General features: G+C 45.2%; 6 protein-coding genes across 11 annotated transcripts; 5 read left to right on the top strand and 1 right to left on the bottom strand.

Annotated features, from left to right (window-relative positions):
- Positions 1-19,003: 19,003 nt before the first annotated feature.
- LOC133892610 (uncharacterized protein At5g39570-like) lies at positions 19,004-29,225 on the bottom strand. Of its 3 annotated transcripts, none has more exons than XM_062333489.1 (6): positions 28,347-29,222; positions 28,068-28,196; positions 27,455-27,595; positions 27,093-27,275; positions 26,626-26,792; positions 19,004-19,281 (listed from the first exon to the last, which is right to left on the bottom strand). In XM_062333489.1, exons 1-5 carry the CDS (start codon positions 28,962-28,964, stop codon positions 26,682-26,684), a joined length of 1,182 nt encoding a protein of 393 aa, XP_062189473.1. In that variant the 5' UTR covers positions 28,965-29,222; the 3' UTR covers positions 19,004-19,281; positions 26,626-26,681. The 3 variants fall into 3 exon arrangements, with proteins under 3 accessions (XP_062189473.1, XP_062189472.1, XP_062189474.1); XM_062333488.1 differs by having other exon boundaries at positions 28,068-28,247; positions 28,347-29,220; XM_062333490.1 differs by lacking the exon at positions 19,004-19,281 and having other exon boundaries at positions 26,648-26,792; positions 28,300-29,225.
- A 6,542-nt stretch (positions 29,226-35,767) lies between these two features.
- On the top strand, positions 35,768-39,865 carry LOC133893185 (probable apyrase 2). Its single transcript, XM_062334157.1, has 9 exons — positions 35,768-36,574; positions 36,661-36,789; positions 36,866-36,922; positions 37,057-37,149; positions 37,591-37,796; positions 38,307-38,401; positions 38,822-39,036; positions 39,160-39,349; positions 39,435-39,865. The coding sequence occupies exons 1-9, from the start codon at positions 36,260-36,262 to the stop codon at positions 39,545-39,547; spliced, it is 1,413 nt and encodes a 470-aa protein (XP_062190141.1). The 5' UTR covers positions 35,768-36,259; the 3' UTR covers positions 39,548-39,865.
- Positions 39,866-47,937: 8,072 nt separating this feature from the next.
- Positions 47,938-50,398, top strand: LOC133893090 (NAC domain-containing protein 58-like). Its single transcript, XM_062334054.1, has 3 exons — positions 47,938-48,300; positions 48,388-48,698; positions 49,500-50,398. Exons 1-3 carry the CDS (start codon positions 48,117-48,119, stop codon positions 50,061-50,063), a joined length of 1,059 nt encoding a protein of 352 aa, XP_062190038.1. The 5' UTR covers positions 47,938-48,116; the 3' UTR covers positions 50,064-50,398.
- Positions 50,399-51,541: 1,143 nt separating this feature from the next.
- Positions 51,542-53,895, top strand: LOC133892087 (uncharacterized). Of its 4 annotated transcripts, none has more exons than XR_009904359.1 (3): positions 51,542-51,850; positions 52,704-52,816; positions 53,489-53,895. XR_009904359.1 is itself a non-coding variant. In XM_062332832.1 (3 exons), exons 1-3 carry the CDS (start codon positions 51,606-51,608, stop codon positions 52,141-52,143), a joined length of 372 nt encoding a protein of 123 aa, XP_062188816.1. In that variant the 5' UTR covers positions 51,542-51,605; the 3' UTR covers positions 52,144-52,659. The 4 variants fall into 4 exon arrangements, 1 of the variants encoding a protein (XP_062188816.1); XR_009904357.1 differs by having other exon boundaries at positions 53,007-53,895; XR_009904358.1 differs by having other exon boundaries at positions 51,542-52,618.
- Positions 53,896-55,336: 1,441 nt separating this feature from the next.
- Positions 55,337-57,963, top strand: LOC133893463 (ricin B-like lectin R40C1). The gene is made up of 6 exons (XM_062334487.1): positions 55,337-55,666; positions 55,784-55,906; positions 56,007-56,723; positions 56,859-56,981; positions 57,203-57,431; positions 57,618-57,963. Coding segments are annotated over exons 1-6 (1,509 nt in total). The 5' UTR covers positions 55,337-55,351; the 3' UTR covers positions 57,620-57,963.
- A 9,544-nt stretch (positions 57,964-67,507) lies between these two features.
- LOC133893621 (ricin B-like lectin R40G2) lies at positions 67,508-69,388 on the top strand. Its single transcript, XM_062334695.1, has 6 exons — positions 67,508-67,732; positions 67,847-67,969; positions 68,078-68,470; positions 68,580-68,702; positions 68,785-69,013; positions 69,110-69,388. Coding segments are annotated over exons 1-6 (1,032 nt in total). The 5' UTR covers positions 67,508-67,570; the 3' UTR covers positions 69,112-69,388.
- The last annotated feature ends 476 nt before the right edge of the window (positions 69,389-69,864 follow it).

The raw sequence follows: 69,864 nt of genomic DNA, 5'->3' as shown, positions 1-69,864 counted from the left end.
CTTATCGTCGTGTCTCTCCCACACAAACTTCCTCCTCTGGAAGACTCAAGCTGTGTCGGTGTTGTCAGGTCAAGACATGTTCGGTTACCTTGATGGTTCCATCCCTGCGTCGTCTCCATTTATCACCGATGGCAACGTCGAGCAGGACTCGGCTCCTAAGCAAGTCTCCAATCCGAAGTATGTTCGATGGAAGCAACAAGACCACATCGTCCTCTATGCCTTGCTTTCGTCCACGACGGAAGAAATACTTGGTCAGATGATCAGCTTGACCACATCCGCCGAAGTATGGCGCACCCTCCATGATGCGTTCTCGACACAGAATAGGGCGAGCATCATCAACATTCAATGCTAGTTGTCCACATTGAAGAAGAAGGACATGTTCGCTGTTGAATACTACCAAAAGATGAAGGACTACGTCGACACCATGACCTCCATGGGCCGTCCCTTGTCGAACGATGAGATCATTGACTACATCATGGCCAATCTCAGACCAGAGTACGATGCGCTCATGGTCTTTGGCATGTCCCAAATTCATAATCGCATGATTAAGTCTAATTATGTGTCATAATTAGTTTTGATGTAATTTATTTTAGGAATACTAGTGCAATTCGTTTAAAATCAATCGAACAAGAGTAAAAATTTCGGAAGAGAAAAGAATGAAATTCGCAGTTAAAATGTACTATTTTTCTCTAACACGTGGGTCCCACATGTGACCCTACCACCCATCTCTCATTCTCTATGGGCAGCATCCCAACCACTCCCTCAGCTCCCTCACTCTCCCTGTGCTCTCTCCTCTCTCTCCCACTCCAGTGCTCCCTCTCTCCCTCAACCGGCCAAGATAAGGAGAAGAGCTCCCCCTCCCACTCCCCTCTCAAGCTCTCTTCTTCTCCTCAAAATCCCACCTCAAGAGAAGGAATCGAGGTGTCATGTGGTACTCACGCGATCACAAGCCCATGAGCTATGCATCCATCCAATTCATTTTAGTTTTCCTGAAGGATTCGAACCGGTTTTGATGTATTTTTGTGTTCTTAGTTGAAGCACAAGGAACACCGGCATCCTTTCTGTTTTCGAGCTTTTCCTCCTTCAACTGATGGTCTCTAAGCTCGACAAAGCATCTTGGGTGAGTTTTCTAGGCTCCTATAGCATAGATGCACGTTTTGGTTGGATGAATCCTGGGTTTGAAGCTTACGTTGCAAAGTTCTTGAGTTCATGAGCTTTGAAGCTAAAATGAGGATTTGGACGAGTTTTGAGTTAAGAATCGTGTTGCTAGGTTGGATAGGTATGGGTCTTCTAGTTGGGCCCACTTGTAAGACTTATCCCCTGAAATATAAAGAGGGAATATCTTCTATAAAGAAGGGAGGAGGAAGAAGAATACATATGATGTAGGACTATTACCTCATGAGGGGTCTGAACCTGGATAACTTTGTTGTTACTGAGCAACGAACACACACATATTCCATAGGCACACCTGGAACGCCGATCACGTACCCACTGTCTAGCATACCCCAGAATCATTGCCATAAATTTACCCTCAACAAGGGCCAATTTCGCTACAACAATGCATTAGACTCTACGGTGAGAGGCGAAAAACGAAAAGAGGCGCACAGGGATCTCACCGATAGCTTCGCACTCGTCGAGGAGGGCTCAGGGGCGACTGGCGATAGCGAGAACATGACAGCGGGGTTAGAGTTTGATGGGGGCTCGATCGCGGTGATGAAGAAGCGAAACCAGGATCAAGAAAGCTTTCTCACGCTTATGCGAAGCGAGGGAAAAAGGTCAATGGGCCTCGGGACGCAACAGGGAAGGTTGGTGGCAGTGCTCACTGGAGCTCGGTGAAGGATGGCTTGCAGCGACAGAATGACGTCGAGGTGCGACGGAGAAGGTTCCTCGTGCACCCGCGAAGCCGATGATGTCCTTAGAAGCGTCGGGGAGGGCTCGGACGCGGCAAACGACGCGCTGTGGAGCTCCTCGCAGGCAATGGTGGGGGAAGAAGTCTGGCTTGTAGTTTCTCGGGTGAGAGTGTGCGGGAGGGGGCGGGGGCATGCAACAGGGACCACTTTATAGCGCGGAGAGGGACCAGAGCTGTTGCGGAGTCGTGGGGCGTGGGGTGGAGATGTGCGCCAGCGGTTTCGAGTGACGGTTGTGAGCGGTGCGGCAGGAGGAGGGGATGACATGCAGATCCAGGCTGTCAGCGAGATGAAGAGAGGAAGGGAGTAACGGGTTGGGCTGACCATGCGTGCGGGGAAATGAGCCGGCCTGGTGGGAAGAAGGAATGGGTGTCACAAGTGTATACCCGCGCGGCTGACATGGCACGTGTGAGTGAGCTGGTTGGGCGATTTATGTGCTGCTGGTTAAAGGTACAGAGCTCGGAAGGACCGGTGGATCGTACGTGCAATGGATCCATGCCCATGCATGTTTAGGAGAGGGGAGCAACCCCTGTTCCTTCCCGGATCGATTCAAACCCCAACCAAAGCAAAGCAAAGGGTGCAATCAGCTCGCTCCGATCCGATGGATCCACTAAAAACAACAGCACGAATTTATCAGCAGAGCACATGCTTGCAGGCGTGGACGCACGTACGCTTGCGGCCACGAGAGCAACATTGCCCTGGTCGGCAGCAATAGCCTGCCAGGCCAGCCAGGGGGACCATGTCGCATTACTGTTCCGACATCGGCACTTCAATTTGCTCTTGTTTTTGCGGTTACTTAACTTTCTTTTCACCAGATCTGGGCTAGTTGTTTGAAGCTCTTGCAGCCTCGGTGCAAAGTTTGTGGATTCTTTAGCTCAAATAAGTTTGTGGATTCGGCAGCTGCTAGGTTCACACCATTTGCCACCGTATAGTGCCTTCAACATAAACCAAACTTTGCGAGCACCTAGTTGTGGCAAAGTGCAACCAGCTGTGCAGGCAAAACCCGAGCCGGATTCCTAAGGAAACGATTCTGGTGAAATTCCTACAACATGCCTATGAACTTTCTGCATTCCAAACGGGGCCTACAATTAGGCACCAACCACTTCAAACTTGCTTGATCACTGGATTTAACGAATTTGACGGGGCCTATGATTGTTCAACCGAGAACTGTGCTGGACTGCCAAGTGGCAATGCAGGGACGCCGAGGACAAAATAATCAAACGAATCCAGTACATGCTTCATCACTAAATTTGAGAAACTAAGTTAAAATAAATCTTAATTTACATGTGATAAGTGATTGATAAAGTGTTGCTTTGGTTGATGATTTTTTATTGCGTAAGTATGTATATGTGTCACAATTATAATTATAACTAACCAAAATTGATGAAAATAGAGTTGGCATAGTTCTATCAAAGTCTAGTGAAAATTGCACTCACTGAATAGTCTGATATGTGATAATTTATACACATCGGATGATCTAGTGAGCACTTGAAGACACCACCAGAGTATTTAACAGAGGTGCTAAAAATGAGCGTCCAGAGCGGTCAACTCACTGGAAGGTCCGGTGTTGAGAGGCTTTCAATACAGGAGCATTTAATAGAGATGTATGTTTTCGGTGCCAAAGCTGACATGCGCACCGGATGATCCAGTGTGAACACTGGAGGAACACCGGACTGTTTAACAGAGAAGTACAAAATCATGGTCTGGTGATGGTCTACTGACCGGATGGTCTGGTATTAGGCCCAATGAACACCGGAGCTTTTTCCAGAGGGAATCCAGAGTTCGGATGAGTTGTACATACCAAATGGTCCGATGCTTGTACTGGTGTGAGTGCCAGGTTATCCGGTGTTCACGTTTTATGAGATGTGCTATCTTTTGCAGGATTTCAATTTGAACTAATTTGTCATAAGTTTACATGGTGTTTGGAGATACATGTCTGCTCGTCTCATGATCTATAGATGATGGATACATATTGGCGGCCGACAGCAGGATGATTGAGACCAAGCGGGGTGCTTAGTGCCAGACGATTGAGGAGACCTAGGAGAGTCAATGATGATCCTAGCTGTGCACATGGAGATAGCTTGGAAGGAATGATGAAGATGATATATTGACAAAGTCAAGCGAAAGGGATGCTGTTGCAAGTGACAAGATGACTCGAGGAATCAAGAACGGGAGAGACTTGACAAGCGGTCAAGATTGCAATACGGAGTACATGCGTCGATATCGAGATGCTTACTTAAGGCCAAAGCAAGCAGCTGTGAGTCACGCTTTGAGAAGCATGCAAGGCGGTTTTGTGGTTTAGCCCCAAAACAATGGAAGTATGAAGTGCATGTAGCATTATCGCGAAGCTAAGTTGTGAAGGTGTCATAGCTGTTCGATGAACGGAGCAAAATATGGACTAAAATGACTCTGTGGTAGGTAAAAGTTCATCGTAAGTGAGAGATATTTTGGAAACAAGAAAATTTGGCATCTAATGAAGCTCATAAGTGCTACAAATAGAGGGATATAGTTTTAGAGAGAGGGGGAGACAGCTATTTGAGAGCCTTTTGATAGGTTTTGGAGGAGATGAGAAGATAGATTTAGCCTTTTTAATAGGTTAGAGTTTTTATAAGAGAAAATTATTCTATAATCTGTCTAAAAGAGGACTGACCTCTGGGCTTTATAAAATTTATTTTCTCGTATTTGCTCATGTTCATCTCCTTCTAGTTTCCGTCTTTTGATTTTCTTGCCTTGGGTGCAAATATTTTCGGCTTTTGAGTTATTTTTGTTTTTCTATTTGAGCAAAATATTTTCACCTTGTTGGTAGATGCATAAAATTTATACACATATATGTATAAGTAGGTATTAAATTATCTTGCCTCTATTTTTTCAATTTAGAGGTTTTTATCTAGGTAGCTCGTGTTAGTTTAAAGTTGCAAGTTTTATACATAAAGACGTATGAAATGATATTGATTGGAACATATAAGTTATATATTATCTATGGAGTCATCTTGCCTTAGAACTTCTATTTTTAAACAATTTTTCTGGTATATTTGATTCCGCTGAGATTTTAAAATGTGTTAGGTGATTAAATAAAAGAAAATCATCAATTCTTAAAAAATTATTAGAATATTTATTCACCTTCCCTAATTATCGATCTCTATCATACAGAATCATTGCTCGGGTCACCAAAACGTACCTGGGTTCAGAAGAAGCTAGCTGAATTAGAATTACTGAGCCCGTCGTACCACCAGTAATACACAATCAACACGTACTACATGCAAGTCTATATATGTTGATTGTATAGAAGATACTCTACAGGAGCATGATAGGTGTGAAACAATTTTATTCTGGGAACCTTCATGTTATCTCCACAAGAGGGACGATCGATCGATGCATGCAGGCATTCACACAAAAGACTTGTTTTTTTTTTTTGCCGGAATCAAAAGAGTTGTTCAAACAAACCTTTCGGCATCTGCAGATACTCCCCGACCGAAGGATAAACTATAAGTCCACCGATTGCTTATTCATTATTTTAGCAAGGTTTTGTGGAACGAAGTAGAAGTATGCATGGTCGATTGGTCGGGGCGGAGAATCCGCTGAAACCTGTCGCTTTTTTTCAGTTGAGCTCGATCGATCGATCAACAGAGACAACGTACTCTCCCCGTACGTTTGGGCCTGGCGTTGATCGATGATTAAATCTAAACACCAATCAATCATGCGTATTATATTTATATGTGACTCCTTGTCTGCGAACTCCTAATTGTGTTGTTAATGGCTTCGTTAGGTCACTGCAAACAACTGAAACCCAGATTCGGTATACACAGTGGTGTGGAGCTAGGACTTTTACGTCGAGTATCCACTCCAACTTTTCATGATATATAAGTAAAAAAATTAAAGGTGCCAAAAAATATATTAAAAAATGTCTCATAATATCGTAAATTCAACAAATAAATTTATTTTTTGCAAAAAGTACAGTATAAATTATTTAAATATGAAATAAAGTCTTATATAAATTGGAGATTATAATACTACTCAAAACTCTTCATTTTACGTTTTCTCATGATCATAAAAGTCTCGATTATATCTTCATCATTTACTTTGGAAAAAATGTACCACTCAATAAATATAATTAAACTAAATAACAGTTCAAAATTCTGATTTGCGGCCTCCGTGGCGGCGGCGTACCGCGGCACTTCCCGGAGCCCCCTGCATGCGCTCTGCATTCCACATCATTCTTTGGTGTTTATGATGGCCATGGAGGAGCTGAAGTAGCACTGTATTGTGCAAGACAATTTCATTCTGAGCTTCGCAAGGATCCAGACTATCAAAACGATCCTGCTAGTGCAATAAGCTGTGTGTTTTTCAGAATGGATGGCTTGATACTACAATCAGATGAATGGAGGGAATTGGTTAATCCTCGTGGTAATGGTGGTTGTAAACTGCTCGGTTCTTTCTCGTCGCCGGCTCATCCAATCGCCGCTGGTTCGTTTTCTTGCGTCGGGGGACCTCAATCTGCATAAGATGTGGTGGATTGTTCCCCGCTACTGCCCTGCTCTGTGTTGTGCATTACTTAAGAAATCAGTAAAGCAGATATCACATTAAAATTAGTTGTCCAACAAGTGTCACTAATATTCTATTAGTGATGAGTACAATAAAAAATGTGTCACTAATATTCCTTCTGATCAGGACCAGATATAGACTCGTCACTGATGAGTGATCATTAGTAACTGACTGTAACATGACCCATCACTGATAATAATAATAATGGGTCGTCTCAGAACAGTTATTAGTGACGGGTCACAATTTGATCTGTTACTGATCATCCACTTATCAGTGATGGATCATCTTATACCAGTCATTAGTAACAGGTCAATGTGTAATCCATCACTAATGACGATATTCACAAATATATTTTATTTTTATTATATATTTTTTTATTTTTCTCATCTCAGTAGCACTAGAATAGTAACCATAGTACATTTCTGATCAAGTTTGATGTAAGATGTGGCAACTATGGATACAAACACGTATTTCAAAAATGGTGCAGAAACTTTCAAGACAAGAACTCAATCTTTCAAGCTATTTTGGTCTCAGAAAATTCTCTAAACTCGACAAAGTGGGGGGTAACGGATGTAACTTTTTCTATAGATATCCGTAGAATAAAAAATATCAAAATCAGATTATGTATGTAAAATTTATACCCATTTTACCGAATGTATTTCGGGTCACCTATCAAATTATAACCCTCGACTAAATTTGGCAAAATTACTTATTAGTAATGGATCGTAGTTATGATGCGACCTGTGGCAAAGAAGTTTAAAAAGATAAAATATCCGGTTTCTATCACAACTACGTGTTAGCAAAGGTGGTAAGATGGCTACACGCGCGAAGAGGATGTCGTGTGTTCGACTCCTATGGAACGTAAACTTAAAAATAATATGAAAAAAATATGGCTTGTGAGACACATAGGATTTGCTTGCGTTGGGATAGTTCGGATTAAAAAATATATCTTTTTGATTTTTTTGTCAAAAAATAAAAAAAATATTTATCGGTCATTAGTGATGGGTCAAGATTAGGATCCGTCACTAATATTCAGTCAATAGTGACAAATCACAGTTAGAACCCATCACTAATGACTGAAAATTAATCGTATATCACAGTTATAACCTGTCACTAATGATCTTATTAGTGACAAGTCATCACATATCTATCACTAATAATCTATTATTAATGACGTGACGAAAATAACAGATATAAGACCCATGACTAATATCTATTATCATCTATCCTAATAACTTTTTTTTTTACTAGTGATCTTCAGTTCGGCGTCACTAGCAGCTATCGCCGCTGCTCTCTGCAGTACAACAGCTATGGACTGCCTTTGGCGATGGTCCATGGACTTCTGGTGCTTAGTCTTAGTCTTGCTGGTGTGTTGCATGTTGATGCTTGCTAGTTTTCTTTTGCTGCCGCTGCTGTTGTGCTAATCACTAGGTGGTACGGTTGCTATGTAGGCAGTCCTTTGATTTGTGTATAGCTTTAGTTTTAGTTTTCTGCTGTCTATCTAAGTTTCAATCTTTTTAGTTCGTCTTATATCATATGAATCAACATATTTTTTTCGTCATTTAGTTGATTTCTTTCCCTTCATTATTAATGTAGCTTAGCCATCTAGATCTTTCTGTAGCTTTGATGATAATTTTATTTATTATCTTGCTACTTGTTATTGCTTTATTTACCATTCTGGATCTAAGGTATTTTTTTATCATCTTGATCTTTCTGTAATTTTAGTAACAACTTCCTTCATTGTTTTGCTACTCGTCATCGTTTTGTGCACTTACTTGCTACTTATCGTAGTTTTATCATATTGTGATTTTTGACAAAGGGTATTCACTTGTTATTATCATTATGACTATATCCCTATGCTTCACTGTACACTTCTTCAATTTGACTGGACAAGATTATGAGACTCCACTTTAAGATGGCTGTGAAGAGATATATTTTAGATGTATTAGTTGTATTAGTCTAATGAGTAATCTAAATAATAAAGAAATGCAATAACATCAATATTTGTCAGCAAATATTAAAACAACTAACAAGATCGATCAATTCCAACAAAAATAGTTTGTAAAATGGATCTGCTTCGGCTGCTAGCTAATGCCACATCCACTAATCTTCATCCCTTTTTTACTTTTTCTAGAGAAGGATAACGCTAAACAGGATCAAATACACACATGTTTGTTTACAACAACAGTACACTATATCGTTTTAGGCTTTCGTGACAATATTTTGCACCAAATATGACAGAGATGCATGGCACATTGACACACAACTTACACACTGTGGCAAATACAATGCATGCGCTCGCATTGCGAGTACCCGAACAGAAGTAGCTAGGATAGGCTACGAGTGACTCCGCGCGAGTACCGGCTGTTCACCGGAGCAGATGCATGCACGCATGGCGCCGTGTCCGTGTGGACTACCACCACTGGTCCACCGTCCGTGTGTTCCTACGTGCGATCGTCCCAGGGTTGGTTCTTGGTTGGGGGTGGATTTTCATTTTCTTGCCAAGAGCAGGCATGCATGGACAATACATCCCTTCAGATGTAGGCTTTGAAACTTGCGACTTTGCAAGTGATCCGTTGGCCACACGGATATGATATTATGATCGGCATGCAGCTTGGATGTATATGTACCAATTTTTTTCTTGTCATTTAGGACGTCGAGACTTCTTAGTGAAAATTTTAAGCTTATAATTATATGAAAATATTTTTCATGATAAATCCACTTATATCATTTACATATGTTGAATCCTATCAATTTTATGTATATTAATAATCAAAGTTTTTAAAATTTAACTATATATATTATAAAATAATATCTATTTAAAAACGAAAGTAGAATATATGCATATCAACCATGTATCGATATAAAAGTAATCACCTTTCATTGGGTCCCGTTTGCAGGACGTGAGTTTTTTTTCCTGCAAACTTGCCGAAAGTATATGAAATTCCTACATTCCAAGAAGCGTTTAAAGTAGGATATAAGACATTGTTCGCTAGAGCTATAACTTTTAAAATATATATAGAATTTAAAGTTTATAGAATAAAATAAAGTGATTTAAATATATATATATATTTATTTATTTATTTAATTTAAAAAAAATAAGAACATAATATTAAAAAAATCTTAATCTATTTACAGCTCTAGCTTAAAAAATTCTTAAAACTAAAAATCTAATAAACATGCCCTAACAATACCAAGTGAAGTAATACTTCGGTACTCTACTGTCTTTCCGAGCACATATATGACAATGCACGGCTGTGGCATTAATTCGCTGAACCAAATAAGAACTTGTTTGGTTGGCTAAGGTTTTTGATTTTCCTGCTTTCTAGTTGTTGGTTTTTTAATATTAATTTTTACAATAAGTTTTTAGTTTTTTAGCATATAAAAAAATCAGAAAAAATTCTCTCAACCGGCTTCTCAGCTATTAGTTCATCCCTCAAAACACAGTTTTTTAGTTTTTCAAAAACTAACTTATAATAGCCTATTTAATTCAACTTGCGGAAAAGCGAAACCAAATATGTCCTAAGCGGACGGCCGGTCTGCTCGAGACATCATTAACTAGCCATTAACGACCACATGCAATCAATTAGCCAGGTTCGTACATACAAAGTGTGTTGTTGCACGTATGCACCTCACTCTATAAGGATTAAGGAGTAGATGGATCTGTGGCTGGGAACGAATTAAGCAAAGCTAATACGGAGCTTAACGGATGGCCACCGTACCGTAGCTTGTCGGCTAGTTCTTCTTGCTTCCATTGACAAAACTGAAACATTCTGTGGACGCATGCATTAGAGAGCGATCAGTACGCTTGCTAGTGTTGGTGTTGCTGTCCAACCAAATCATCACAGCAATTAAGAAACCTCAGTTTAATAGTAGTACTTGCTCCTTTTCTTTTTAGCGGTACTACTTCAGTTCTATTTTAGACGCAGTTTTAGTCTTCAGCGTGTAGAATAAATTATAATAATTTTTTTTCATATATGGTATATTTATTCTTCTCAATTTTTTAATATTTAGTCAATAACATATAAGCTATCAATCTCACCACACTCATTAAATTAAAACTTCACTTTTCAATAGCTTTTAATATAGACATTCCAGTAAAATATTACCTTGAAAACCTAAAACAACATCTATTTGAGAACGGATGTAGTATTAAAATTAAAAAAAAATCTTAAAAGTATACTTTGATCATTAATATCTCTTACAATATACTTCCTCCAATTCAAAATAAGTATCGCTTTGGGTTATATATAGTCAATTATTTCAAATATTAACTATAAATTATTTTTTATGTATTGACTTTAGATACTTGAAAATGATATTGATAGATTTGTCTCGAAAAATACTTTTACAATAATGTACTTTTATTATGTTTTACCAATATATTACAACAAAAAGTAATAGTCAAAGTTGTATTTTGAAGACCATGTCGATGTCTAAAATGACATTTATTTCGAACTGGAGGAGGTATTATCAATTGCTATAAAATTAATATTGTATTAAAAGACTATTGATATTGCTTTATACACTAAACATGTACTTATATAATTTGATTAATTATTGATTAAAACTTATAAAATTTGATTTTTTTTAACCCTAATATGCTTAAAAAAGAAAAGGGGACTATACTATAATCAGCTCTTATAGTCGATCATCTCTCAAAACCTTATCAAGCCTCAACATATAGTGAGACCTACTACTACTAGCCTTACTATGCCTTGATTGCCTAACAAACAGAAATGTTGATTTATTCTGTCCACAACAAATCTTTGCCCCCAACAAACAGCTAGTCAGGTTTTGTCAGTATTTGAGGGACTGCCTCATGAGATCAAGCTTTAGTGTTACACTGTTTCGGCCGTGAAATGCGGCATCCTCCTCAGTACATACATAAATACATACCACCACCCATTAATTTCTGAAATTCCCATTAGACCATATCCAACTATATTCTCTTCATTTCGTTTTCTTCTCGATTCATTTTTCCGTTTCTATTTCTTTATTTTCTCTTATCTCTAATAGTTTCCCTTCGAGCGGAATCGCGAAGTGAAAGAATAGAGAATCTCGTCCTGAAGTGAATGACCTTGTGAATTCTTTTATGACGAAAATCGTAAAGAAAAATCGTTAGAGCGCTGAAGAAAACAAAAATCTATTTGTGACGTGATTTTCGCTAAAAAAAAACCTTGGCCATAATCTTAGATAACAAAATCAGCTTTCAAAGAAAAAGGTGTTCAACATAACCATACCTAGAAACTAAACGCAGACTCCAGAACTCTTTATGGATACAGTGTAGCATCTAGCATGTACCTTCACATACACGTTCATGGTAGTAGATCAGAACTAGGAGCGGATTGATAGATTATCGCACCCCTACCGATTGATAGATTATCGCAATCAGACCATTTGTAGTTTGTCTGAGCTCTGTACTATCTATCAAGTGACACGACAGATTTGTCACTTACGGGGACAATGTCACGGTCAGGACTGCTGCGCTGGAACCGGGATGGGAACTCTTATGCCCACCCGGCAGAGGTACACCGGAAAATTGCCTAGATGCTAGGACTAAATCGGCCTGCTACTCATTTAGGAGTACGTACGATGATAGTAATATAGAGTTGGATGTGCTCCATCTTTTTTTTAAAAAAAGGAGGCACCGAGCAGCTCAAAATCCTGAGAGAGAGAGAGAGAGATTGGCAGTTCAATTTCAAAATCCAAGAGGAGAGTGGAGCAGCGATTCACGAACCCTCATGAATCAGACAGTCAGGGCGCTGCCTGCGTGCCGTGCATGCTGCTGCTGCCGCTCCTTCCTGCTCGGTCGTCCCAGCTCCAGCTTTGCCTTGATGCGTATCCCTCCATGGCTCCATCCAAGTGGGCAGCTGCAACATGGCTGCCGCGCACCGGATCATCACCGATGGAGCGGCATGTGCCTTGTGTCGGGGCCTGCCCTTGCACAGTCAGATGCCAATCATCTCATCAAAGTTCATGCCAGTACTACTACTAGTAGTACTGCTAGCTGGTGGGCACTGCAGGATGCTGGCAACAACCCAGAGGACAATTTACGGCGCATTCTTCGTCGCCATCCACCCCTATCTGTTACTTCCTCTGTATTCATTTACTTATTTTTATTTGATAATACTTAGCACTAAACGGTTAGCAGTGTGACATTTTTAATTTTGCCTTGTGTGATCAACATGTCCGATATGTGTATATAAACTTAATAAAAACATAGTTATCTAGGTTCAGATCTACAAACTATATTTTTTTAATGTATAGTATGAAATTGTTTTAGAGATTGTTCACTCCTTATAAATCTAATCCTCCACTATTTATATAGTAAGAATGGTATATATATAAATAGGTTGTGTCAACAGCGTGACTAATCTAACCTTGATAAAACTAACTACCTATAGCTAGCTAGGTATGAAGACCCTATACTGATCGACCGACCTGTCATGTTTCGTTGCTTCACACCGCATTTCTGCCTGCGATGCTGTCCTATCGGTCGTACGACATCGTACATGTTTGTAACACCATCTCGTGACATTTAAGGCTACAGGACGAAACACTGCTCATCTGTGTCGATCAAGACTTTCTTCGCTGAAGGAGGTACCTGAGGAAAGAAAATACTTAAGTAGATAGCATTTGATACGACTTGATAGGTTAAGATGAAATATATACTTTACAAACAGTGGAGCTAGTCGCAGAACTTATCTCCACGATCAGTGGTCGCGAGAGTATTACCTAGGGCATGTTTGGTAGAGCTCTCCTGATCTAAATTTTTGGTGAGAAGTGATTTTCTGGAGAAATTAATTTTGTTGCTGAAAATAATTCTCTATAATAAAATATATAGAGAAAGTGATTTTGTGTGGAAAATGAATCAAAAGAAACCATTTTTTAAGCTCCCTAGTTTCTAGTTTATTTTAGAGAATCATTTCTATGGATTCCACACAAGGAGCTAAAAGCTAATATTTGTTAGATTTATCCTGATTACAACCAGAAAGCTGCTTTAAAAACTCTGACAAATAAACCCTAATCATATGATAGAACCAAAATCTAAAAAAATATCAGTCACCAACTGATACTCTCTTATACAGACTCTCCTGAGAGAAGACCCTTATTCAATACACCGTACCACATCTCTCACGATCTTTCTTCTTGGCTTGCTGTGCTTCCCATCGCAAGCCCGCAATGCCGCAGATGGAGGCGGAGGCCCGCAACGAGGAGGCGTTGTGGCACAGGGTGGAGGCTAAACTCCCGCTCTGCATGCTTGCCGTGGCGACGATGATGATGAAAAGCGCAACTGCCAGTCCGCAAAAACTTTTCGAATTTGAACCAGAGGCATCACATCTTTTTTTGTGCCTGCTGAAATTGTTTAGAAATCCAGAACCTGCTTACGTGTACAAAGATGACGAGGGGCATTTGTTCAGTTTAGATGTAAAAAAAAAATGATTGCCTTAGGATGCGTACCCTAATCAGGATGACAAGTAAATGAAAACTGAGTAAATAACATTCAGTTCAGCCGGTAGATTTATTTATTTTTGCTGTAGTAAAGCTTTGTAACGTACAAAAATTACTAGAGTTGTATAGAAAATTCTGATTTCCATGGTAAAGGAATTTCTACTAAGTGAGTGAGGGAATGTTTGTCCGAGCCTAATATTATCACACCTAAATTTAGTCATGCTATAAATTTATATAAATTTGTTTGGTTTATTGCCCCATACAAAATTCACTAGAGTTGTACAGAAATTTATGATTTCCGTGGTAAAGGAATTTCTACTCAAGTGAGTGAGAGAATGTTTAGTTTAGGCCTAACATTGTCACGTCTAAATTTGATCAAGCTATAGATTTTTAGAAAATTATTTGACTTATTGCCAGTACAAAATTCACTAGAGTTGTACAGAAAATTTTGATTTTCATGGTGAAGGAATTTCTACTAGTGAGTGAGGGAATGTTTAGTTTGAGTCTAATTTTGTCACGTCTAAATTTAGCCACGCTATAGATTTTTTAAAAATTGTTTGGTTGTTATAATTGTGGCTAGCCACACTTTGTTAATCCACTGATCCACGTGTCATGCACTCAGTTTTTTAACCGATTTTATTATTCTGTAGCTAAGAATTTATTAGCTTCATTTCTTATAGCAAGTTACCATCGACTGAGCTTAGATGTGTCGAATATAGTTGTGATCCTAATAGACTTTGAATTATGGCCATTGAGTACACTAGCATTTTGCTGTGTTGAACATATTAACTATAGTGCTCAGCCCAAGCCTGACAAGCCATTGTCTGCAAATATCAGACATTAAAATGTACCCGTAGGGCCTATCAATGCGGTGGGGGCGCATGCTTTTACGTGAGCGACCGTGATTGCGATGGGTAACATGGTGATCCATCCGATAAGGTCGAGAGCACTCATGACGAAATGGAATCTGACGAGAGGTAAGGAATATCGATCGGTTCACTCAACTCAAGCTACTTTGTTTTCAGCTTTGCTTAATCATGACTAGTACATAGGTAACCGTGTCCCTAATCTGCCATCAAGACGCTAATGCCATGTTGTACTATCTGTACTTGCTCTTGATGCCGCGACGTGTTCACGAATCAGGGTCTTGTTTTCAGTTCTTTCGCTGCTCATGCCCATCAGCAGTTGTTCCCCTGTAATTTGCCCCCACAAGTCACGACCAGTCCGTCTCCTGTTCACTCACCGCAAATAAAGCAAACTAACCATGCAGACACATTATGAGTTTATTCCGTTTGATATATCTAAACTCACATCAACTTATGTATTTTCATACAAAAGTTACTTTAATTGCCTATATGACGGATACAGCTTGTATAAATTATCCTAACTATATGATACATTCAAATCGAGTTTCATTTGATACGTTCAAATCGAGATTCATTTGTATCCAAGCTACGCGAATGCAACCTACATAAGCTATAATGTCAATATAACTCACTCGTTAGTCTTAGATTACAATTATTATATCCACTCATACAGTCAATCAAACACATTCACGAAGCTATAATGACAATATAACTCACTCGTCAGTTTTAAATTACAATCATTATATTTACTTATACAGTCAATCAAACACATTCACTTATTCACTCCATCTATTATTACATCTATTCATTCACCCAACTAAACACTTTTTTAAAAAACTATATAGCTCTCCTAGCTTGCTTCCACTCAACTCCACTATTACAACCAAACACACCTAGGTTAATCTCGACACTGTGCCGGGTACTGTCCAACCTTGGGTTCTGGGCATGGCAATGGGCGATGTGGCGGGCGTAGGAACATCAGCATAATCTATTGGGAACGGACGATGCCCATGCAGCAGCGGCACATGGCATGGCCGAACATATTAGAATTGACAACGTCCGGTGTGCCTACGCGCGCAGCCAGCGACAGACAACTTGCGTGAGCCCGTGAAGGGGAACAGTATGGTGGCTGACATGCATCTGGAGGGAACATCACCACCCACACTACATGCACGGTGATTAACTGTCACTGATACGTAAACTCAATTCTATATGTCAATGACTGTTAATATATCTGCAGTAACTATAGAGGATCTGTGTCCCACCCACACTACATGCACGGTGATCGATCGATCGATCGAGATTCCGAGTCACTCAGTCTTGTGCTAGTCAAAGTTGCATCCCGAAGCAGCACCAAACACGGTCTCGGCCCAAGTGAGTCCAACAGCAGATGGAGCGAATAGTAGCCAGACCCCCACCTCATGTGGGTAGCACTTGGATTCTTGCCGGACACAGCCGAAATTTTCGGGAAGACACCACCTCCGCACTGGAGTGTGGAGATCTCCCAGCTGGAGTACATAGTAGTGGTACTGCATACAGGTCTTCTGCACCAATCACACTATATCAAGAAAGCTAACCTAGGAGCAGGGAATATGCACAGCTAATCTGTCTCAGCTCACCTATTTTCTCCTGATGAATTTCTAAAGGCAAACAGGTCAAGTAGGCAACTAGAGAAAGCGGAAGCAGGAAATATTGATTCTAGATGACATGTTCTTGTGCATAAGAAAACGCTGATAAACTTGGCAGGTATGTAAACAGCAAGTAAACACAGTTAGAACAAAGGAAAGCTACATGTCATAATGAAGGGTGAGAAATACTACCCAGGAGCTGTGGAGGATTCAGGTAGAGGTGACGCTGCCTCCTTGTATCTGTAGTTCTGTACCCCATTAAAGATTAGATATTAGAGATGATTAATTTTATCCTCCTCCACGCTCAAATGGCAGCTTTAGTCCATCTGCAAGTATAAACTATTATCTGACCCTTCCCTTTTGAATAATACACTAACTAATTAATTACTGGGATCTGCTCAGAATCATCAGATCATATCGGCCTACGCGTTCACAATAATATTGCCACTTGTCACTGTCTTCACGCAGCAGCATAAAAAAACCAGAAACTGGAAAAGATGCAAAGCTTAGATGACATACACACCACTAGCAGTACTAAAAAGCGGCTAATCATACTAGAAAATAAGTGTTGTCTTATATATGATATTCACTTGCTTTTGCCACAGTACTATAGGTTCCATGCTGGCATGCATTTTAGGTCTGGTAAGACGTTTTCTCAGCTTAACTGGCTAAACTTGCTGCAAGTTGAGGTACCCCATGGACAAAGAAATTTACCCATAGTGAGAGTCGCAATTTCAACGACTATCAGTATGCTGCTGGCTTACAATGTCAAATGGTTTCAGGTCTGTCAGAATCTCTCTGTGTATCAGTACCTAAATTGAGTAGTTAATACTTACTTAATACAGTAGAAATAACAGCTCTAAAGATTGAAGAATCATGATAACAGCTCGTTTCTGTTTCAGCCAACTTTTTTGTCACTCTTTTTACGGGTAGCTGTGAGAAAAGTTCAGTAATAGGGAGTGATTCTAGAGTCATTCATTTTCAACTCCTCAAGCTTACTGACTACAGATCTACAGCAGCTCAACTAGGCCCTCAGGAGAGTAAAGGAGTGATGCTATGATGGCCATAGTATCAATGGGCATCTTTCTATTTCCTTTGGCCTGTCTTTGTTTTTTTATCTTAAATTTATTTAAACGATCATGATTCAAGAAATGAAAGAGGTGTAAAAAATATATCTATCCAAGTGAGTGGGTCTGCCATTTGTCAATCCTATTGCAGGAGCAAGAGTGTCTGTTGATATCCCCTTTACTCGAGCTGGGAACAAGTAGAAACAATGAAGATATATGTGAAAGAGAATCTTGTGGCTAAAAAATTATGCAAGGCAGAAAGACCTGTATGTTTGATCACCATCCATTGGGCAAGCCAAAAGATAGATACTACACACAACAAAAGTGGATTAGTGTTTATCAGTACCAGGAAGCAAATAGCGTATTGGTGTTCTAATATTTCACTCCTTGTTTAGTTAGTTCAGTTCACTACAGCGCTCAGTTTTTTTTAGCGGAAGAAATTTATTAACTCACCATCATATGTCGCTTTAGAACTCCTGTTCCATTTCTTGGATCATATGTCTCCAGCAGCATGCAGTCGACGAAAGGACCAATTGGGCCAGATCACGGAGGCCCAGGAGGGTTGCAGAGATTTGACCTGAAAATAGCCAGCAATAAACTCTAGTGTTAACTACCAAGATTTCCTGTTGGACACCAGCAGACTATGGGCCTAGGAGATACCCAAAAGTGACAGCTTACCTATCATTAGATCGTGTTTACAACGGGGAGGCCATCTTTAAGTTGTAGGTTGTAACAGGATGCAGTTGCCAACTTCCCAAGTCCCCTTTTTAGTTGCTTCGTGATCAAGTTTTCAGGGAAGTTAGAGGTCCTGAAAACAGTGCAGCTCTTGGGCTTTTCTTTGTCACTGCATAGGAATGATCATAGAATGAGTTAAAAACAAACAGTTTCTTGATAGAAACACTGTCCTAGATATCATACTGTGAATGTGCTGTCTATAAATTTGAGGAGTATTGAAGTGATATAGCTTGAAAGAAAGAGAGCCGCCAAACAGTTCTGCCGACAAAATTCTACAAGTAGTGAGTTCCATGAAGACATGTTTTGCAGACCATCTTGGTAATAATGTACCCAGAGACCAAAATAATATAACAGAAAGCAACTCCCGGCAGGAGGGCCTATGGTAGCAAATGATATGTAGAGCAACTAGAGCGCCGTGAAGATCCTGAAGAGATGGTTTGGTTTTCCAGTAACCTAATCACTTTGGGACAGGACATGGTGAAAAAGAATACAGTGTAGCAAAATAACTAGCTTATGTCAGATTGAATCAAACATGTAAATCGAGACTGTGAGGTATGAATCCAAGCTATCTTGTAACCTGTAAGTTAACCTTTGAAGAACGTACAGCAGGCTAAAAAGAACTCAGGGGTATATGTGATGCTATTCACGAGCATGCATAATATTCTGGTACAAATTGAAGAACGTACAGCAGGCTAAAAAGAACTCAGGGGTATATGTGATGCTATTCACGAGCATGTATATAGAATATTCTGGTACAAAAGCATGTCTCTGATAAGGAAGAATGTACAAAAATTAGCTTCAGCTTTAGACAAATTGAAAATCAGTATAAGAATATGGATATCTGGTCAGCAATGCAGTAATTGATCTTGCATTTATACATAACCTATATATACTTGGAACATAATACATTACAAATAAAGATTTTATTAATTTACACTTGGCCAAGTAAATTTAAATCAAATGTGAATACAACTGAACCTGAAGTGACATTACAACAATATCGACAATACAGTATAGGACTATAGGTTTAGTACTCTCCAAAGGGCCAGAAGAAGCCATTCGTATGGTTTGAATCATCACCCTGCATGTTACACATGGTAATTAATTTGTTACACAAAGATAAAGATGGATAACTGATTATTGTACATGTAAAAGCCAACCATAAAATATGATCCACATATCTATATGCTACACCACATTGCGTAGGTTGAAAAATCTAGCCAAGCCTTGAACAAAGCATATTAATCAACGACAGTAACACTCAGCAAGGGTCCTCAACCAGTAAGCTCTCCGTCCATGTTCATGCCAACTATTTCCGGTCCCAGAATTTGCAGATCATCCACCCTGAAGTGCCGGAGGTTCAGCTCGACTGGATTCAACCATTCCTTTCGGAGGCTTTGATGGACCTCAATTTCACATTTCCGGCAGCACCTTAATCCGCGTGGTGGAGGCATGGAGTGCCAGCCACCTCGAGCACCCTCATGACAGGTGGTCAGTGGCTACCTCCTCGGTTTGCTGACCACTTCGAATGGCATACCAACCTGGCTTGTAATCCTAGTACTCCTCAAGCCTCAACGGTGGAATTGAAGGAAATTGTTGAGCCTGCAGAGGACAAGGGTAGCAGGTGGTCGAAGAACCTGCTGACAAGTGGTATGCTCTCAGAGCCAATCTGGTGTTCAAAAACAACTACTAGAGGAGGAAGACAGCCCACACTCTCAAAGTCAACCCTGCGATTGGAAAGACAAAGAATGATGGAGAGAACCAGCTCAAGATCTTATTGGTCGGAAGTTAGATGGAAGGCAGCCTGAGGAGAAGTTTAAGGCTGGAAAACAAGCACAAAGGTTGCCGACCAGTGCTCGCTACATCTACTTCCTCCAGAGGAAAAGGAAAAGCTAAGGCTCTCACAGCCCCAATCGCTACTCCACCTTACAGTGATGGTATTGCAGCCATCCTCTCTCCTTTCCCTGGTCCGGTTAAACTTCCTTCGCCTGCTGACCTTGATCACTATCCCAGAGTTTTCCCAGAAATTGCCTCGGAGACGATCAGGTAAGTAGCGTTGGAGAGTTGCAGCATACCTTTTGAGGAGGTGTCTCAAGGAAGGCTGTTGGAGCCTAGGGCATCGGAGGAGCCAGTGCAGGATCAAGACCAATAGTTATTGATAGTCAAACTTGTAGATACATTTTGGAGGGGAGGGCTCTTGCCTTTCTTCATGCTACTGTTATGATTTCTGATTGTATTGGGGTGCTCTTTCCCTCGGTAAACTTGTTGGTCTGGTCTCTCAGCGAGAAGACATTGTTGTGCCTTTTGGTTGTGATGCTAGTGCAGCCGGATCGGTGCTTTAACATGTTGGTTCTACTTTGCTATCCTGGTGGTCCTCAATGCTTGCTTAAGTATTTTGATATGGGCTATCACTTCAGCTTTCATTTTCGTTGCTCTCAACCTCTTTCCACGGGGTCTATGCTGCTTAAGCTTCAGACGCCGTGGGTTCGACCTAGCTTTGCCCTTTTCTGAGTACCTAATGTTCAGTTGGTGTTAGTCTTGTTGGCTCTCCCAGTCTCCTGAGACCTATAGCTAGCACGTCCGTTCTGGAGCCAAATTCCCCTTGCTCTTGGTCCGACAACAGAGGGTTTTGGACTGACAATAGCCAAAACACCCAGGAGACTTTCCTTCCCTCGATAGTCTGAGACTACTGAGTCGGTGTTACTCTTTACAGATCTCCTCCCCATGAATCTGAATTTCCAAAGATGGAACATTCTTAATTGGAACATTCGTGGTCTTTGTATGACGGTATTTTGTCGCATAGATTTGCTAACCCCGTATTCATTCACATATACAAAAGAAAGAAAGAAAAAAAGAAAAAGAGAGAGAGAGAGAGAGGAAGAGAGTGGCCCGGCCGGCCCCTCTCCTTTTGGGCCGGCCCGGCTCTCTTCTTTTCTCCGGGACCGAGCCGGCCCGGCCCACTCCGGGCCACCTTATCCCCTTGCCTCGGCCGAGAGCCCTAGGGCCGGACGCTGTTCCTCTTCTCCCTTGCCTCTCTCCCTCGCACGCGCCGCCGCACTCGCGCCACATCTCGCCGGCCGGCTCGGCCACCTGAGCCGCGCCCGCTCCTTCCCCCCCCCCCTCTCTCTGCTGCTTGGGCCGGAGCGCTCGAGCCGCGCCACCTCTCCCCCGGCCCGCTCCCCCTCTCCTGCTCTCCCTTCTCCCCTCCCCCTCTCTGTTTCCCAGGCCCGAATCAAGCATTGCGCCCCGGCTGCGCTCGGGCCATACCGAGTTGCGCCGTGCCGCCAGTTCGTGCTTATCTGCTCCCCGTGCTTATCCCTTTCCAAAACCGATTTGATCCGATTTCCCCGCGGTGGGAGCCCTCCGCCGCCACTATATAGTCGGGAAGAGGGTGCCCCGTGAGGAAAAAAGGGGAGGGGGGCGGATCTGCGAGAGAGAAGGGAGATAGAGAGAAGAGAGAAAGAGAGAGATAGAGAAGAGAGAAAGAAATTGCCGCTTCTAGCCACCGCTTTGCCATCGCCGTCCTGTTCGCCGGAGCGCCATGGCTCTCATCGCCTGTGCTGGTGGGTCTTGGCAGTGATCTCTTCTCCCCCTCCCCTCCATGGGTGCTACAGGTGTTAGCCGGCCATGCCCTTGGGCTATGCCGTGCATACAGGTGGTCGCCAGTGTGCCCTCGGGCCATGCCGTGCGCATACAGGTTGGCCGGCCGGGCTTCGTGCTTGTATCTGTGCCGAGCAGGTGATCGCCGGCCGTGCCCTCGGGCCGTGGTGTGCGCATACATGTGCTGTGTCTGTGTACAGGTTGCCGGTCGGCGCTCACGCCATGGCCGTGCAATGGGCAGGTTCTTTGGCTGACTTCATGCCGTGCCGCCGTTGTGTTTTAGTTGTTCGTATGTGTATGTGTGAAATAAATTGTGAAACTGTACTTTATGATTTCGGCAATGAATGAATAAGGTCACGTGTTTCAGTTACATTTATCTCATGTTTTCTTTTGTATACGCTTGTATACTGGCACGTCCGCGATATATATACGATACAGCAATTCGGAATACGTTAAAGTGCAAGACGTTTCGAATCTGCGAAACAGTCTTAACAGTGATGTGAAACGGAGGGCTTTGTGTAACAAGATTGAGGAAAGTGGTTATGCTATCTTTTGTATTCAAGAAACAAATAAGGAGGTTATTGATCACTCCTTTATCAAAAAGTTTGCCCTGAAACGCTTCAATAAATATGCTTTTGCCCCTCCGGAGGGTGCCTCGGGCGAGATTCTCTTGGGTTGGAATGGTGCCTTGTTTAGGGGCGCGATATTCTATACATTTCTAACTTCGCCATTATTGTCTGCTTTCAGTCCACTCTTCATGGGGCTAAGTGGACTTTTTCCACTGATTATGGTCCATGTCATGGGGAACAAAGGACTAATTTTATAAATTGGATCAGCTCAATTAACTTCTAGGATGGGAAAGATTGGATGTTTATTGGTGATTTTAACTTCTACAGATTAACTAGCGATAAAAACATGCCTGGTGAAAATTTGAATGATAATGGCCTTCGATGATGTCATCAGTGATCTTGGATTGTTGGAAATCCCTCTCAAGGGTCGTCAATTCACTTGGAGCAACATGCAAGATGACCCTCTTCTTATTCGGCTTGATTAGTGTTTTACTACAGTCAATTGGAGTCTCAGCTACCCAAATGCTCTCCCCATACGAATGGCCAAACCCACTTCAGACCACACCCCATGTACAATCCAAATTGGTACTTCCATTCCAAAAGCCAAAATCTTCAGATTTGAAAACTTTTGGGTGGAGCAGCCAGGCTTCCTCAACCTGGTGCATTCCACTTTGAACATGGAGGTTAAGGTAGCTTCCAATGCACTTAAGACTACAACAAAGTTCAAGAATACGAGAAGGGTCCTGAAAAGGTGGAGTAAGAATTTATTCCAACTGAATAAGATCATCCAAAATTGCAATGATATTATTGATGTTCTGGATGCTTTCGAAGAGCAGAGACCCCTTTATATTCAGGAATGGAATTTCAGGAACATTCCTAAAAAGCACACTCTGCGGATGTTGAAGCATAAGAATGATTATTGGTGGAAACGGTACACTGTCAAACGGGTTCGTTTGGGAGATGAAAACACCAAATTTTCAAGCAACTGTAACGGAAAGGTTCAAGTTCAACACTATCACAAGTCTGGTGATAGAAGATGGCAGAGAAGTGACTAGCCACATTGAAAAAGCCGCAGTTGTATGGGACACATTCAGGTCTAGAATGGGACACTCAGATAATCCGGTTATGAGCTTTGACTTGGAAGGGCTTATTCCCTCAAGTAACGATCTAGATTCGATCTCGACTCCCTTTACCACTGAGGAAATTGACTGCATAATCAAGGAGATGCCACCAGATAAGGCACTAGACCCTGACGGGTTCAACGGCCTCTTTCTCAAAAAATGTTGGGACTTCATCAAAGGAGATTTCTATTCGCTATTTGCTTATTTCTATGCAAGCAGTTTGGATATGAGGTCAATCAACAGCTCCTTCATCACCTTGGTGCCGAAGATCAATACTCCTAAGACCCTAAGTGACTACAAACCAATCTCTCTGCTTAACACCTCACTAAAGTTGCTAACCAAGTTCCTGGCCAAAAGGCTTCAATCGGTAATTCTAAACCTCGTTCACAAGAAGCAGTATGGTTTTATAAGGGCTTTTGAGTATCTTCACCAATGTCATCATTCAAAGCAAGAGCTTGACATCCTTAAGCTGGATTTTAAGAAAGCTTTTGACACCATCGAGCATCAGACGATTTTGCTAATGATGGAACACCTTGGGTTCTTTGATAGATGGCTTGGATGGGTAAGAGCAATCCTAGGCTCTGGCGCCTCTTTTGTCCCTCTCAATAGGGTCCTTGGAAAAACATTCCAGGGCAAAAAAGGGGTTAGACAAGGAGATCCGCTTTCTCTCCTTCTCTTTGTGCTGGCTGCTGACCTCCTCTAAGCTATTGTAAATGAAACGGCCACCAGAGGACTGATTAGTCGCCCTCTTGCTCTCCAACATGACTTGGACTTCCCAGTGGTGCAGTATGCTGATGACACGATTCTAATTATACAAGCTTCTCAAAGAAAAATCTTCTGCCTCAAAGGGCTCCTCAATACTTTCAGCGCTTCCACAGGTTTGAAGGTCAACTACATAAGTCTTATACGGTCCCCCCATCAACATCCCTACAGATAAAATGAAAATCTTGGCTGGTACTTTTGGTTGTAAGATCGGATCCTTTCCCTTCACATATTTGGCCCTACCTTTGGGGACTAACGAACCAAAGGTGGAGCAATTCTCCCCATTCATGAACAAATTTGAGAAAAGACTTTCAACCACTTCTTTTCTTTTGGGAATGGCCGGTAGATTCACCCTAGTAAATTCAGTCCTTTCTTCTCTACCAACTTATGCCATGTGCTCCCTAAGGTTGCCCAAGAAGATTATTGAGAACATGGACATTGGACAGAGCCCGCAAACATTGCCTTTGGAGAGGTTCGAATATCCATGCCAAAGGGAGACCTCTAGTGGGAGGCACTTCTTTTGAAACATCTCTTCAAGTTCTACAACAAGGTTGATGTTCCTTGGATTAATTTGATTTGGAACACTCGTTATGCTGATGGTTCATGCCTCTCCTCCCAAAGGCTCCTTTTGGTGGAAGGACATCATGAAGTTCTGCGATCACTTCAAAGGAGTGGCTACGGGATCCTCGGGCGATGGTTCAACGATTCTTCTCTGGCTTGATGTCTCGAATGGAAAATACCTCAAGGATCATCTTCCAAGACTATTCTCTTATGCAAAGGACGAGTCGATCTCTCTTGCTCAATTCGTATCTTCTGGGAGCCATCAGGATCTTTTTCATTTCCCTCTGAGTTAGCAGGCCTCTGATGAACTGACCGTTCTTCATGAGCACATAACTATTGTGCATGTCACTCTGATACTTGGTCTTGTGTCTGGGGTTCCAAACCATACTCTTCTAGCAGGTTCAACACCTTCATTTTCAGGAACCTCACTTCCCCTCCACCCCCCTTCAGCTGGATTTGGAAGTCAAAATGCACCAAGAAGATTAAGGTCTTTGTTTGGCAACTTTTCAAGGATAGACTCAACTCCAGAAATCTCTTGAGACGGAAGAACTTTGACATTGAAGGAAACGATTACAATTGTGTTCTTTGTTCCCAAAACATCGAAAAGGCGAATTATCATCTCTTCTTTGAATGTCCTTTTGCCACAAAGTGCTGGCAACACCTCCATGTGGTTTGAGATCATTCTGAGCCTTTCTTTACCACGCTCCAGGAAGCCAAGCATCAATCACATCTATCTTTCTTTATGGAAGTTTTCATGATTGCGGCATGGGAGTTATGGAAACAAAGAAATGGGAAAATCTTTCAGCAAGCGTCGCCAACGTTCTTTGTGTGGAAGACTTGTTTTAGAGATACTGTCATGTTACACATGTATAGAATGAACAATATGAACCTAGCAGTCTCTTCCTGGATAGATTCCCTCCCCTAACCCCCCCCCCCCCCCCTCCCTCTCCTTCTGCGGCTGCCTCCTATACAGCTGTTTGTTGTTGTTCCTTGTACAGTTTGTTTTTTTGGTTTAATATTATCATAGTAGGGGATTCCCCTAGTGTATAGTTCCAAAAAAAAAGTAACACTCAGCACAAAAAGGGTAAAAGCATGTCAAATGACCAAAAAAAACTTGTATACGGACTTGGTCCAAGCAAAAACATTCCATTAAAATTGCCAATTTAAACCAATTTAACCTTGTTTTCCATCGTCAAAGACAGAAAACCCAGATATGTTAAAGGCAAAGAAACAATCATCTAGCAAGGAAGTATTAAGATTTCAAAACAGTTCTGTATGTTATGCATAATTGCATTAGCAAGTCAAGTGTCCAACAATAATCCTCATCCTACCCAGAAGACATGTAAATAACAATTGCCAGCAACACATTATCTTGTTTAAAAAAGAACAAACAAGTGCCATCTATACCTAAAACAAGAGACACAGGTTAGATGGAAAAATGAAAGGCAATTGCCCCAACCCTTTGGGCAAACTGTAAAACAGGGCACACATTTGACTCAACAAGGAATATTGGTGAGAAATGCATACACAACTCACATAATAGAGATCAGAACATTTTGATTTACAACATTTCTAAACAGAAACGAATTGTTATAAATTATTTATCAATCCAAGAAAAGTAAAATGGTCAGCTGAACCAATAGATCACCCACCAATTCCAAAGGAAAAATGGAAAGCGTATGATGGCAGATCCGATCGCACATAGGAGCAATGGATGAGTCGCAAGAAACCACAGGAGTATAGGGCATTGCATCCTGATCTATATTTATAGGAACGATAAATTTTGGCCAACATGCACATAGATGCCCATACCGATTTAGTTATCAGATGACCATATTCGGAAAGCACATTCCAGTTGCTCTGCCAATTCAGACAATTTCATCACCATGAGACTGCTCATATATTTGTGTTTCTTGAGGATAGAACGGAGACAGAAATAAGCTTGACATGTCCCAGCATTCACCAGATGCCTGTGTACGCTGCAACTCAAAGCGATGAATGGATAGTAAGATCCATAGTCATACTCCAAGCAATCAGTTAGCGATTCCATCAAATCAAGTCTTCAGTGAGTCTCAAGAAATGGGGAAAAAGTTCAAAAGGTATCGGTAACACCACAAATAATATAGAAGTAACTGTTGAATTTGTTACTACAGAATGACCTAGATAGCTGGCACAAATAAATCACACGAACTCTTGAAACACTTGTCCAAAAATAAAATTAGATGTGAAGTTCGAACAATATGCGTAGAAGAGCAAATGTATGAAGATATCTAACTTACATCATCATATTCAGGAGACACCCGTTCTGTGCAGGCCTGATAATATCCCAAATTCAGAGGCCAAGAAGGCCTATAAGGTTCGAGTTGATCATAAGGTATGTGCACATAGGGCTGTATCTCGTATGACAGCCTCGAACTCTCCAAATTATCGGCATCATTTTGGTCAGCGTATGTTGAGAAGTTCTGCACCAGGATCAATATATAGAGAACTGATAAATGTGAAGCATGTTACAGTACGATGAGCTAATGAGCTCCACATGAACAAGTAAATGTATATTGTAAATTTATGCAGACAATCCAGAAAACTATGTTCCACAACATCCAAATGAAACACTAAGTACTCAGGTTGTCAGATAACAAACCTCATAGTACTCCAACTTGTAAGAAGAAGCTGTTTCTGGAGGCTCAACATGAATATGTAGCTGTTGTTCACTAAGATGCTGATTGTAGCTAAAGATAGGTTGAGATGAAATCTTATTGTCTGCATCATAAGACAAAAACTCCTGCATGTAATATTAAAATGGTTATTAGATGCAAAGAAAACAATCTGCATCAGTTCAAAATATTCAGAAGTAATGGATCATAAATCAAATTGAGTACTAAATGAAAACAGCTAGCCCTCAGAACATAAAGAATGTTTTTGTTTACTTTGGCACATCTTGGCTTCTGCACTTCTTTTTACACGTCAAACTTTTTTTATTTGTGAGCCGAGTCACTTTTTCCTTGAAAAGATAAGACAAATCACGTGGAGTAGAATAAATATGTGTATGATAGTATAAGATGGTTTTGTAAGACGACACTGGCATGCAGATGTCTAACTCGTTCGGTGACAGATAAATCAAGCAATGTAATTGACAAGCAAAATTGAAATGTCAAAGCATAATTGAGATTTTTATGAGGAACCGCGAAATTGAGCTAAGCGCTCATGCTAACAATACTCCATACTCTTATCGATCACTCATGCGTGTTAAGTACCTGATACTGAGAATCTTCCTCTTTGTAGACCTCCTGGTAGCTCTGATTAGGAAACCATGTAGGTTCATCCGAAGCACCATGAAGACTGTAGGATTGTTCATAAGGCCGATCATATGAAGTGTAATTTGGCTGTGGATATGCATAATTGTCTTCATCAGTATTACTGTACCAAGAAAACCGCTGTCTCAAAGCAACAAAACAACAGCGGAAAACGTCACCCGTCAGCACTCACGATGAGAGTTCAGAAAATTCAGAATGGTGTGGCGTGTATTTTCTCACATTGCTCTCATACTGCTTCTCGCCGGCGTCGTGGCACTCCACAGTCCCAGTGGCAGGCGGCGCCACCTCGACGACCACGGCGTCCTCGACGCCTCCCTTCTTGTTGGCGTACACCGGGATCCCGTGGTAGTCCACACCAATCCGCCGCTCCCCGTACCCATCGGAGTGGCCGAAGAGGTAATCGAGCCCCCGCATGCAGTGCCTCCAGTAGTCGCGCCCGCATGTGGAGTGGCACTGCGCCCCCGAAAAGTACGGCCACCCCCGGAACACCTCCGGCGCGGCGTACATGGGCTGGTCCCGTGGCGCATCCCCGTAGTTGTACGGCTCGGGCCAGTAGTACGGCTCCGCCACGGGCGGCGGGGACTGTGGCGGCGAACTCGAGCGCGGCTGCGCAGGCGGAGACTGGCGCGGCGGAGCAGGCGCAGGTGGCTGAGGAAGCGAAGATGGCTGCGGAGCGGTAGGGGCGGGGACTGCAGCGGGAGTGGAGACGGGATAGCACGTGGCAGGGGAATGCGGGAGAGGGGAGCCGTAGGTGGCGGAGATGTCGTAGCCGCCGCTGTAGGGGTGGGGGTTGTAGTCGTCGAACTCGTCGTCGTCTAGGTAGTCGGCGGCGGCCATGGAGGAGGGGTGGTAGCCGGACTGTGGATATGGGGATTCGGTGGTGAGGAGGAGGGGAAGTGGGGAGTGGAAGAACAGTGGGAGGGGACGAAGACGACGAGGTGCGGCTGGTGGCACGTTAATTTCGGGCGATGGCGACGTAAGCAAGAGGCGTAGGGTGGAAGCGATTGTGGCGTTGCGGGGATGGAGACGAACGCCTCGCCATTACCATTATTGCGCCGCACTAGGATCGAGGCCGTACGCACATCACACCGTGGAGGGGGTCAACTGTGGAGGGCGCCATTACCTGCGCCAACTGTGGAGGGGGTCAATCACGGCATCACGTGGCAAGTTGCCACATGGAAGCGGCTCGGATGCCGGCAGAGGTGGAAACGAGCCGAATCGGACTCGGCTCGGTTTCGGTTCGAACTAGCTTGGCCATGAGCTAGGCTCAGTCAATATTCGGAGTTTAAAATTAGGTTTGGCGGAGGTTTGGTTGTAAATTAATCTTGGCCTGGTATCTTTAGTTAAGTTAAAATCAATAGTATAGGTAAGTCTATGTATGCATATAAGAAGTTAGGAAAGTTTTGATTACCTAGTTGTTGTATATGTATTTATATAGAAAGTATACGAGTTCGCGGAATATATGATAGCTGATCAAGTCCAGGTAGTTTCATGCACGTGCATGTGTCTAGGTTAAGTACAATAAGGGTTCGTAGAGTTCAAATCGGAGTCTGTATACTTGTTTAGCAAAGTATGCGTGCAAATGCATCAAGTCTAGATACAAGTCAGAGATAACTTGTCTAGCCGGTCAGGTACTCAGTCGTATATAAGCAAAGACATGTAACACAGGTTGATATCGAGTCGAGAAGATCGGATCTACTCGATGGAAGTTGGAGGGGAGAGAAATAGAAAAGGTAAAGGCTAAGCTGTCGCGGCCTCGGAAAGCTTATGTTCTTTGATTGCTCTTGTTGATGTATTGTCCGCTTGCTTTCTCGCCGGGTGACTCACGTGATCGCAGCGTTTGCGTCGTTCCATGGGGTCAGACTTGCTGCTCGCTCAGACTGGTCAGGCAGGGTGGTCGAGCACGTACTGCTCACTTGCCTGATCGAGGACGAGCTGATCGCTTGGGTGCTCAAGCGTGAACTGGTCGCGGTACGTTATCCCGAGAGTCATCAAAGCCAATGGTTATTATTAGAGCCTAGGTGAAGATTGGAGCTAGAATTTGTTGAGAAACTCAGTGAGCTACTCAGCAAGTTTGTAAGTACTTGGAAGATATGTACTCAAAGAAAATCTGTTGTGTGCGATCAAAGAATAGTAGAGGTAGCAAATCAACATCGGTAACTATGTCTGGATCAGGAGCACCGCCAAAAGAGAGTTCACCGGTGTTGCTAAATTATCCAATGCTCACGAGGAGCAACTACACAACATGGGCAATTAAGATGAAGGTGTTCATACGTGCACAAAGCATTTGGGACGTTGTCGAGCACGATGACCCGAAGAAAAAGGTGGATATGAAGAAGGATCGTATAGCGCTCGCCACCATCTATCAAGGCAAGTCGATGCATGCACGTAAGAATCTAGGAAAATTTTGGTTAGCCAGTTGTCATATACATACTTGTATAAAGGGTCTATGAGTTCACGGAATACACGGTAGACGATCAAGTCCGAGTAGTTTCATGCACGTGCATGTGTCCAAGTTGAGTACGATAAGGGTCCGTAGAGTTTGAGTCGGAGTCTGTATGCTTGTTTGGCAAACTATGCGTTCAGGTGCATGAAGTCTAGATACAAGTTAGAGATAACTTGTCTAACCGGTCAGGTACTCAGACCTATATAAGTAAGGGCCTGTAATAGGGGTTATCGAGTTGAGAAGCTCGAAAATACCTGGTTAAGTACTCAGCAAGGTCAGATCTACTTGATGAAAGTTAGAGAGGAGAGAAATAGAAATATTAAAGGATAAGCTGTCGCAACCTCAGAAAGCTTATGTTCTTTCTTTGATCTTGTTTGACGTATTGTCCGCTTGCTTTCTCATCGGCTGACTCACGTGATCGCAGCATTCACGTCATCAGGCATTCATCTGGTCGGACTTGCTGCTCACTCAGGATGGTCAGGCAGGGTGGTCGAGCACGTATTGCTCGCTCACTTGGTCGAGGATGAGCTGGTCACTTGGGTGGTCAGGCATGAACTGTTCGCGTACGTTATCCTAGGAGTCACCAAAGCCAACAGTTGGTATCAGAGCCTAAGTAAAGATTAGAGCTGGAACTTATCGAGAAGCTCGGTGAACTACTCGGCAAGTTTGCAAGTACTCAGAAGATACGTTGTTGGGATCGAAGTCCCAGACAAGATGGGCCTTCGGGGGTGGAACTGGCGAAGGCTCTTTATGTGACGTGTACTGGAAGCTGAACGGTCTTTGGGTCCTGTTCAAGTTTACACTGTGGCTCTATTTATAGCCCGTACCCTACGATCACGGACCCGGTTTACACTTATTACCCCTTAACCTGCTACATTCTCGAAATATCCGGGGGCAATATGGTACAATTAAGCGTGGTCCCATAATCACAACAGTACCCATGACAGTTGGGCCCACTATCCAGCTGTTTCTCAACCGAAGGGTGTCGAAGCCCTCTCCGTCCAGCCTTTTGACGAGCTGCCTTCGCCGTCTCTAAGCGAAGGCCTGTTCCTGTCTTCGCCACCACCAGGCGAAGGCATGATCCTGTCTTCGCCACCTCCAGGCACAGGCCTGGGATGCGAACTGGAGCTTCGCTCGGCAGTCGGGGCAGACCAATCTTCGCACTGCTGGATCGGTTATGGAAGATTCCGCCGACATAGCGGTTGTCTCATAGCGACTCCAACTCCAACTAACTTCGCAGTTGCCCTTGGGTACGAGGACGGCAGGGGATGATCCCCAACATACGTACTCGGAGAAAAGCTATTGTGTGCGGTCGAAGGATAGCAGAGGTAGCAAATCAACATCCGCGACGATGTCTGGATCAGGAGCACTGATGAAAGAGAGTTCACTGGTGTCGCTACACTATCCAGTGCTCACGAGGAGCAACTACATAACCTGGGCGATTGAGATGAATGTTCATGCGTGCACAAGGCATTTGGGACGCTGTCGAGCATGATGACCCTGAAGGAAAATGTGGGCATGAAGAAGGATCAGATACTGCTCGCCGCTATCTATCAAGGCATCCCAGAGGAGACACTATGGGTAGTATTTGAGAAGGAAACTTCCAAGGAGGCATGGGAGTGCATCAAGATGATGTACCAAGGTGCCAAATGCGTCAAGGATGCTCGTGTTCAAATCCTCAGAGAAGATTTGGATGGCTTGTGGATGAAAACCACGGAGTCGGTCGACGACTTCACAATGAAGGTGAATTCCATCGCCAGCACGATTTGTAGGCTTGGCGATAAGATGGAGGACTCGTGTGTGGTAAGGAAGATCCTCAAAGCCACACCGAATAAGTTCTTTCAGATCATTGCTTCAATCGAGCAATTTCGAGACCATGACAGTCAATGAGGTCTTCGACAGGCTCCGAGAGTATGAAGAAAGGATGCGCAGCTACGACAACGACAGTGGCAATGCCGAGCATGTGTTGCTCACCAAAATCCCAATGGAGAGCTAAGGAGAATGATAAAGATGAGCATCTGTTGCTCACCCGACAACAATGGAGGGCTAAGGAGCAAAAGGATGGTGGTAACCGCTTCTCTAACAGTAGTGGATGAGGCAACAAGAATAAAGAATTCAATAAGGCTAAGGTGAGGTGCTACAAGTGCAAGAATTATGGGCGCTTCCAATGGGAATGAGAGAAGTCGAAGAAATAGGAGAAGGCGTTGTTCATGGCTACAGAGGAGGATGACTACCTGGTGCTACTCTAACGTGAAGAAAATAAGATTAAGGGGGAGTACTGAAAATTAATCTTGTTTTGGTATGTCTAGGTAAGTTAAGATCAATAGTATAGGCAAATTGATGCATGCACGTAAGAAGCTAGGAAAGTTTTGGTTGGCCAGTTGTTGCATATGTACTCGTATAGAAGGTCAACGAGTTCGTGGAATACATGACAACCAATCAAGTCTGAGTAGTTTCATGCATGTGCATGTGTCCAAGTCGAGTACGATAAGGGTCCGTAGAGTTCGAGTCGGAATCTGTATGCTTGTTTGGCAAAGTATGCGTGTAGGTGCACGAAGTCTAGATACAAGTTAGAGATAACTGGTCTAGTCGGTCAGATACTCAGGCCTATATAAGCAAGGGCATGTAATAGGGGTTCATATCGAGTTAAGAATGCCACGTCCCAAATTCCATAATCACATAATTAAGCATAATTATACTTCTTAAACATTATATTTAATTTTGTGTTATTTTATTTTATAACTCTAGCGCAATTCGTTTCATGTCAATCGGATAAGAGAATCGAATTCGGAAGAGAAAATGATTGAATTCGCAATCAAAACGGACTTTTTCCCTGATACGTGGGCCCCACATGTGGATCAACCACCCCACTCACTCCCTTGGAGCAGCCCCACCTGCTCCTCTCTCTCTCCTCCTCACTCCCACCTGTGCTTCCCACCAGCCAAGGCAAAGGGAGCAAGAGCTCTCTCTCCCTCTCACATCCTCTCTCATTCTCTCCCAAAATCCGAGCTCAAGTGAAGGATTCGAGGTGAGTATGTGGTACCATTACGATCACAAGCTCACAAGCATTCCATTCCTCTATTTTTTTTTGCTCATTCCCGAAGAATTTAAGCCGATTTGGATGTCTTTTGGTGTTATGGTTGAAAAGTGAAGAACGTCGGAATTCTTCGATTTTCCACCATTTTCTTCATCACCCGGTGGCCACTAACCTTCACAAGTGCCGTAGGTAAGTCTCTTAGGCTCCCTATGTCAGGAATTTGTGATTCGATTGGTTGATTTCGCAAAAGAATGAAATTCATGAGTTTTTGTGAGTTTAACCTAAATTGAGGAATTGGATGGATTTGAGTTAGAAATGAAGTCGTCGGATGTTCGCATGGTCGAACTTGCTACTCGCTCAGACTGGTCAGGCAGAGTGGTCGAGCACATACTGCTCGCTCGCCTGGTCGAGCGTGAACTGGTTGCATACATTATTCTTGGAGTGTCCAAAGCCAACAGGTCCAGCTAGCTCGATTGGCTTACAATCTAAGTGAACAACTTCTGCATAAGCCATAAACAACTTTCAGCAAAAACCACTTTTCAACAAAACCTCATAAGTTTCCACTTTACCAAATAGAGCCATAGCATTCAAATATCATACACTTGTTCAGACATTTTTCTCATGTGTCTAAATAACAAACGCAATAATTCAGCTAGCAACAGTAGCAGCAGCATACATGCTGTACACCGACACCACACAAGTTGGGAGATCAAAGCACAACCAAATGATTCAGATAAAACAAAATCTTGCAGTAGGAAGGATTATCACCTCAATCACTCCAAGTCGACCTTGGATTCAGCCGAACAAGCAACTGTATAGCGGCTCGACCACCTCCTATTCTGGCCTTGCAATCTCACCAAAAAAACAAATCCAGCACCATTGAGATGCTGAGGAAAGCGATGGTAAGCCCATCTACCACCATGGATCATCCCTATCTTCCAACCTTCATGCTCACGGCGAGGCGAAGAGGCGGCAGGTCAGTGGGATTGCGAGGCCACGGGTGGAGAGGTGGCGGTGGTGGCGTCGGGCGAAGAGGCAACAAGCGGCGGCGGTGGGCACCATGTGTAGAGGCGTCTCTGGCTCTCTGCGAGTGAGCAGAGAGGTGTGTCGGCTTAGGCTCTAGGATTGGGAGATGAGATCGGCGTCTTAACCCTAAACATAAAGGACTCGGTGACTAGTGGCTGGTGCTACCGCACAGGGGGCTTGGGGCGCTAGGCCGTTGGAGGTTGGAGCGGCCTGGGCACTTAGCTCTATGGTTTGGGAGGCTGGGCTGAGTCAGCAGCAGAGCCAACGAGCCGCTCGCAAGCTAGCTTGGGCTCAGCTCGTTAAGCCACCAAGCTGGGGTGGCGACTCGAGCTCACATCGTTTAGCCTCCGAGACTTTTCAAGCTTGAACCGACTCACAAGCCTCGAGTTTTATTCCTGCGAATGTTTGCTTCTTATGGCTTCTTCTTTAACCGATCGAAATCCGACAAAAGGCAGGCTATATGCCGACTGATTTTTCCACTATTTCTGCTGCTCTCCTTTGCATTAATTTTGTTCCTTACTGACCACCACAGCCATAACAATGCGCAAGCTCTCAGTTGTAGGTCTAAGTCTAAAGCCCATAGAGTTCTACAAGGCCGGTGAAGTCCATGACTGCCATGGCCCGACCTGCCACTGTGACCGTGTTCTCGGAGGACGACAGAGGCGACCTGCGCCGACGGCCCAGATTCTCTCGATGGCTTCAACGAATGCTTTGGGCTTGTAGCTAAACAATGTGTTAAGACATGCTAGGCCGTTAGATCGAATCATACTCTTAGGCTAGGGCCAATAGGAAAAGTAAACTAAGCCCAAGCATCCAGTTGTTCCTTTAAAGAAAGAAAGAAAGAAGAAAACTCACGTGCCTTGCTTCGCTCGAGAATGAATTTTGTGCCGACTCGTCGTTGAGAGGGCGGTCAATCTTCTTTTTATTATTTACTGTTGCAATCTAAAATAGTTCCAGCTATTCAGCAGGCCATGATTTAGAAGGAAACATGCACATATATTTCTGACGGAGAGGAAAAGAAAGCCGATACTTTGATTAGCTAGCCTAGCCTGGCTGTAGAAAATTGGTTCAGAATCCATCAACGTGCAGAAAGATGTGTGGAATGCGTCGTATACAGGGTCAACCGGTAAGACCTTTTCGTACCAATCACGCACGGTCGCTTCCAAGCTGAGCAGCAGCTCCGGTTGCGGTGGGCAGCCAAACTCTGGAGGCAACGCGCGCGAACGAAGCAACCCGCACCGACCGGCACGCACGGCCCGAGCCCGACGGTTTTGCCGCCACCTTTCCCCTCCTCTGCCGCGAGCCCGGCGGGAGCAGAGCACCGCACCGCATCTTCCACCGCCCCACCCCGCTCTCGGCAGATCCCGAGCATTTCCCGCGTCCATCCCGACGCGATCCCAAGGCCGAGGTCAACCCCCCCCACCCCTCCCCCCAGCGCGCCTTAAGCATTGCCGCGCCACGGCGCCGTCGCAGCAGCAGCAGATCCACCACCGACGCGCACCGAGACGCAGAGCCCTGGATCCCGCGGAGCAGGAGGCGGTCAAGCCGTCGCCCCCGCCCGCCGGCCGCATCCGCTACCGCACGTCCTCATCCCCCGACCTCCTCCTGCCCACCGACGCCAGGATGCGTCGCTACTCCGCGCTGCCAAACGGGCGCCCGGAAACGCTCGCCGACCGTGTCCACCGCTACCGCGGCGTGCTGCTCGTCGTCCTTGCGCCGCTCGCACTCGTGTCCCTCGTGCTCCTCCTCATGCCGCGCTCTCCCGCGGCCTCCGCCAGCGGGAGGAGGGTGGGGCCCTTGAGCGGCCCCGCCGCGGGGCCGAAGAAGTACGCCGTCATATTCGACGCCGGGAGCTCCGGGAGCCGCGTCCACGTCTTCTGCTTCGACGGCAACCTGGATCTGGTGCACATTGGCACCGAGATCGAGCTCTTCGTCCAGGTAAACTAACCAACGATCCGTTCACCCAGTTGGATCTGGATCTGGTTCGTATCTCGTGATCTCAAGTTCTCCCCTTTTGCTTGCAGAAAAAACCGGGACTTAGCGCGTATGCCAACGACCCGCGGGAGGCTGCCGAGTCGCTCGTTTCCCTACTTGATGACGCCAAACGAGTGGTTCCCGCGGAATTGCGCGACCAAACACCTGTCAGAGTCGGGGTGGGTGCCATTACATCAGTAGATTTTGCCATTGATCCTCGATGATGATGTTCTAAGCTTTGCAATCCATACGCAGGCCACCGCGGGGCTGAGAAATTTGGGAGCAGAAAAGTCCGAGCAGATCTTGCAAGCGGTAAATGTTTCTCCTATTACTTCTGCAGCGGTGTTATAGTCGTCTTATCGGAGAACGTAGGATGCTTTGAGGTTTTTGTTTGATTACTTTCTATTGGCTCAATTTGGCTGCTGATGAATCCACGATCGGTGCAGGTTAGGGATCTTCTTCGCGAAAAGAGTTCCTTCAAAACCCAACCGGATTGGACTGCAGTTCTTGATGGATCTCAGGAAGGAGCATACGAGTGGGTATGATGCTGACCTTATTTATTCATATTTTGCTCTAAAACATTACCCCCCCCCCCTCCCCCCCAATTCTTATAAATGCTTGACTATCTTCATTGTGGCTGAGCCTCTAGCATGTGGCTGCATTCGTCTTTTGGAGAATAGTACTTCACCTATCTGCCATTTTCTTAAGAACTGATATATGCCAGTTTGAAGGATAAAGAATTATATAAGTGAGAGTTCAATCAATATGGATTTATAAAAGAGAACAACTTGTAACTCATTCAAGTCCAATACAATAAGGCAAGCGAACATAGTAGGGGGTTGTGGTCACACCTGATCCATCATTTCAAGTATTCATATATGCCTTGAGAGTGTTTAGGAATTGCTCATGAGTTGTCCGTCTGTGTTCAGATTTCCAGTCCAGGAGCAAATAACAAGTATCACTCTTCTCTGTTCAAATAGGTTACTATCAATTATCTGTTGGGAAAATTGGGAAAGACTTACGCAGACACAGTTGGAGTGGTCGATCTTGGTGGTGGATCTGTCCAAATGGCATATGCTATCCCAGAGAAGGACGCAGAAAAGGCTCCTAAGCCATCCGATGGCGAAGATTCATATGTGAAAAAGCTCTTCCTCAAAGGAACCACATATTATCTATATGTTCACAGGTTAGTTTTACAAAATTATTGAGCTTTTGAAGCTTGCTCTGTTTATACGATAAAATCTTCTACTTCGAAAACCCTGTGCCAGTCGTAATCTAAGGTATAAAAACAAATTACTCTTCAAAATCCATTTAAGCACCCGATGGTGGTAGACTCCTGTAAATCCCTTGTGTTTGGATTCATAGGCAGACACCGTAAGTTGCTGAAAGTGCCGTAGTTCTTTAAGTAACGACTTGGAGGGATTCTTATTTAGAGACCAACACAGAAATAGCACAACACTTATGGCCAGAGCAACCTTAAGGGCATCCCTACCTTATGTGTAAAAATGCAGCCTAAGAAGAAGTCTGGTGGTCTCTAGAATAGCCTAATTGTGTTCTAGTACTGTTTCAAGGTGGAAAGTCATGTACTACGTACTGTTTCTCTGTATTGCTTTTTGATGCGTGACTGTTGGAAATGACATCACATGATTATAACTGTCCGAAACATCATAACTATAACTGCAAGCATTTTTTGCAGCTATTTGCATTATGGATTGCTGGCTGCTAGAGCAGAGATCTTAAAAGCTGGCAATGGGAATGGTTACAGCAACTGTATGGCTAAGGGATATCAAGGTACGGCAGCTTACTTCTACCTTATTCTCTCCTATCATGTATATATTTATTCTGCAACATTTTGTTCATGGAAGGGGTAATTGCTTTTTGTGGAACAAAGTCAGGTTTACAAAAGGATGTTTCCCTCAAATTCATCCTATATCGGTTATCATTCATACTCTAAGATACGAACTATGGCCATCTATTTGATTTCCTTGATAATCTTGTGGAGAAGCAATATCAGTTAGAAGTTGTTATAGTGCTACTTACAACTTTGCTCGTAGATGCGTAGCAAATATGAGGGGATAAAGGGATTGGATCCCAGTTGGATATGCAATTTTAACTTTCTGTATATGTGCCATAACCTTGCTATGTCTGATCATCTGATGTTTCGCTGACTGCTGATGGTAGTATTCGATTTTAACTGTGCTATGATTGTAGGGCAATACAAATATAATGGTGACACATTTGAAGCATCTGCTTCACCTTCCGGTGCGAGTTATTCAAAATGCAAGGATGATGCAGTGAAAGCTCTTAAAGTTGATGAAGCATGTACGCACATGAAATGTTCTTTTGGTGGTATTTGGAATGGTGGTGGTGGTGCTGGACAGAAGAATCTCTTTGTAGCATCGTTTTTCTTTGATAGGGCTGCTGAGGTAAGGTCATGCGATAACTGATTCTTGCAGTGTGTCCCATCTTAACTTCTGAAGATAATTCGATTTGTTTGCTAATCCTTGTTTTATCATTACATTTCTAACAACTCCCTTGTGTCTGCTCAGGCTGGATTTGTAAACCCCAAGGCAGCTGTGGCTAAGGTTAAACCCTGGGACTTCGAACAAGCTGCCCAGCGTGCTTGTAAGTTAAGCGCAAAGGATGCCGAAACTGCATACCCCGGTGTCCAAAAGGATAACATTCCATACATCTGCATGGATCTCGTTTATCAGTACACATTACTTGTGGATGGATTTGGTATGACTCGATCATAAAGAAAATAATTAGAATGGCATAGATATTCCAAGCACATATCTCATTTCTTTTGCTTTGGTTCTCGCAGGCGTTGATCCAAACCATGAGATGACATTGGTAAAGAAGGTCCCTTACAGCGATGCATATGTCGAAGCAGCGTGGCCACTTGGTAGTGCCATTGAGGTTGCATCTTCATCCTAGGCAGTAGCAGTTGCGAACATCAGAAATTCAGAAGGCGTTGTCATCATGAAGTTTTGGGTTGAGAGGTTTTGACTTGATCGGTGCTGCGCTTGCCTGAAGCAGCCGTTTTGTTACTCAGCAGTTCATTTAGCCTCCTGTACGGTAGCTTTACACACAAGGGTTACATTTTCGTACTTCACCCACGGCCATTGTAAGGCCTATTTTTTGTGCTTATGCAAGTATGATGAGAGCTAGCCATTCTTTTGACTTGTACAAGGATGTGCATAATATATGTACATCATTCGTTCACTGCAAATGCATACACGTATTTTTCATTGACCGAAATCTGACTCGCGTCAATAATGAAATGGAGCCTGGGCTTTGCCCTTTGGATCTACAAACATTATGACTGTTTTCAGTGTGTGCACTCTCTGTGGCTGATTGCTAAACTTTGTGTTCTCGAAGAAACCGTGCTAGTAATTGATTTTGTAATGGTTCCTGGTACTTCCGCTCCTGGTACAGAGGACGCGGCGGTGATGCATGCCGTGCGGCCTCCAGGCATGGTATGGTAGCGTACGCTTCGGCGGCCCAGCTCACACCTCTCTGAAAAGTTTGAGAGATCGGCCGCGCGTGCGGATTGTAGCAACGCCCACGGCCTGCTAAACGAGCTCCCCCTGGCGGAGCCCCAGGAACACGAGTACGTCCACGGCCTCCGCGCGGCCTCGTTTTTGGTTGTCTACCCGATCTGATATGATTCCCAATCTGGCGTGTGAGCATTTGTAATCTCACACATGACACTTGGCTGGGCAGATGGCGCATCGGCGGCGCATGCAGCTGCATCATCGCCTGTGTCCGTGTCATCATATCGCCCCTGAATCCAGATCATTTCGGGACGTCTTTTCAGGTAAAAGAAGAAGAAGAAAACTACGCACGGAAGCTCTGTCTGACTTGATGGTGCATACTTGGTTGACGTCTTCGCTTCTTTGGAGGCAACGCTACCGTATCTTCTCCATCCTAGATGCTTTTCTAGGTAAAAATCTTGTTTAGGTCGCCGAACGAGCGACGGTAATATTGATGTCTTTCTTTTCTGCCTCGCTTCGAGAAGCTCCTATTCTCTTTGGTTGTTATGTTGGTCTCTTATGTAGGTTTTTTCTTATGTTCTCGATCTGTGATGACTCTTCATTCTAGTTTTATGTTTCACAGCAGAGATTTAGTCCAATACACGTTCTTTTGAAGCGACACGCTACTAGCTTGTGTGCCAGAGAGGTGCAGTATGGGACCAGGGTTCTGTTGTCCTAGTTGTGAGAGAGATACAGCGTGGGAGCAGGACTCCGCTGATCGAGTTCTGTTATTTGGCTGGTTAGCGTACAGGTTGAGTTGAGTTGGTCTGGTTTGTTTGTCTGATTGTGCTTTTTGTTATGCGCGTATGTTTCGAGTTAAGATCGTATTGTCGTATCGGAATTGTCTGTCGATTTTTTTTAACCATGCAGTTATAAAATTTTCAAATCTAATTTAGATTATAAACTGAATCAACACTCTTCATCTATATAAAAAATCGGCAATGTTATTGCTGTTCTTTCGAAGAAAAAAATAGGGATCCTATCTCTTTACAGTACTGACCAGAGGTGAGTAGCGTAACGTGTGCGATCGGTACGCACGTATTCGATCGTCGTGTACAGCTGGTGATCCCATGCACGCCTGTGCTGACACCTGGTCGACGAGGAACCAGCCGATCCATCCATCCATCGACCATGCAAATCTTCTTCCGCTTGTCAGGGACCAACCTATCGATGGGGATTTACATCACGTTGACAATTACCCCACTGATCCGGCCGTCCTTTTCGCAAGAGCCAGGTTGCATCACACTACTACGTACAGAACTTCCTAGCTACCTTGCTGCTAGTTGCGTTTCAGAACAGATCGATATACTTGACAGAACGTTCATATATAAGCAGCTCTTGTACATCTTGATTGGTTTCCTGAAGAAGTTTGCAAAGTGTCCAACTATTGCTTTCATAAATATATAGTATAGTATATACTACTTATGCACATGCACGTACGATCGAGGATGTACGTAAATTGCACCGTCGAGGTTTGTGAGCTTGCATGACGAATATATATATGAGCTCTTCAAAACAGTAGTAAAAAGTAGTGGAACCTGAATTCTTGATGCATCGTCATGCATGACATAATCATATCTTGTGGGCGCAGCAAACGACTAGTGGTTCTCAACAAGCTATATATGCATTTAATGTTAGAATTATAGTGGCTCATATAATTTTAGTAAATTTTAAAGACTCATATAAAAAGACGGCACATCATGAAGTCATTCATCTATTAATACTATGTTACTAATAGATATAGTGATGAGAATTTTTTTTCTATATATATACAATGATCCCCACCTTATTAGAGAAATAATATAGACTACTCATTAGAGAGTAGCTCTTAATTTAAGAACACTCTCATTACGTGAGTCTATATAAAGATTTGGGTTTTTACATATTCCTCTCTATGTTGCATTGCTGCTGTAGTCTACTCTATCCTAGCTTCGGTGTGCACCGATGAACGGGGAGCATATCTTCAAAACCCTCACTCTTGAGATCCTGCACCGGAAGAGGTCGAATAAGGTTTTTAAAAAGTGTTCTGAGCGACTGTTTAAGTTCTTCACCACAGCTCGTCTTTTTAGTCGCTTGGGCACCACCCGCTGTCATCGTCAACAAATCCAGCAGATCGTCAATAAGATCGATCATGCCATGAACATGGCGCAACTCGCATCTTCAATAACATCCACAACGCAGGATCAGTACGTAAAAATCATGTTACTCGTACTTTATTTTCTGCGGTTCCTAATTTCGAGTATATTAGATCGAGTCAGATGTAGCTCTATCATATGCATATTTAGATTATGTTCTGATAATATAAATATGTTAGTTTATCAATTTATGCTCGTAAATAATTTATGGATTAAATTAAATCTAAAAGTGCTTATATTTTCAACATTTATCCATTTGCCGAACAAGTGAAGTTTCCTGACCGTCCTTTTACCTTGACAGACCATCTCTACTCGCACAATGCCGATGCTTCAACGGAACGTACGTCGAACACAGGTAGCCAGGTGGACACTCACCAAATTGATCAGCTGGATTTATGCGCGCGTGGCGGTGTATCTTGGTGGCGAAGGATCAACAGATGAAGGCACCACTGCACGCATATATACTGCATCATCAACAAGGATAAACATCATGTTATTATCTCCCATTAAAGTCGATCGATCGTATTATTGATCATCTAGCTGCGCGCGTTTCTTCAAGAGTACTTCTAGTACTTTACTTTGCAAAAAAGATTGGGAAAAGGCTTTCAAAGTGCATACCACGATGACAGTGGTTTATCTTTCGATCGAGTTATATATCCTGACCTGCCGGTTTCAGTTTTTCACGCACATGCCGTTTTCCCAGCGCATCACTGGTCAGTTCTGTTCGTGCTTATCGTCTAATTGGGATTATATATAATCTCGATCAGTAGCCTACCCTTTTACGGCAGTCATTCGTCAAGTCGTGCATCTACACATCAGTCATGAATTGAAAGGGGGTCTGTTAGTATGGATTTATCATGGTTAATTGTCGGCCGTAAACCTTTTATTGGTTGCTTTGTGCTAGAACTGACGTGCTTGCATTGATATGGCTGCTTTACATATATATATCACAAACAGCCTGCATGAGTGGAGCACAATCATTTAGCTTCGTTATGTATTTAACTTATTAGTACTCCCTCAAGTGACATGCTTGACTTTTCTAATTTTAAACATGTCACGTTGACAACCCTAAATTATGTTATACACGGCAAAGGGAGTTATTCAAGTGTACTTTATTGCAGATTATTGCAAAAGACGGTACACAGCAAGTAGGTGCCTATCAACTTCTAGTCTCTTCTACTTTAACTACCCCGCACCCGCAGCCCTTTTTTTCTATATGAAAGAAAGAGAAAGGAATGGCGGCCAGAGAGTGTAAAAGAAAATAAAAGAAACGATGAATTTGTGGCTAAGGTAGGCTTAACCGTTCAATGTGCAGCTTGAGTTGATCTGCTAGCTTGTCTCGAGGTGGAGGACGAAGCTATCAGAGCCTTTTCCGTCGAGTGCAACAGCACTGCACTGGGAGCGTGTGCTGTGAAGCTACTACCAGCTGCCGGTCAAAAGGAGCAGGCCGCCCATGCACGCATTCCCTCCAGAAACCCTCCACAAAAAGGCAACCTGGCTTACGTAAGATCACAATCTACCGCACCAAGAACCAGCGCCAACCAGCTGCAGACCGAACGTCTTGACATTTAGCTTTGCATATGATCGATGGATCGATCGGTGTCGTCCTCTCACTGTCTTGCTGAATCATCAGTTCATCACCAATGACTGACCACATGCATGAACACACGTCTTACTACAATTGGTAGATCTGTCATAGCAGTAATCTGCCTGATCTCGGAGAGACCCGTGCGGTTAGGGGCAACGGAGGAAGAAGCTAGGGATGTGCAGTGGGATATACCGGCCTTGCTTGCACGTGTGGGGCAGAACACGTACTTCGGATAATCATACGACGACTTTTGTGTGCTCGTCGATCTACCTACGTAGCATTTTCAGTATTTCGCATTCCTTCTCACAGATCCAGTCGCATCACATGCATGCATAGTCCTCGTCGATGCCTTGCAGGCTTGTTTCAGTTGCTTGTCCACTACCTGTAACTCCTCGTTCTCCAAGCTAGCTCACCCCATTGGATCTTGCACTAAAATTCTGAAGTTCACTCCAAGCTCAGCGTTTCTGCCTTGATGTACTAGCTAGAACTGAACACTGAATAACGATCAACAATGATACATATATAGGAGAACCATATATAGTATCCGTGCAGTTTTCTCTCTGAATTTCCAGGCAATATTCTCCCTTCAAACTTGTGAACCTTCACGGTTTATGTTAGTTCGCCAGGTCACGTTGAATTCAAGAGACACACACACGGATTATTTTAGCTTCAACTTGTGTGGGTGGTGGCTGAACTAGCAACGAAAACGGAATGGTCAAGGCATGACAGATGCAGCAACTGGTGTATGCCTGGTTGTCGTCACCTGTTCAAACCTCTTTCTTCGTGCAATTGAACTCCATCTGGGTCACCCACACCCCTTTAATTTACTCCCACCAGCAACGCTTATCCATTTCTTTTTCCTCTCCCATGCATGATATGTGGCGGCAAAACATACATACGCCCAGAAGCATGGGCTCCTCTACCAAATATGCTGAAGAAGTTCAGTTATGTGTATTATCCTCTTCTCATCATTCCCATTAAAAAATATTACTGATTATTGCCTGATAGTTTTTGTTATCTATATAGCAATTTTCAGAATTTTTAAAAGGTCATTATTATCCCCTCTTCCTTCGACGTGCTGATCCACAGGAGCTCCTGTGTCATGGAGAATTGGAGATGGACGTCAATTTTGGCAAGTGGAGTACTGAAGAAGAGTTCCTCTGTATGCGAGTCCGCGTCGCCATCGATCGCCTTCGTTCTCCCTCGCAAGAACGACTACTCCGAGTGCCATCTCCCTGCAGAGACGCCGCGCTACCCCACAGGTGGCGGCGCGCGCACGGCAGCACGTGTGGCGACAGCGACGAGACGAGGCGAGATGCACACAGCGTGATGACCAACCGCCAACCGCGCCCGCCCGCGAAGTTACAGCGACCGAGCTCGCGACGGCGACGGCGACGGCGACGCGCGCGCACGGCGGGCACGCAGGCAGATGCAGGCACATCGCTAGCGGATATAGCTCGCCTGCTCGCGATCCATCGCTTGTCGCTGTTGGATCGATGGTTCGCGCGTGCCACTGCCATGGCCAAGTACAGCGTACTTCAATTCCATGGATGTGGATGCTGGTGTCCACTTAGATTTGACGAGAGTGGTAGTAGTACACTGGCAGTGACACGAGTCACTGTTGTCTGCACCGAAAGGCTACGAAGCCCAAGCGTTTCTTTCCGCTGCAAAGATGCCATGCCGTTAACGTTAACACGTTGCTCGCCAAGAATAAGCCCTCCGGTTCGATGCATGCATCTGCATGGCCCCGGCCTCTCGGTCTAGATGGAATTGGGGTGCTTGACCTGTCTTTCACTCTCACGCAAATCTTGGCATTGATAGTTTGGCTAGTTTATTATATTACTAATTGCCAAAAAAGTCTCTCCTTCGTTTTTAAGTTCTAAAAATCTATTCTATTATATTAGTAATTGTCCAACAAAAAAGCCCCTCCTTTAATCAGAAAAAAGTAAAGTGTACCTGTACATGTTTATAAATTACTCACTATTACTATTACGAAAAAAAATCCAAAATAACATTATATCTGCTTCCCTATTATTCACATCTATCATTATAAAAAATAAAGTCAAACGCCAAAAAAAGTTGGCATACCTAAAACGAAAAAAAAATGACAAAAAAGAAGGAGAAATTAGCAGTTAATATAAATACGATTAATAAATAGCTAAAATTTAAAATTTAAAATTATAAAAAATTAGCAGTTCGATTTCCAAACAGTTTGGAAATCAAAATATCTACTAAAGAGTCCAAATAAAATAAAATAAATAATAATTAAAATTCGGGTTAAAATAGAAAAAAAGAATGATCCATATTAAATATAGTCTTAGAAAAAAAAATCAAATTATTATAAAATACTTAGAAAAAAAGTCCATATAAAATATAATCAATTAAAGGTTACCGTGATAAAATATTCGATCAATCATAAGTATGTGTCACTTGCTAATTAAATAGGTATTTTAGATCGCATGTTCGTTCTTTATCTTTGGCTATAAAGATCTTTATGGATACTAAAATCAGAAATTTGGAAATGATTCTAGATTTTTGTCTCAAAACAATAGAGATTAGCGATCAAAGTTAAGCTCCTGGGTGCGTCGGTGTCTGAAACATGACTTGTGATGGATCGAATACTGTGCCACGCGTTCAGCAGCCAAGTACTGGAGATTTGCTTAATTTTGTGTGGGAATATGCATGTCCACTTCATCGGAGTTAAGAGTTTGGCCTTTCGATCGACAAGGACCAGTCATGTGAGCCCACTGAATTCATCGACTAGCGCTGGCCAGTACATTACAGCTGCTTAGCTATAGCTCCATCGGATGTGACGTACGAATAATGGCCGGTTTTCCTGATATTTTTATCAGCAGAAGAACAACACAACTCAGCGTTGAAAATTCAGTGCTCGTTCGATTCTCGAATGGTCACAGATTGGTTCGTAAGAAGAATAAGAACAGAGTGGACGTCGTATTCTCTCGTAGCTGGTTTGTGTGTGCACGAAGAACTAGCTCTTCTTTGCTTCAATATATGTATGTGCGAGCTAGAAAACCCTAAAATTTAGATAATGGAATAACATCCCGGCCTATATATAAATCGTGAGATGCACAAACGGGCACAGAAAAAAACACAATTTAAGATGCAACGTGAGATGCACACAGCCTTAAAAGAAAGGGTGAGCTAATCAACAAATTACTGAAAATGGATTGATTTACAGTCGATGTACTCAATAGTTGGGTGAAGATCTAACCGGTTGCATATCGTCTTCCTCCCCAAGTCTACTTCTCTCTTCGTTTGCCTTCCTTGCAGTCTCCCTCCCTCACTTCACTCGTCTTCAATCCGTTTCTGATGGCTTTACAGTCATCGGATCCGTCACCTTCCATTGCACTAGCCAATCTATTTTTTTATCACCCCCGCCGCTGACTCTGCCCACCACTTGTTGATCCGTCACCCTAAGCGTCCTTTTAAGCTCGAAAAAACAACTCCCTACCCTGAAACCCCCCTCCCATAAACCCTAATCTCGCTAGCAGCCAGCGGAATGGCTGGCGGCGAGCAACACACAACATCAACTGTAAAACTTGAAAAATCCAGTCGTTTGGTCCCTAGCAAATGTGTAGAATAAAAGCCTAATATGTTTGTTTTAAAAACTAAGATCTCCCAATTATGGACCCGAGAGAATTAATACTTGTGGTCACTCCAGCAATGCAGCAGAGTTGAAGCAGCTAGCTACCGGATATACGGATGACACCCCACACTAATCAAGGTGCAGTTTCTGAGGGAGATACTGAGCAGTTATGCTCGAGAGATATCACATGAGATTGACCAGCAGAGAGGGCGGCTGGGCTGGTGATCACCGGTGCAACGTTCTCCTCCCCTAGCTTGGTGACGCCACACGCCCCACGCGGCCGCCCCCACGCTCGCACGCCGAGTCATGCCGGACGTGAGGAGTAACGAATCAACGACACATGCCGATTTCCCCCTCGAGGCGCCCGCAGAATCGCGAAACTGCCACGGCGCCAACCGCTGCCACGTCACACTAACGGACGAAATGTGCTCAAGCATATAAGCAGCCCACGCCTCCATCCCCGAGAATTTCAGTCCTCGATTCATTTCGATCGATCATATAGAGCATACACAGCTGGTTCTGGCCATTGATCGATCGATCATATAGAGCATACATAGCTGGTTAATTCTGGCCATTGATCGATCGATCGAATCGATCTGTAGAGAGAAAGAGAGCTCGATCGCTACGAGCCGTTCAGAGGATGGAGATGATGTGTGCAGCGCAGGCGGCCGCGACGTCGCAGATGCCGCCGGGGTTCCGGTTCCACCCGACCGACGAGGAGCTGATCCTGCACTACCTCCGCAACCGCGCGGCCTCGGCGCCGTGCCCCGTCCCCATCATCGCCGACGTTGACATCTACAAGTTCGATCCATGGGACCTCCCCTGTAAGCATCCATTACTCCATCTCCCATTTGCTTGCTCATGCACGTTACAGTAGCTGTCGAGCTGACCTGACACGATTGATCCGGCAGCCAAGGCGGTGTACGGCGACGGCGAGTGGTACTTCTTCAGCCCGCGAGACCGCAAGTACCCGAACGGGATCCGGCCAAACCGCGCGGCGGGGTCCGGCTACTGGAAGGCCACCGGCATCGACAAGCCCATCCACGACAGCGTCACTGGGGAGAGTGTCGGCGTCAAGAAGGCGCTCGTCTTCTACAAGGGCCGTCCACCCAAGGGCACCAAGACCAACTGGATCATGCACGAGTACCGCCTCGCCGCCACAAACCCGCTCGCCACCGGCGCATACCGTCCACCCGTCAAGTTCAGAAACGTCTCCATGAGGGTACGTACGTGTGCGTGCGCGACTTGTTCGATTAAGCGTGTGTGCACGCGTGAGCCGACGCGAGACGCGCTTTTTAATAGGTGATGCTATATTTGAGATTTTAAAAACAAGAATTTTCTGATTCTATCAATCACAACCGTTTAGATCAAGATCATCGAGCCGTCTCCACTCGCCCTTCACCCATCCTATCATCCTCAGCTAGCCTAGCATCTCTTCGCATGAGCTCTTCTAAACCCGGCAATGAAGGAAATCCCTCCCTAAATTGACCCCCTTCCCTAACACTTCCCGGTGGCCATCGTTGTTTGTCGACTAAGACATCGATCTTTTTTTAGACACCTAAATATTATAAGGTATTTTTTTTTATAAAAAAAATGATCTGTTCCTAACTAGCTAGCGACTGCAACGGCAACCATATTCGGGCAGTGTCATGCTAGTCGCATGCATGGTGCCTATCGCTCCATCCGTTATCTGCGCGCCCATGCTGTGTTGCACCAGCTGCGCCGTTTGTTGCCACTACCTTTTCGGATGACCTAATTGCCCTTGCTTTGACTAATCGATGATCGAAGAACCAAAGCTTAATCGATCAGTACCGTGAATGGCGGCAGCTTGTAGATGCACGCAAGAGCTAGAAAAGATGCTTAGTTTTCTTCCTTTTGCTTTCCGGAGAAATTAACGTCTTTACGGATGCATTAATGGCATGCGTGTATCATGTATGATTTGTGAGCGAAGTCGACATCTAGCTGTTGACAATGATAGATATCAAGCGGTGTTGATATTTTGTGCATGCCCGCCTGCTTGCAGCTGGACGACTGGGTGCTGTGCCGGATCTACAGGAAGTCCGGCCAGGCGTCGCCGATGATGGTGCCGCCGCTCGCTGACTACGAACACCTGGACCACGACGAGCCCTCCGGTGGCTTCGACGACATCTGCAGCTTCTACGCGCCGACGAGCAGTGGTACGACTACCTGCAGCGTGACCACGCATCAGCAGGCGGCGGCCCCGCGGCTCCCGAAGATACCCTCCATGTCCGGGCTCTTCGACGAGTACGCGCTCGCGCAGATCTTCGACACCGCCGTGCCGGCCGAGGCCGAGCACGCCCCGCTCGCCGTCCACCCCTCCCTGAACCAGCTCCTGGCCGTCGGCGACAGCGTGCACAAGGAGCTGATCTACTCGTCGTCCCATGCTGGCGGGAAGCGCAAGGCGAGCCCGGACGAATGCGCTGGTGGCGTCGGGATCATTGGCCACCACCCGCCGGCCAAGAGGCTCAACGGTTCGTGCTTCGACGCACCGCAGCCGGCGACCGGCTTGCAAGCCACGCCCTCGGTGCTGGGCGGCCTGAACCATCACATGCTTCCTCAGTTCTAGTAAAGTTCTAGTTGACTTGAGCATGAACTGATATTATCAAGTTTACGGATCACCTGCGTCGACATGAAGAATCATGCAGAGGCCATTGAGATGGACCGTTCGGTACAGAATTATTGTACCACTACTAGTATTGATCAAGTAGGCATATGTATTCAATTTTTTCTCCTATGTACCAGTATTCATTTCAGGCACAGTGCAAAGCTAGCTGGAGCTTGATGCGTATGTAGTACTTTGCGACCGGACCGAGAGGGAGAATGTTGTTAGATTAAGGTCGCTTAGCCTTCGTTTTGGTAAAGACCATATCTAGAACAATAAGGGTGATCCTATTTTCCATACGACAGTTCCTCCCTTCTTTTCAGTAGAATTGAGTAGTGGATTGCCCTTTCAGCATTTACTTTTACTAATTTGGTAACAGGTATTTTTTCCCCGGATAATATTCTTGTGTAGCCGCCATTGTTTGAGAAATTCGACGAACAGAACAATTGGCGGCTGCGGAAAAGTTTAGGATGGGTAAATGATTCCCTATGAAGGGCCTAAGAAAATTATGATTCCAGAATCCAGATCTCTTCTCAAAGAGGCAGAGAGCATAGAATATGCTGTGAAGACTGAAGAGTTCAACTGCAGCTATATAGTATTCGATCACATTACCTGGTTCAACATCTACGTATTCACCATGTTAGAGGTGCAGTCATTTCAGACAACGAAGATAGTACAAAATTTCCATTCAGCACAGTACAAATCTATGGATCGATGGAACAAATAAAATCATGCCTGTGCTGTGTCGTCCAGAAATGACATTTCGCATGACGTGGTCATTTCAGCTCTGTTTTCACCTCACGTTCCATAGTTGTTTACTGGGGAGAGTTATCCACATGTAAAGTTTTCCGAACGGTCACCAAGCACTCAAAAAGTCATGGAACGAATTACACTTGTTCTAGAGCCTGTACCACCTTCCATTCAGCAATCTACCCCATTGGCTGCTCAAGATGCAGAATTCTCTATTTTTATTTTTTACCTCATCCATGACGCATCTTCTACTGTTGGACGAAACAGATTCCCTGAACACAGAGGAGTTCACTCTTGGTAGTGCTCCTCTGAAAACCAGACGACAGCGGTAGTAGGTTGGAGATGAATGCGATGGGGGGAATTGCGTAGGCAAATTTACCATTAAAATTTTGATCCCCTGTGTTCTTTACCGGGGAAAAGACCAATATATCATCGAGATAATTAAGGCCAGCGACACAAAGGAGCCCAAGGAAGAAAAGTGAGGTATACTAGAAAGCCTACAACATGGGCCTCAAACAGTTAGCAAGATCACTTGTATCGGTGGGTTTTCATATTTGGGCTAGTTTTTTAACAGCCCATTTCTTCTGGATACATATTTTCGGCCCACAGAATACATTCGTGGACCAAAATCGTCTTAATTAGATTTACTGAATCCGCCATATGTTTATCCTGATTTTGTTTTTTGGAAAATACTGTTTCTTTCAGTTGAACCAACCTTTTTCTGGACTCCCTCCTTCCCCGAGGACGGCGCCCCGGATGCCTCTCGCTTGCGGCGAGGAGGAACACGATGGCATGGCCAATGCCGCCTTTGGCCCCGGTGACCACGACCCAGGCGCCATCGTGGCGGTGCAGGGGCTTGCCCGGGCGGAGGAACGCGTCGTAGACCCAGGGCGTGAGGCTGATGTCGGCCCGGACAACAACAAGGAGGCCTACCACCGTGAGTGCCAGCACCCAAGTTGGCTGCGCCTTCACAAACTTGACATGGCCGAAACTGGGGCAAGGTACGATTTCATCCACTTCTGTTTTTTCTTTCCAGTGCATGTAATATGTTTGACAAAATGCCTCAGCCATGTTACCCTTACGGTACAGGAGGTTTAGCTTGAGATTGTCCACGCACCCTCGAGGTGTGACCCGAACCCCCCCATGATTCCCGTGCGAAATGCTGGCCTGATCTGAATCGGGATGCTTTCTTTTGTTGTTAGGCACTGGCACTGCATTTACAGGATCCTCTCCCCACTCCATGATGAGAGTGCACAGAGCTTCCTCCAAACATTCACTGCAGACTAAATTTTAAGGAATCATTGCTGATGTGATAATCAAACAACCAAATGAAACACGAATTGAACAATAAATTTGTTTGTTGATTGTCTACAATTCAGGTTTGACAAATATGCCTGTCTTGCATTGTTACTTCTATCCTCTTTTCTGAAGCTTCACTTGTCTGTATACACTGTGGTTGCAATTGAATCACAGCAGGAAAAAAGAGCATAACCACTAGCACACTCTTGTGCCGATAGGACGACAGTTCATATGCAATCTGTTTTTTTTAAAAAAAAAAAAGCAAGATTGGCAGCTTTTTTGGCAAAAAATTCTACAATGATAGAAATGACATTTTTCCGTAGTACTCCATTGTAATACTCAGTTTTCTTCTCCTCGGTTACCGATTTCAATGGACAATTTGTAGTTACATAGTTTCGCTTTGACATGCAATTTGTGGCTACCTAGCGCTATTACACCACCTGCTGCTGTCATTTCAATCTTTTCCGAAGGTACACAACAGTAATGTACTCATCTTGCCATCAATTTTGTTAATAACAAGTCAACAATTATTTGATAATATTTATGCTCTTGCAGAATTAATGTGGATCTCCTGAACCAGCCTTCAGAAGAGGGCATCCTATGGTGTTATCTAATGAAATGCAATCACAGAGAGTGCTGATGCATCCAGTCAAGAGAGGCTGGTAAAGGTATATTCCTCCTGATGAGTACATTTACTTTTATGCTTCATCAACCTCATGGACATAAGTTAGACCATTTGAATTTTATATTTGCCATGCTTCTCTTTTTACAGTAGTTGCAAAGTTGCACATTCATATCAATACTATGATCTTTTCTTCAGTACATACACAAGTCATTGCAACTCGCTCACCTTTGCAGATAACATACAGATACCATTCTGCTCTTTGCTCTTAGTAAATTGGCTCGCTTGCAAAATATGTCCTCATTCCTCTCCATGGTGGATTCAAAAGGTTAATCTACAAAACTAACTGTGGTAACTCTTTGCTTTATTCAGTTCTGAGACTCAACCCAAATGAAGATCAATGACGAATATCAAGCTATAAATCCAGATCAGTAACCCTTAGTGCTTGTAGTTGGTCTGTTTGTAAGAATATTTTAGTATAGCTCTCAACTTCTAGCGTTTTTAGTATAAATTGAAGACAAGGAGATCAAACTGTTACCCTTCCGAGTTCTTCATCGACAGCTAGGAAAATTTTGAGTCCACTCATACCAATCAGATCAAAGACCTTTATACAGCCCTGCAAAATGGACCAATCTGAGTGTACTCTTTAATCCTACAGCGCGCCTATTAATATTCACTCATACACAGATTTCTAATTCGTCTTTCTTGCTTATACAAGGAGTACTGGTGATTCAAATGCGTCTAAAACAAAGAGATCCAGTTTGCCGCTTCCAGTTTTGCCCGTCTTCAGTAAATCTCACCTAGCCGCTGCGTTGTCGCCTGGGGCATTCGAGACACGAAGAGATCGCGAAAACACCATACGCACGTCGACTAGCTACTGGTAATTCGTCACCCTTGCGGCCTCTTGGGTCTGCCCAGTGGATGAATAAAAAATAGACAGCCCAACGGAGTCAATGCTTCATTTTACCATGAAGATACCCAATGACACTAATTTGATTCTTTATAGATAATCAAATTTGGTTGGCCTCAAAAAGGTCCATATCTAAGTAGAGGCTGCTACATTCATTTTTATTACCACGGAATCGATGGACTGGTTTATGAAATTCAGAAAGATTTGTCCTATTGCACATTCAGACTTCCTATCTGTGACCTTTTTCTCTGTATCCTTGAGCATCCAGTTTCTTAAAGAAACACATTTTTTATGGCTTTGAAGTTTGGGAGCTTGTTTTGAATAATATGCTGCAGAATTGCTCCATTTAACTCGGCGCTTGTTTTATCCAATTTTTATTACTTCAAAAATATCGTTTTCAAAATTAGCATTGCTTTCAGTTCACAGGGATTTTGCCACTATAACCCATATAACCATGCTGATTCCTGGATTGAATTAGCATCAACAACGCTATACTACCAGCCCACATCTCCTTACGCCGGGGGTCATTAGGCTACTGATTCTTTTTGTCAGTTCTTGGTGTATCCTCTTTTTAAAGATAATAAATGGGCCAATCAATCTTTTGCGGCCCAATAAGAATTCTTACAGTAGCTACGCTGGCCATCGAAGCTAGCGACACAGAACCCTAGCGCGGCAAGGCCGCGCGTTAATTCTAGTAAATCATCGAGATAATTAAGGCCAGCGACACAAAGGAGCCCAAGGAAGAAAAGTGAGGTATACTAGAAAGCCTACAACATGGGCCTCAAACAGTTAGCAAGATCACTTGTATCGGTGGGTTTTCATATTTGGGCTAGTTTTTTAACAGCCCATTTCTTCTGGATACATATTTTCGGCCCACAGACTACATTCGTGGGCAAAAATCGTCTTAATTAGATTTACTGAATCCGCCATATGTTTATCCTGATTTTGTTTTTTGGAAAATACTGTTTCTTTCAGTTGAACCAACCTTTTTCTGGACTCCATGTATGCAGCAATAAATCCTATGTTCATCTATTATATTAGTAATTGGCCAATAAAAAAAGTCTTCTCCTTTGCTCTCAAGACGTAAAAGTTACCATATTAATCAAAAGAAAAAAAGCAATCGGTCTCTATACATATTTATAAATTACCTACCATTACACCAAAATAATCCCAAAATTCATACAATTTCAAAAGGAGGAAATATACATTCGGAACGTTCCATTGAATCGTTGCACCTTCCGAATGGACCCACAGACTTGCCACTTGGCTAAGACTCGCTCAATGCCTTAGCAAAGAAGAGAGTGTTGAGTACTCGGTAGACGGCATGCGGCCATGGCACTTCCCACCAAACAAGCTCGACGTCTCATCGACAGGTGGGCCATGCCTGCGGACGCAACAATGCCAAGAGGATGACACGCCGGGGCGGCTCCGGCACTCCTCGGTCGTAACGCGCGCAGGCCGCCCACAGCCGAGTACCTCGTCGGTCAGCAGTTTGGACTCGAGGGCTCGAATTCTCGTGCCAGAGCACCGGTCGTGCCACATCATCCGTAGACCACGCACAAGACGGTGTCCAGGTCAGCCAAGGAAGAGAGGAAATTCTCTTGCCGTTGCACCGGCTGCTGCAGACCACGCCTAGCCACCCACTGCGACAGTGGCTGCTGCAGTCGCGTGATGTCTCATTGGCTTCCTCGAGCTATAAAACCCGAGCCGGAGTGCGAGGCCAGTCGCAAACATCCTCGGATCAGCCGGTCCCCATCCCCCACCTCCCTTGGAAGCTTCAGCATGTTCGGCCACGGGCACCACCACGGCCATGGGCACCACCAGCCTCCACCGCCGCCAGGTCCGCATGGCGGCGGTGGGTACCCGCCCATGCCGCAGAACGAGCCGACGTTCAAGATCTTCTGCCGCGCCGACGAGGGGTACTGCCTCACCGTGCGCCACGACGCCGTCGTCCTCGCGCCCACCAACTCACGCGACCAGTACCAGGTATGCATGTTCTCTCTTTAACTTTCTCCTCGCTGGAATTGATCTGGCTTCTGATCGTCTGGTGCTACACGAACGCACGTGACACTGTCATGCTCATTTATGTACACACGTGTGCAGCACTGGTACAAGGACATGAGGCACAGCACCAGAGTGAAGGACGAGGAGGGCCACCCGGCGTTCGCGCTCGTCAACCGGGCCACCGGCCTCGCCATCAAGCACTCACTCGGCCAGTCTCATCCTGTAATCAAAACTAGCTTCACTTCTTCATCCATGTTTCAACTGTTCGTGTGATCTTACTGTGGGTTCCCTCGTGCGCGCATGTACGTACGCACGCATGCAGGTGAAGCTGTTTCCGTACAACCCGGAGTACCTGGACGAGTCGGTGCTGTGGACGGAGAGCCGCGACGTCGGCAAAGGCTTCCGCTGCATCCGCATGGTGAACAACATCCACCTCAACTTCGACGCCTTCCACGGAGACAAGGACCACGGCGGCGTGCACGACGGCACCACCGTCGTGCTGTGGGAGTGGGCCAAGGGCCCGAACCAGAGCTGGAAGATCCTGCCATGGGGCGACGAGGCCTACGCGCCGCCGCCGGCGTACGGTAGCGGTGGGTACGGGTACCCCGGAGGCAGCCAGGCAGGTTCCTACCCGCCGCCACCTCCTGCCCAGGAGCCCGGCTACGGCTACCGACCCCCGCCAGGCGGCCCGGAGGGCTACGCGCCGCCGCCTGCCCAGGAGCCCGGCTACGGCTACCGACCCCCGCCAGGTGGCCCGGAGGGCTACGCGCCGCCGCCTGCCCAGGAGCCCGGCTATGGCTACCGCCCCCCGCCAGGCGGCCCGGAGGGCTACGGGCCGCCGCCTGCCCAGGAGCCCGGCTATGGCTACCGTCCCCCGCCGCCGGGCTACGGTGCTGGGTACGGGTACAGCAACCTGCCTCGTGAACTGGCGTCGCAGTCCACCGTGCGCATCTACTGTAAGGCCGGAGAGGACTACAGCCTGACCGTGAGGAACGGCACCGTGTGCCTTGCGCCTACCAATCCCAGGGATGACTACCAGGTAAAACACGATTAGATAATCGAACGATGATTAATACAGTAAGCAGTACTACTCCACGTTGTTCGACGATCCGGACATAAACTACATTATCTTGTCATTGATTTTGGCTTATTGTGTATACAAAAAAATTTGTAGCACTGGGTGAAGGAAATGAGGCACAGCACAAGCATCAAGGACGAGGAAGGGTACCCGGCGTTTGCGCTGGTGAACAAGGTCACTGGTGAAGCCATCAAGCACTCCCTGGGACAGAGCCACCCTGTACGTGCCTCTTCTCACCAATAATCATGTTCATACTTACGTGTGCAATCTCGTCCGTTTCATGTCAAGTCAGTCAATGCAACGGTTGGCACGTACCTGTCGATCTTTACACGATTCCAGATCAGCGTCACACGATGTGAACTCGTGCCCATTCAAGCGATGCCAGTAGCGTGTATTTCCAACTGCTCCAATCTTGAGACGACGCATGTATTTGGCTGCAGGTTCGGCTGGTGCCGTACAACCCGGAGTACGTGGACGAGTCGGTGCTGTGGACGGAGAGCCGCGACGTCGGCAAGGGCTTCCGGTGCGTGCGCATGGTGAACAACATCTACCTCAACTTCGACGCGTTCCACGGCGACAAGGACCACGGCGGCGTCCATGACGGCACCACCGTCGTGCTCTGGGAGTGGGCCAAGGGCGACAACCAGCGCTGGAAGATCGTCCCCTGGTGTAAGTGCACTACCCTTGTACTACATCCAGTCTTCCCTCAGAAGCTGACGGCATAAGGCGTTTAGCTTCAAAAGCTTCAGCATAGCATATCCCTGTTTGCTTCTGATAGTTCTTCATGGGATACTCGGTTCAGGAATCACTAAGTAATTCGCTATCTGTTGGCTCATTTTTTTTTTTTTTATGCAGAGATCAAGCGTGATGTTGAGATGAACCCTTGCTGCTGTCTGTCATCCGCTTCATGTCGAGTCCTTGTATCTCTATGAGCTCAGTTGTGATTGTGAATAAAGTCTTGCGACGCCGATGTCAGATCTAGGTCACTCCTTTGCTGCTGCTGCTGCTAAGCTACTTTTCTTTGTTTTTCTGAAAGAACTTTTGAGGGTGTTCAATGGTCGCAGTGATCCTCTGCCGCGTTTGTTGTGGATTACTAGATCATGCGCATGTATCTGTCTGTCTCGGTTGTGCGAGATGGTTGAGTTGTCTGTATCATTTGTTTCTGATGAGCAATCCATATTGCATTTGTTGGCATTCGCTACACACCTACTCCATGATAGAACGAGTACCATCTTGCGCTCCTTTTTCTGCCGATGCACCTAATAACTATGACTAAGTGACGACGATGTCAGATCGGATCGCTCCTTTGTTGCTGCTGCTATTTTTTCTTTAGTTTTCTGAAAGAACATTTGAGGATGTCGATGAGTTTCAGTGATCCTCTACCGCGCTTGCTGTGGATCACTAGATCCATGCAAATGTTTGTCTGAGTGTATATTTTCTTTTTTTTCGAAAGTACAGCACTGATACCAATGTTATTATAGAAAAGTAGAGTTGATTATGTTTATAAGTAAAACTAGATTAAAAATCTTAACAACTACCCTATTGAAACAGGACCAATCGGCAACAAACCCAATGACATGAGCGCCAACAAAAGGCAAACAACGCTGCACTCCGAAAACAACAAATGCAGAGTCCACCAACGGGTTATCGTTGCCAAGCTCGTTACACACTGTGACCAAGCAGCTCTAACTTTCCGAAACAGACATCAGCCTATGTCTTGATTTCCTCGTGTCCCCGTCCACGGCCACCACATATTATCGTTGCCAAGCTAGTTGGACGCCCCGACGCAGCAGCTCCAACTCCACCATAGCCCACCCATGGACAAAACAACACATGACCAAAAGAGCAGAGGACTCACCGACAACATACCCCTTGTAAAGATCCGGAATGTTCACAACTGTTGCCGAAGAAGGGTCCCGTCACGACTAAGACATCGGCCACCAGAACTCAGTGTGGGGTCTTCGAAAGCAACATCTCTAGGGAGGAAACGACACCTTAAATGCCGTTGTTGCCCATCCAGGCACGAACAAGGTTCCGAATGATCCCATAGCGAAGAAGGGAAGGAGCAACTTCAACAAACGCCTCCAAGAAGGAAGCGACGCCCAAGCGTGTCACCATTGTCGTCCCAAGCCAAACGTTGGGCAAGGCTTTTGCTCGGGGCACCCAACCCCCACCCAACGCCACAGCTAGCACGGGCACACGTTACCCCAAAGCCATCCCACACCATGAGGCTCCTACGGGCCGGATCGGAGAGAAGAAATCTGACAAGGGGAGGAACCGTTATGGCACAAGGGGACTGAGGGCGACTGCACCGCGCTATCCACACCGCGCCGACCGCACCGACCACGACAGCACATGACTCGTCCGGCAAGCGCGACGGCACGCACGTGCACACGTAGACACGTGTAACATCCCGAGTTTAGCATATTGGTCAATTACGAAATTCACTCCAAATTAAAACTTTTTGTGATTAATTAGGCTAACTAAAATCAAACAGTATGTATATGAATGTATATATACCAGTTTGTATACATTCATATATATTAAATGTATTAAGTTGAATAGGTATTCTAAAATGCACTAGAATTGTTTCCAAAATAATCCCCGCATCAAATTAGTTCATGTGTATTGGTTTATAGATTTTATGGTTCTTTGTATGGAGATTAAAATTGAATGTCTCTCAATTTCAAATCTACTCTTAGTTCCCCTCAGCTCAAATCAAATTGGACTAAAATCCCTTCAATTCAAATCCTCTCCCGAAGATCTAGATCTAAGTCCAAATCGAAGTGCAAGTGTGTCTATTTGATTTAATCCTAATCCAAAGTCAAATCCCAATTCGAATCTCTCATTTGAATTTAAACTCAAACCCTTCTCCATTTCTTTTACCCCATGCCAAAATTCTCCTCCCTTTTCTATTTCTCAGCCCGTCTAGCCCAGCCGGCCGTTCCATCCCTCCCGCGCGCTCAGCCCAGCTCGCCTCATGCCGGCCTACTCGCGCACGCTTGGCCGTCCACATGCCGCGCATCCCGCCGTTGCCCGCCCGGCCTCCGTCTCCCTCTCCTCCACCTCACCACCGCGACGCGCTCGGCCTAGCTCGCCTCGCGCCGGCCGCTGTTTTCCCCTTCGGGAAAATATCCCCGCGCACTCTCCGCTCTCTCGCTCTCTCTCCTCTCTCCGCTCTCTCCCGCATGAAGCCTGAGCATCGGCCACCCATGACTTCCGTGAACCGCACACGTGGCCGGCGCAGTGCCGCCATGCTGCGGAAAAATATCGCCATCGGCCGCTGTCCTATTCCTCAAGGACAACACGACGCACCCATGCCTCTCTGTAACACCCTCTCCCTCTATAAATAGAGCCCCTCAACCTCTCTCTCTCTCTCTCTCTCTCTCTCTCTCTCTCTCTCTCTCTCTCTCTCTCTCGGTTTCCCCATTTCGCCATCGCCACAGTGCCGCCTCTGTCGCCATTTCCGCCGTTGTGACCTCGTCGTTGACGTTCTGCCCCCACGAGCTGTCGAGGAGCACCCGGAGTACACCGCCGTCCCTGAGCCGCTCTCCATCGACTAGAAGCCCGACGGGAGCCCGCCCATGCCGGTAGTCAAGCCGCCTCCATCGCCACCATACTGTCGCTCCACCGGCCGCCGTCCAGCTTCTCGCCATTTCTGAGCTCGGCGAGCCTCCTGCCCCCCTCGCGCAACCCCCCTAGCTAGCACGTCGTTGCCCCCGTGCTTCCCTTTGCGTAACCGCATGTAGCCCCATGTTTTAGCTCCGCTGTCGTGCCATTGCTCGCCGTCGGTGTGCTTGTGCCCTTGTGTGTGGTCCGATCATTGTGTCGTAAGGTCAAGGAGCCCTTGCTCCCTTTTCTTGTAGGAAGAACACGTGTAGACTAGGGGAGGTGCTGCCCGTTTTTCTTGCGCCGCCGCCGTCCCCTTCGGTTGCCATCTGGTATCGTTCCCGTCATCTGTTGCCGTCGATGTGCCCCTAGCCAAGTTCCCCATCGCGCGTAGATGCCCGAGGTTAGCTTTCTGTCGTGGAGCTCCAGCGGGAACACGTTCCCGACGAGAAGTTGGACGGCCTAATTTTCCCCGTCGCCGCTTTGTTCTACCGATTCACTCGCCATTGGCCTGATTTTCTCCCGTCGTCGCTCTGTTCTACCTGCGCGCCTACGCGCACGCATGGACCGGCCGCAGGCCGTGGCTCGGCCTGGCCGAGTGGGCCATGGCTCAGCCCGCGCGCCACTGGCCTGCCAGGCCCCCAGACTGCCACAGGCCTCGCTCTAATGGGTCGACCCAGCTCCTCAACCTGTGAGCTGGCCAACCCAGACCCGAACGGGCTAGAACTGTACAGCCTGAACCGACCTATCCAGGCCCGAACACGACCCAATCCGAGCCCAATTCAACCCAACTGAGATACTGTTCATGTGGGCCCCATCAGATTGTTGTTCAGTAGGCCCAGTTATTGTTCATGTGGGTCCCACCCATCAATATTGTCATTTCGTATTTTCTCGGTTTATATTAGATTAAATCTTCCGAAAGTCATAACTTCTCCGTTTTGGCTCCGATTTTGGCGATTCTTTTGCTGAAATTCATCTAAATTCAAGATCTATCTATCTATCTATCACAGTGTGGTATACATTAGAGCTCATTTGTCTTTACATTGGTGTTATTTGGTTCTTCTCTAGTACAGTCCGTTAATGATCGTGGTCACAATTGCAGAACCGGTAGAATTCTGCGATTGCTGCGCGGGAAGCGTCATGAGCGAGGAAGATCCTGACTACAACCAAGATGTTGAAGAAAACCTCAGGGAAGGCAAATCCTATCTCCTTGATCATATTGAACCTATGTTTTGAAATAATCTACATGATCAACTTAAAACTGAACTTATTATCGCATGTGTGCTTGTAGGAATTAATCCTATCAACAATTGTCATGCCATAAATGTTATCATCCAAAATACATATCACCCTAGGATTACCTGGTGTTATATATATTAATGACAAACGATGCATTGATATTTAACATGCTTAGGTTTGAATACGTCTCCTCGGAGATATCATTTTTAAAATACCTCTTCTCAGAGATAAGATTTACTGTTAACAATGTTAAACTCATATACTATGGATCCTTGATGGTTGTGAATTCTGTGATGGTTGTGAAATCCTTGATGTCGTGTGGGATATGGAGGGTGATGTGTAAAAATGGGTGAAAATTGTTTTGACGGGGGCAGGCGGAGTAGTACTCTGGATGATGATGCTCCTGCGAGCTTGAGTCACCTCTGTAGTGTTCATTGCTAGAAGATACCTATCCCGGCTGTTTAAGGACCGAATCATTGAGCCGTCATTCTTAGCCACCCCGATGCAATCATACGTCCTGAATGGATAGGACTTGACTTGTCCTTCACCGGACTGAGTTGGGCATCATACTATGAGGCTGAGAGCAGCGAGCATTCAAGTGACTATGTGGCCATCTGTTTGAGCGTGCAGAGACTGGCAAATGCTTAAAAAGGGAACCTGGCATTCAATATAAGACCACTAATACTTGGGGGTAAATCTAGTAGAAAAGCCCGATAGGAAAGGTGTTTGGAGGGTCTCAGTGTGATTCACTCCTTCGTTTGCAATGGTTGGAGGTTGAGCATATCGCATGGATAAAGCTGTATAACCTCTGCAGAGTGTAAATCTATTGAATAGCCGTGTACACGGTTATAGACACACGAAAGCAATAACCGTTTTGACTTAGACTTCGGGTGCATGTATCTCTATGAGTAAGTGTGTGGACTAGATGTTCGTATGATGAGGTTCTTGGCTCGATCCACCAGAAGCTGGGTGGTACTAGAGGTACATCAAATGTGATAATAGGGACTATGGAGTGAGGTGTAGCCCCTTTCAGGATAAAAAAACCCTAGATATCGCCTGTTACCTGATTTTGAACCACTTTAAACTATTTTAAAGTCAATAGTAGATGATAAAATTTAATACTTGCATAAATTGTTTTACGCTGAAAACTAAACCATAAAGCTTTATGCTTCAATTAACTACTTTATGCCTCTATCAAACACTTGAAGTAGTATATGATTTGCTGAGTACCTTTCGTACTTACTCTTGCTGTCAATCAGATGAGGAAGCCGATACTGACTTCGCTGGAGGTGAAATTGAGGATGAAGAGTAGTCTTAAAAGTCACGTTCGCACCCTAAGTTGCTTGTGGCTTGGGCTTTTACTTTTAGCTGTGTTTTGTTAGCCTCTCGGCCAGGTTTGTAATATACAATATGGTTTGTAATATTTTATACTCTGAACCTTAATATGTATGTATGAAGTTGATTGTGATACTATAATTGTTATACTGTGCATATCAGCTATTTGATTCAAGGACTGATATAGGAGGCACAAGAGATCCCAGGAGTGTGGGTCTTACAACACGCTCGCACCGACACGCATAGATGCGCGCACACAAGCACGCACACATGCAAACACGCATGCACATAGGCACGCGCACGTGAGACCGTGCGGAGCTACCGCCAGATGAACACCAGACAGCAGGCGAGAGTGGCCTAGCCACTGGGCAAGCCGACCGGCGAACCCTCCACCTGCAAAAGAATGTAGCGAACACGAAGATGCACACAACACAACACACCGAGCACGAAGACCCGCCCCTGCATCGATGCGCCGCGCCATTGGGATACCCGCCGTGCGGAGGCCAAGCGCACAGAACTGGCGGTCGCGTCGTTGAGCCGCCACGCCACGCCGTCGAGCGCGAGGATCCAGCCGCCAGGGGCGCGGATCTGGCCGCCGCACCACCGAGCCACTGCACTGCACCATCGGATGTGCTGATCCGGCCGCCACACCGCAACTCAAGTGGAATCAGCCGTCGCAACATCGAGCCACCACGCCATGCCGTCGGGGACGCGGATCCAGCCGCCGCGTCTCTTGGACACCGCATCGCACCGCCAGGCACACAGATCCGGCCTTCGCGCCGCGCCACGATGAGCACCACGTCGTTGATCCGACCGCCAAGCATGCCACAGACACCGAGCACAACAACATGGAGCCACAGTCACGAGAGGAGTGGAAGAAAGCCGAACAGACATCGCGAAAAAGCCCCATCGTTGTTGTTCTTGTAGCCACGTGGGCTTCCAGCGGCCTGCTCAAATGGCGGCGAGGTGGAAGAAAGGAGGAAGGTGGGAGGCGTTGGGGCTAGGTTCGAGTGTATAGTTTTCTCTCTTTGTGAGATCGTTGAGTTGTCTGTCTGATGAGCAATCCACAGCTGCATTTGCTGACTTTTTTTTTTTTTTGCGGGTATGCTGTCATTATTTGGTACACACCTACTCCTCAAGTATAACCCTGCGTTTCTTTTTCTGCTACTGATGACGCGAGTACGCAGGCTACACATTGTCAATTCCAATGACACCTATTACCTATGACCAACTGAACAAATGTAGTGGAGCACATGATATATCACGCATGCATATATGATTTCCAAACGTCGATTCTCATGTTGGTGGCCGAGACCGAAAGAGACTTGTGGGTTTACCATGTCAAGAGACACGTCCTCTTGATAGTTTAGCTGATGTTTGTTGAGTTATCTAGAAAATCGGAAATAAAATATGTTTGGATAAAAAATTGATTCGGCATCTTAGTGAGATCATTTTTATACTTGCACTTTACTAATTTTCTGGGCAGATTTATTCAAAGATATAAATTAGGAGGAGTTACGTGACGCTCAAAGCTTACTGCAGTCTATGTCCAAAAGTGCTGGCCCTAACAACAACCACCTCGAGCGCCTCTCGTGAACATCTGATGCTTCTCCCGGGTGAGGACCAAACAGACAGGAATCAGAAGAAGTCGACAACTAACATGTTGTGTTCTCCGTGCAAGCTGTCAGCTGCCTTTGGTTCTTCTAGGAAGTTAAAGATAGATTTGTGTCCTTGTTGCCTAAACCATCGTATGGTTGTATTTCATTACTCCTTGCATGTCGTCTTAGGTCTATGTTTCTGGGTTCGATATACTTTCTATGTCTGCTTCTGAAGTTGTAAAACTATGTACCGGGGGTTTCCGTTAATCTCTTAATAGAAATGGGTATCCGCGTTCGAAAAAAAAAAAGAGACACGTCCTTGTGTTTGTTTGTTTTTTTAAAGAACGTCCTTGTGTGTATTATCGGTCTAATTCTTAATGCCGAAGCATCAAGTCTGTCCTCTCTGGTGGAATTAACAATGCAGCATTGTTTCGGGTGGACAAAAAAATAATAGGCATGATGTGACAAAACAACAATAGAAGGGCGGAACGTGTTAGATGATTGTAGCTGAACAGATCTGAAACTTTTTAAGTCTCCGATATTAGTCAAGAGAAAGAGTACAAATGGGCATCATTACGACATTATGTCACTCTATGTGAACATATGTAAATAAATAGATGGATTAGCAGAACATAAGTCGGTTTTGCTCTAGCATTTTTTGTTCGGAAAGTTACCATTGAGCTTCTAGCTTTCTTGGACCTACGTAGGCCAGATTTCATTACTCGGCCCGTTAAAGATTAGTGGGCTCAAGTACAAAATATGGCCCAGCTGACAATAACGGCCCAAATTTTAAGATGGGTACAAAAGAAAACTGCTTGTTACCGTCCATAAAAAAATGTTTCTTGCCAGACCACTGAATGAAATATGTAATACACCATTCTCATGACATCATAAGTTGTTAAACCCTTATATAAGGTGTCAATAGTTGGTAATCCACTTAGATACTTTTGGGTTGTGAGATGGACACGTTTTAGGCTGGGATTTGGACAACATATTTGGCAGGCCCTGTCTAGCAAAGCAAACCTTCCTGATCTTCGTACATCCATCCAGCCGAACCCTGCCAAGCTTTGCAAACAGACTAGGAGTAAGTAGATCAAGTCCTTTTACGAAGAGTCAAGAGAGTTGGTGCGTTGAAATGCTAACCAAAACCTTCACCAAATCACACACACCCCAGGTCCCAGGACAATGAAGATCACCATTACCAACTTACAACGCGTTGTACTTTTCCCAACGTTCACAGGACGGCAGCAGCAGTGCACTGTCCAGTGAGGAGAGAAAGGTACTGGGGTCACTCACACCTCATTTACAGGTTACGCGACAAGTTTCACCAACTCCACTGATAAAAGTAGTAGTAGTAGTAGTAACAGTAATGGCGCCAGAACAACCTGAAACGCTTCGCTCTCTCGGCCTCCACGAAACTGCCTCTGCCTGCACCAAACGTCGCTGAGCTCTGCTGACGACGCGCCCAGCTTTCACGCGGCGGTTCAGCCGTTGCTCTCAGAACACTCCAAACATTTTGAAAGCTGCACTCGGTTTCGTTAGATATATACTCCTACTTCAGAGTTCAGATCCAGCGAGTTCAAATAACTTTGAACGGTTCAGAGTTAACAGAGAATAGCAATGTTCGTTTCAGTGTGCTGTTTTAGTGCCCTAGCGAATTGCAGCGAGACATTACTAGCAGACAATGCAAAAGTTCTCGAGATCTTGACGTTCTGAACCATTCAGAGACGGTGATCCTCGTGCAGCTGATCGGCGGGAAGATTCTCTTATCAGGTAAGGACATTACACTTTACAAGCTTGCAGCCCGACAGGCGCAAGTGTCCGGATAGAGGATGTGCTGCTCATCGGAATCGAACCAGTGAATGGAGACTGCGGTAACTTTTGAATGATGAGGAATGCATTTTGGAAACATGAACTGTAACTTCTGCTACGTATTCAGTCAAGTAATCAGATGCGAATTCAAGTGATCAGATATGCACTGTAACACTGTACTTTTTAACATGGAAATTACAACTAAGTACTGTGCTTATAGCATTTCTCTAGCATTATCTACGTTAAGTCGGGCACGTAGATCTAAAGAGTAGAGGCAAAAAGGCACAAGAGATATCCATGATCAAAGTGAAGTTCTCTGTTTCGAGTCTACAGGAACAGCAGAAAATTACAAAGTCCAACACGGGGGCCATCTGAACTGGAATCCGCCCTAGTTTTTTCTGGGAATCACGCTGCGTTGGGCGCAAGCTTCCATCCTCGGGCACCGGTGAATGAAACATTTTTTTTTCCTACACATTTTTTCAGTACTATTGGTTGAAGAGATTTTGCAAAGACGAGGATCCAATTTCCTGATATTGAAAACACGCATGTATTTCTACTGTTAAATGTGCGCGGAATTGTTGTATAAAGAAATTAGTCATTCCGGTGGAGAAAAGGAAATTGCAGAAGACCGGTGCCATATCCTTCACATTAGAGGCATGGCCCCACATTGCATTCAGCTAATGCACAACTGTGACACTGGAAGGAGTACTGACACTATCATGAACTGTGCTCCACTAATCCATCACACTCCACTGCACTGCATCCAGCTTATGCAGTGGTAAGCCAGCAAGGTTCGTCCAACCAAATCTGCTAGTACACTCATACCCAGATATCAAACGGCTATGATGCAAAACATGCCAAAAGTTTTCTTATCGAAATCATTGGTAAGATTCCTTATTAAAAAAAATAAAATATGATAAACACGCCTGTCACGCGGGATACAGCCCAGTGAACCAATTGGGCCCCACCTGCCAGCGAGAGAGCCAGACATTTACTGGTTGCTAATTACGGCCTACAGGAGGCAAGCCTAGAGCCGAGTGATTTACTGGGGATGACTCATTTCCTGGTCACCAAAGTGAGCCGTTGGGTGTGGGCGCCGTGCTGCTCGCCTTCTATAAAACGAGGCCGCGGGGCAGCGCCTCTCCTCGCACCGTGACAGACAGCCCAGCAACCATAACAGCACACGCTCTCCTCGGCCGCGTCGCACCGGAGAAGATGTCGTGGTTCGGCGGGCACCACCACAACCAGCCGGCTCCCCCGGCGTCGGGCCCCAACCAGTTGTTCAAGATCTTCTGCCGCGCCAACGAGAACTACTGCCTCGCCGTCCGCGACGGCAACGTCGTGCTGGCCCCCGCCAACCCCAAGGATGAGTACCAGGTACGCGTGCACGCTCTCGGCTCTCTCCTCCTCCTTTGGCATGCCATCCATCACCTTTCTTCTTCTTCTGATCCCTCACTCTGTCCCGTCCCTGGAATGCATGCGCGTATGCAGCACTGGTACAAGGACATGCGCTTCAGCACCAGGGTGAAGGACGAGGAGGGCATGCCGGCCTTTGCGCTCGTCAACAAGGCCACCTGCCTCGCCATCAAGCACTCCCTCGGTCAGTCCCACCCCGTAAGTGTTCTCTTCTTCAAGCCCACAGATCTGCCAAGAAGAGATTTTGTTTTGTCAGCTGTGTTGCAATGTTGACTTGTATATGCGCGCGCGCGCATGCTGATGCAGGTGAAGCTGGCGCCGTTCAACCCGGATCACGAGGACGCGTCGGTACTGTGGACGGAGAGCAAGGACGTCGGCAAGGGCTTCCGCTGCATCCGCATGGTGAACAACACCCGCCTCAACTTCGACGCCTTCCACGGCGACAAGGACCACGGCGGCGTGCACGACGGCACCACCGTCGTGCTGTGGGAGTGGTGCAAGGGCGAGAACCAGAGCTGGAAGATCCTGCCGTGGGGGCCCGAGGCGCACTCGCCCGCGGCGGGCCCAGGCAACGCCGCCGTCATGGGCGTCCCCGTGCACACCGTGCGCGTCTTCTGCAAGGCCGGTGAGGACTACAGCCTCACCGTGCGCAACGGCACCGCCTGCCTCGCACCCACCAACCCCAGAGATGAGTACCAGGTACTCTCCCGTTGCTTGTGGCCAGTAACTGATTAGTGAATAGCTAGCTCGTAAGCATTTGTGCTGCTTTCTCTCTAATAATGCAAGGATCTATTTGAATGCCGTGCAGCATTGGATCAAGGACATGAGGCACAGCAACAAGGTCAGGGACGAGGAAGGGTACCCTGCGTTCGCGCTGGTGAACAAAGTCACCTGCGAAGCCATCAAGCACTCCACTGGCCAGAGCCACCCTGTAAGCAACCACTCATCTCAGTTTGATGCGTGATTTCAGACAAGCACTTGGCATCTCACCGCGACATGACGGTGGCGTTCAGGTGAAGCTGGTGCCCTACAACCCCGAGTACCAGGACGAGTCGGTGCTGTGGACGGAGAGCCGCGACGTGGGCAACGGCTTCCGGTGCGTGCGCATGGTGAACAACATCTACCTCAACTTCGACGCCTTCCACGGCGACAAGGCCCACGGCGGCGTCCACGACGGCACCGAGGTCGTGCTCTGGAAGTGGTGCGAGGGCGACAACCAGCGCTGGAAGATCCTCCCCTGGTGTAAGTGTTCACCAACACATCTGATGAATAGTCTTCACGCAACTGTACGTTCACAATCGTAGGTGCAAGTGTCTTGATTGTTGCTTGCGTTTGCAGAGATGATGATGGTGGAAGCCAGGCGCTGCTACCTAATAATAATGGATGCTGCGTTGAAATAAAACTGTGTGCGGTGTATCGCAAATTTCGGAATGGCATTTGTGTCAGACTGCCAGTCGCAGTGCGAGTGTGCGACCAGTGTCGCTCTGTGAGCCTGGTTTTATATGGGAAAGGAGAGACTTGAGTGTGTGAGGAGGAGGGGGGCACCTGATTCTGCATTTGGATGTAATCGTCTGTCTTTCTTCTATTGCCGACGTCTCTACTCTGAACTTTCTATCATCTCCTTTCTTCTACTGAATGAATCGGCTTGCTTTACCTGCGTTCTGTTTTCATGTTGTGCTCCGGAGAAATTACCCGAGGGGATCGTGAGTCACCGGCGAGGTTGTCTAGCGGGCTGGGCCTTTTTTCTTTCCCTGGCCTGGAATTCCTTCACTGCAATCCAATGGCACGTACCATACGGAAACTAAGGTCATATTTGACAGCTACATTTTTTTTTTGAAGAAGGGTATTATTAGCTTCAGATATGTATAGAGTTGGAGCTAAAGGCACACATGATTTTTGAGTGGGTCAAACTTTTTTACATTTGAAACTAAAAACAGATAAATAAACTATTTTATATTAATATGTAAACAACAGATCTAAAGTGAAGGTAGGAGCTGGAGGCTGTCAAATAGTGTTCACGTTCCCACTCCTAGACAGGCTAATAATACGAAGCGCAAGTATACAAAGTTAACAAATTCTATCTGTTCAAGAAA

Source organism: Phragmites australis, chromosome 15, assembly GCF_958298935.1.
Source record: "Phragmites australis chromosome 15, lpPhrAust1.1, whole genome shotgun sequence".
Lineage (NCBI taxonomy): Eukaryota > Viridiplantae > Streptophyta > Magnoliopsida > Poales > Poaceae > Phragmites > Phragmites australis.
Note: the sequence above shows the minus strand (reverse complement) of the source record. Positions and strands in the feature narration are given on the sequence as shown.

What these genes read in the sequence shown, in the direction of transcription:
- LOC133892610 (XM_062333488.1), bottom strand. Translation starts at nt 28,964, where the DNA reads ATGGCCGCCGCCGACTACCTAGACGACGACGAGTTCGACGACTACAAC. An exon ending in ACAAGTTGGAGTACTATGAG is followed by an intron (nt 27,276 to 27,454) that starts GTTTGTTATCTG and finishes ATCCTGGTGCAG; the next exon opens with AACTTCTCAACATACGCTGA. An exon ending in TGTCTCCTGAATATGATGAT is followed by an intron (nt 26,793 to 27,092) that starts GTAAGTTAGATA and finishes TTTGAGTTGCAG; the next exon opens with CGTACACAGGCATCTGGTGA.
- LOC133893185 (XM_062334157.1), top strand. Translation starts at nt 36,260, where the DNA reads ATGCGTCGCTACTCCGCGCTGCCAAACGGGCGCCCGGAAACGCTCGCC. An exon ending in AGGAAGGAGCATACGAGTGG is followed by an intron (nt 37,150 to 37,590) that starts GTATGATGCTGA and finishes CTGTTCAAATAG; the next exon opens with GTTACTATCAATTATCTGTT. An exon ending in TATTATCTATATGTTCACAG is followed by an intron (nt 37,797 to 38,306) that starts GTTAGTTTTACA and finishes CATTTTTTGCAG; the next exon opens with CTATTTGCATTATGGATTGC.
- LOC133893090 (XM_062334054.1), top strand. Translation starts at nt 48,117, where the DNA reads ATGGAGATGATGTGTGCAGCGCAGGCGGCCGCGACGTCGCAGATGCCG. An exon ending in CGATCCATGGGACCTCCCCT is followed by an intron (nt 48,301 to 48,387) that starts GTAAGCATCCAT and finishes TTGATCCGGCAG; the next exon opens with CCAAGGCGGTGTACGGCGAC. An exon ending in TCAGAAACGTCTCCATGAGG is followed by an intron (nt 48,699 to 49,499) that starts GTACGTACGTGT and finishes GCCTGCTTGCAG; the next exon opens with CTGGACGACTGGGTGCTGTG.
- LOC133892087 (XM_062332832.1), top strand. Translation starts at nt 51,606, where the DNA reads ATGCCTCTCGCTTGCGGCGAGGAGGAACACGATGGCATGGCCAATGCC. An exon ending in ATGGCCGAAACTGGGGCAAG is followed by an intron (nt 51,851 to 51,938) that starts GTACGATTTCAT and finishes CTTACGGTACAG; the next exon opens with GAGGTTTAGCTTGAGATTGT. An exon ending in ATTGTCCACGCACCCTCGAG is followed by an intron (nt 51,974 to 52,051) that starts GTGTGACCCGAA and finishes TTTTGTTGTTAG; the next exon opens with GCACTGGCACTGCATTTACA.
- LOC133893463 (XM_062334487.1), top strand. Translation starts at nt 55,352, where the DNA reads ATGTCTCATTGGCTTCCTCGAGCTATAAAACCCGAGCCGGAGTGCGAG. An exon ending in CACTCGGCCAGTCTCATCCT is followed by an intron (nt 55,907 to 56,006) that starts GTAATCAAAACT and finishes GCACGCATGCAG; the next exon opens with GTGAAGCTGTTTCCGTACAA. An exon ending in CCCTGGGACAGAGCCACCCT is followed by an intron (nt 56,982 to 57,202) that starts GTACGTGCCTCT and finishes ATTTGGCTGCAG; the next exon opens with GTTCGGCTGGTGCCGTACAA.
- LOC133893621 (XM_062334695.1), top strand. Translation starts at nt 67,571, where the DNA reads ATGTCGTGGTTCGGCGGGCACCACCACAACCAGCCGGCTCCCCCGGCG. An exon ending in ACCCCAGAGATGAGTACCAG is followed by an intron (nt 68,471 to 68,579) that starts GTACTCTCCCGT and finishes AATGCCGTGCAG; the next exon opens with CATTGGATCAAGGACATGAG. An exon ending in CCACTGGCCAGAGCCACCCT is followed by an intron (nt 68,703 to 68,784) that starts GTAAGCAACCAC and finishes GGTGGCGTTCAG; the next exon opens with GTGAAGCTGGTGCCCTACAA.